The sequence below is a fragment of the Heptranchias perlo genome, chromosome 20 (assembly GCF_035084215.1).
Source record: "Heptranchias perlo isolate sHepPer1 chromosome 20, sHepPer1.hap1, whole genome shotgun sequence".
NCBI lineage: Eukaryota > Metazoa > Chordata > Chondrichthyes > Hexanchiformes > Hexanchidae > Heptranchias > Heptranchias perlo.
The window spans coordinates 26,121,224-26,191,662 of record NC_090344.1 but is presented as its reverse complement, the minus strand read 5'-3'; the positions used below and the strand labels follow the sequence as shown (position 1 = coordinate 26,191,662).

The following is a 70,439-nucleotide window of genomic DNA, read 5'->3' as shown; positions in this document are numbered from 1 at the left end:
ACTAAGGAGCTTTTTCCCTTCGTTGAGGGTTCTATAACAAGGGGACATAGATTCAATGTAAAAGGCGGAAGGTTTAGAGGGGATTTGAGAAAGAACTTTTTCACCCAGAGGTTGGTTGGAGTCTGGAACTCACTGCCTGAAAGGGTTGTGGAGGCAGGAACCCTCACAACATTCAAGAAGCATTTGGATGAGCACTTGAAATGCCATAGCATACAAGGCTATGGACCAAATGCTGGAATATGGGATTAGAGTGGACAGGGCTGATGGCCGGCGCGGACACGATGGGTCGAAGGGCCTCTCTCCGTGCTGTATAACTCTATGACTCTATGACCTTTAACTGTAGCTCACAGTGTCCGAACAGTCACTGTTATCATTAGCCTTTTATGTATCTTCTTGCACTTCATTTCCTGAACAACACCAGCTGATCACAGCATCGCTTTCTTCAAGCTGAATCCCAGTGTGAAAAAATGAACAATTTCAAAGCAAAGCAACGTGTGCAAGATTGGAAGGAGAATGCGAGAGGAGATAATTGGCATGGATCAGTGATCTCTTGAGCATTCAGACATTCATTATCTGAAAGAAGCACGAGATGATATTTTTGTCTAGATTTATCAGTGTGGAAAAGAAGCAGGGAGTTGAGATCCTTTTGTCCATTCATCCTGCAACAGACAAAATCCTTCGCCTCTCAATACCCAGCATCTTTCTTTCCAACTCCTTGCTCTGCAGGGAAGTCTTGGTTTCATTAATTCTCCGTGTTTGCAGCAAACATCTAATTCACCTGGCAGATCTGGCCGTGTCTTCTAGTCAAACGTCATCCCATCGTGTTGACATCATGTTAGCAACTCAAGATAAGCTGTTTTATGTTGATGGAATGCATTCGAGCCAGTTTTCTGGATCAATATGTTGAGGAACCAACAATGGAACGGGCTATTTTAGATCTAGTATTGTGTAATGAGACAGGATTAATTAGAAATCTTATTGTAAATGATCCTCTGGCGAAGAATGATCATAATATGATAGAATTTCATATTGAGTTTGAGAGTGATGTCGTTAAGTCCGATACTAGGGTCTTAAAATGTAATCAAAACCAATAACGTTGTTATGAGAGGTGAGTTGGCTTAGGAGTTTGGGACATTAGATTAAAAATATGATGGTAGATAAGCAATGGCGAACATTTAAAGAAATAATTCATTATTCCTCAACAAAATTACATTCGTTTGAGGATTAAAAACTCCACCGGAAAAGTGGTGCAACCTTGGTTAACTGGAGAAATTAATAATAGTATTAGGTTAAAAGAGGCTTACAATGGTGCCAAAAAGAGTAGTAAGCCTGAGGATTAGGAGGGTTTTGGAAATCAGCAAAGGATGACCAAGAAATTGCTAAAATGGGAGAAAATAGAATGAGGGTAAACCAGCAAGAATTATAAAAATGGATTGTTAGAGCTTCTACAAGAGTGTTTTAAAGTAAGAGATTAGCGAAAGTAAACATGGGTCCCTTGGAGGCAGAGACTGGAGAATTTATAATGGAGAATAAGGAATGGCAGAGATGTAAACAAGTATTTGGTATCTGTCGTCACAGTAGATGACACAAAAATCATACCGGAACTATTGGGGAACCAAGGTTCAAATGAGAGTGAGGAACCTAAAGCAATTAATATTAGTAATGAAAAAGTACCGGATATATTAATGGGACTAAAAGCTGACAAATTCATTGGCCCTGATGGCCGACATCCTAGGGTTTTAAAAGATTTGGCTGCAGAGAAAGTTGGTTTTATCTTCCAGATTTCCCATGATTCTGGAAAGGTCCCCATGGATTGGAAGGTACCAAATGTAACCCCGCTAGTCAAGAAAGGAGGGAGAGAGAAAACAGGGAAATGCAGGCCATTTGGCCTGAAAATAGTAGTAGGGAAATTGCGAGAATTTATTACTAGGGACTTGGTAAGAGGGCACTTAGAAAATCATAATATGGTTAGGCACATGCAACACGGTTTTATGAAAGGGAAATTGTGTATGGCAACTCTATTAGAGGTTTTGAGGGTGTAGATAGCAGGTACTTTAGTTCTGTCTTCACAAAGGAGGACACAAATAACCTCCCGGAAATGTTAGGGTACCAAAGGTCTAGTGAGAGGGAGAAAATGAAGGAAATCAGTATTAGTAAAAAAAAATAGTGCTTGGGAAATTAATGGGGCTGAAAGCTGACAAATCCCCAGGGCCTGATAATCTACATCCCAGAGTACTAAAGGAAGTGGCCTTGGAAATAATGGATGCTTTGGTGGTCATCTTCCAAAATTCGATAGACTCTGGAACAGTTCCTCCAGATTGGAGGGTGGTAAATGTAACCCCACTATTTAAAAAAGGAGGGAGAGAAAAAAACAGGGAACTACCGACCAGTTAGCCTAACATCAGTAGTGGGGAAAATGCTGGAGTCCATTATAAAGGATGTGATAACAGAACACTTGGAAGGCATTAACGGGATTGGACAGAGTCAGCATGGGTTTATGAAAGGGTTTGGGGATTTGTTGACGTACAGAAAACAGAAAGTCGGAATAAAGAGGTCATTTTCGGGTTGGCAGGTTGTAACTAGAGGGGTGCCGTGAAGATCAGTGCTTGGGCCTCAGCTATTTACAATCTATATTAATGACTTAGATGAGGGGACCGAGTATATTGTATCCAAGTTTGCTGACGATACAAAACTAAGTGGGAAAGTAAGCTGTGAGGAGGACGCAAAGAGGATGGAAAGTGATACAGAAAGGTTAAGTGAGTGGGCTAGAAGTTGGCAAATGAAGTATAAAGTGGGGAAATGTGAGGTTATTGACTTTGGTAGGAAGAATAGAAAAGCAGAATACATTTTAAAAGGTGCTAGATTAAGAAATGTTTGTATTCAGAGGGATTTTTGTGTGCTTGGACACGGATCACAGAAAGTTAACATGCAGATGCAGCAAGCAATTAGAAAAGCAAATGGTATGTTGGCTTTTATTGTGAGGTGGTTGGATTACAAAGATAAGGAAGCCTTGCTGTAATTATGTGGTTTGGTGAGACCACATCTGGAGTACTGTGTACAGTTTTGATCTCCTTACCTGCGGAACGATACACTTGCCTGAGCGTGGGTGTAACAAAGGTTCACTGGATTGATTCCTGGGATGACAAGGTCGTCCTGTGAGGAGAGATTGAGTAGAATGGGCCGATATTCTCTGCAGTTTGCAATAATGAGATGATCTAATTGAAACATGTTAAATTCTTAGAGGGCTTGACAGGTTAAATCCTTGGAAGCTGTTTCCCCTAGCTGGAGAGTCCAGAACTAATGGTTATAATCTCGAGATAAGGGGCCGGCCATTTTGGACAGAGATGAGGAACAATTTCTTCACTGAGAGGGTTGTGAACCATTGGAACTCTCTACCCCAGAGGGCTGTGGATGCTGAGTCATTGGATAGATTCAAAACAGTGATAGATCGATTTTTGGACACGAAGGAACTCAAGGGATATGGGAATAGGCCGGGGAAGGAGAGTTGAGGTCGAAGATCAGCGATGACGTTATCAAATGGCGGAGCAGGCTCGAGGGACTGTTTGGCCAACTCTTGGGCCAACTCTTGCTCCTTTCGCTGATGTTGGTCCGCTGGAAAAGCAGAACTTGCCAGCTGTTTTAAATTTTTTAGCCTGAATAGGGACTTGAACCCTGGACTCTCAAATTACTACCTGTTTTAAAAGTCTGATGCTCGACCGACTGACCTATCCAGGCGCCCCGCTAAACTGGTTTCCATCATAGAGATTCATGGTGGGACTCTGAATTATCCCTGTCGAAGCCGAATTCGGGGGAATATCCCTTCGATCGAATTTTCAGCAACGTGTTGAGGAGAATCCTTGTTTCTGTTGAACATGATGTAAGAAACATGGACAGTGAACTCGTGATTTTGCAATTCTTCTTGTTTGTACAAAATGTCTTGTCATTCCTCAGCACCAATTAAAAAAAACACTTTACCCAATGGCTCAAAAGCTAAACTTGTTCCACACGGGAGCTGGAAAATGCCTCTCGACATTTCAGCCGATCAACAATTGAAAGCTGAATAATTTCACCCGATAAACCGTGACACCAGGCAGCAGATTTGCCTCCCGAATTTTCCCTACACGACACTTCAAACCGATGAATACCTGCTTCACGGAAAGAAGAATTGTGTTTTTGGTTCTTTAGATTTAAAGATCTCGTGCCAGCCGCTTTATTATTTTATCTATCACCAATCGCCCCCTCTCTCCCTCCAAGAAACAAATAAACTCTCACCTGCTATTGCAAGACGGGAGGCCAGAGGAGCCTCAGTGCCCACATGGGGACATGAAGAAGTCGATGTGTTATGGAACCGGTTTTACCTTGAACTCCAGTCAAAATGTTGAGAAGGTTCAACTACTTTAGACGGCGCTGGAACTCACAACCCCAGCATTTCTCGAGCGTATAATTATTGTAGAAATAACGCGCGCTGACCGATTGCGCCACTGGAGCCGCGCACGGTCTGTGTCACCAGTGCTCCCATCAAACAGCTTCATCCTCCGTCTCTCAATTATCACTTCCTGATCTTTCCCACACAGAAGCCTCCAACCAAGAGGCGCTTCGTTAAACATCCGCAGTGACCGTTAAAAGCCGTGGCATCTGAAACAAAACCCCAGATGATAAGAACTTTTAATTATATTATTATTATTAACTTAAGGACAATTATTTTGATGCTACTTTGTGGATTTGGGGAAATTGGGAGCTGAAACTAAGAAACTCTCTCTGAGCTGTCGTTGATTGAAGAGATGGGCGTTATTTCATTTAAAAACCGAGACTCGGAACTTTCTGATGGAGAAGTGTGACAGAAGATTGTGGTCAGTGGCAGTTGTCGGGGAGATCCAGAGGAGAGGGAGAAAAGTCAAAGTCACAGCTATGACAGCTCAAGTACTCTGCTTACCTGTAATATTTAATAAGTAATGTACAGTACAGGATAAACAAGTTTGGTATAGGTTATAAAAATGCTAAAAGTCCCGGGTTCAAAGGGGGGAATTTTAGTATTTTTAGTAAAGAGGGAACAGATTTAACCGCCAGACCGTAATCATTCCACATGGATCTGAAGCGTCTTGCGAAAACGGCAGTGCGAACTGTTATGTTCGTGTCATGACTTGAAAGACCCTCCAATTACCGACAGTATCTTTGAACGAGTTGTGCAGCAAAACCGTGATAGAAACCGCTTTGAATTCGTCAAACGTGTAGGTGACGGTATTGGGGTTGATAAGGGTCGATTTCAATTATTTGAAATCTCACCACGTGACCCGAAGATTGACCGCAGAATCGAGTTTTTCCTGTAAGTCCTGAATTGAAGGGACAGGCGCATCAAGCAGGTCGGAGAAATGAAGAGCAGAAAATGTGGATGAAACTTGCACGAATGAAAATCCCTGTCTGTTGGAAGACTCAGTCCCCAGTGGTGGAGAGGATTGGGATTTCAAGCTGTCTCACAGCTCACACACACACCATTGGTTCATTTAATCACCTTCAACAACTCGAATACATCATCACTTAATCTTCTACACACAAGGAAATACAAAACTTTTCTTTGCAACTTGTCCGCATAATTTAAACATTTTAGCTCCGGTATAATTCTGGTGAATCCGCGCTGCACTCCCTCCAAGGCCAATATATCCTCCCTGAGGTGTGTTGCCTGGAACTGAATGCAGGACTCGAAATGTGGCCTCAGCAGAGTTTATATAACTGTAACATAACTTACACCCCTTTGAATTCCAGCTCCTTTTAGATAAAGGCCAAAGTTCCATGAGCCTTTTGAATTATTTTTTGTAACTGTCCACTGATTTTTCATGATTTCTGCACTTGGACCCGTAAACATCTTTCCTCCTTCACAATTCCTAGTTTCTCACCAGTTAGAAAATATTCTCATCTATCTTGCTTAGGTCCAAAGTGGATGACCTCACACTTCCCCTTATTGAAAGATTGAACAGTCTTCGGCTCTTTTCCATCGAAAATAGAAGGCTGAGGGTGACCTGAAATAGGACTTTAAGATTATGCAGATAAGGTGTTTGCAATTTTGTGGGGAGGAGTCCAAAATTGGGGCCATAAGTATAAGATAGTCACAAATTAATCCAATATGACATTCAAGAGAACCATATTTACAAAGATGCTCGCCAGAATGTGCAACTCGCTCCCACAAGGAGTAGTTAAGGCGAAAAGCATGGATGCATTTACGGGGAAGCGAGATAAACACACGGAGGAGAAAGGAATATTAGGGTTTGCTCATAGGGTTAGATGAAGAGGGGTTGGAGGAGGCTCGTCTGCAGCATAAACACCGGCATAGTCTAGTTGGGCTGAATTGTCTGTTTCTGTGATGTACATTCTATGTAATTCTATGTAAGCTCCATCTGCCACAGTTTTACGAACTCACTTAATCTATCAATTTCGCTTTGTAACTTTATGCTCCCATCTACATTACTCACTGTGCCACCTAACTTGGTGTCGTCGACAAACTTGGATATATGGCTCTCTATTTCTTCATTTGCCTCATTTATACATATAGTAAAAAGCTGATGCCCCGGTACAGATCCCTGGGGGACACAACTAATCACAGCCTGTCAATTTGAGCACAGATTCATTATCCCTACTCTCTGTCTCCTACCTCCCAATCAACTCTCTACCCATGTCAATAGGTTGCTTTAATTTCCATGTGTTCTCATTTTTATTGACAGTCTCTTACGTGGTACCTTATCGAATGCCTCTGGAAGTCGATATAACATCCATAGACACTGCATTATCTACCACGTTAGTTACATCTTCAAGAAGTTCAGTTTGTTTCGTTAGACTTGACTTACCCTTTACAAATCCATGCTGGCTCACTCTGATCAATTCATATTTATCCAAGTGCTCAGTCATTCTTTCCCGAATAACAGATACGGGTAACTTCCCCACAACATACATCAGACTAAAAGTCTATAATGTCCTATTTTATCTCTGCTCCCATTCCTAAATAATGGAATGACATTGGCAATTTTTCAATCCATGGAACAAATCCTGAATCATGAGAGTATGAAAGATCATGACCAAAGCTTGTACAATCTCCTCACTTACTCCTTTTAATCCCCTGGGGTGGTAACCATCAGATCCTGGAGATTTTTCCATCTTTCGTCTCATTATTTTCTTCATTACCATTATTTTACTTACACTGAATCCCCTTGATTTATTTTTAGTTTTCCTCGTGTTTCTGGTCGATTATCCTCATGCTTTTCTGTGAGTATCAGCTGGTCTGCCATTTCCTGATTTTCAATTAAAATATCACCTCCATCTGTCTTTAAGGGGCCCACATTACTCTTAGTCACCCTTCTTTCTCTTAATGTACGTGTAAAAACCTTGATTGTTGTCTTAATTTCCCTCACAAGTTTTTCTCGTTTTCCCTTTTTGCACCTCTTACGATTTTTTAGTTTCAGCTCCACAATAAACAATACTTCGCTGTGAAATTTGCTCAATTAGTTCTTCAGTGTCAGAGCGAGAATTGTCTGATCCCCTAATTTATTTAATGTAACAAACAAACACAAGCACAAATATTCATCTGTGTATCAGCACACTGATGGACACACAAAGATGAACACAGTCTGAAACGCAGTCAGTATCGGGATTCACAGGGAAACGGGCAAGCGAAATGGACAAAGATAAAACAGTCTGAGCCCGCAAAAGAATGTGAGGTAGATATTAATGAGAGGAGGTTGGACACGCGGCCGTGAATGGGCTCAGAAGTGGCTAAGTTGGTTAACGTGCCTGTCTCGTTAAACAGGAAGTTCCTGCGTTCAACTTCCAACGGTACTTATGTGTAATTCGTGATATTTATTGAATTTGAGCAGCAAAAACGCACAGTTTGGTGTTTGTATTTTGTTCAGGAGCAACACGGAGTTGATCAGAATCTCTCTTCAAAAATCCTCTTTCATTATACAGACAGACCTCTCATAGAATGTGTCGCGAACACATTAATGTGAAGAAACGTTCTTGTTTCTGGGCTCGTTGAGGGCGGGGTATAATTTTTGATTCGAGTTTCATAACGCGGAGAAACCCAAATTTGGCCCGAGACTTTTGATCTTGACGTGCCGTTCAAACATTTGCAAAGAGGGAAAGGAAGACCCCAAATTACTCCACCTGAATCTCAAGCGCTTTCGGAAGAAGTTCACTTCAAACAATCAGGACTTTAAAAGCACCTCAATGACCTGCACTTTCATTGAACGAGCTTTCTTTGCAATTGCCTTCCAACTTGAAATCGCTCTGGTCTTTCATCTCACTGAAGCAGAGTGTGTCCGCTTTGTATCTGTGAGCATGTCGGTGACAAGGTTCGCTCTGATATGGATCGCTTTCAATTTTGAAGATCTCGCCAAACTCAGGGAAAAGAAACCGAGAATCGAATTGTCCCTGTAAGTGATGAATTGAAGGGAATGGTGCTCCAAGCAGATCTGGAAAATGCACAGTGCGGTCGCTCAGGAGTTCCAAATCCACCCGCTCGCCACTCGGCGATCATATTAACTGAACTTTACTCTGGCCCAGTGTCACCGCGCTGAAATCGAGTATTTCTCCGGCACGTTTCTCTTAACTTCACAGTTGCTGGTTTAAGAGTGAAGACCGGCTCGTTGGATTTTCACTCCTGCAAGCTTCAACCATTCATTTCGGAAAAGTAACCTGACAGGAGACAGCTGTTATATTGGTCACTGCAACCTCAAGGTTTAGCTCAGTGAATTACTGGTTTAGCAGGTGACCTCTTCACCTTTCTCGTTGGTGCTATTGGTAAGATTGATTCGAGCCCTTATTTTATTTTTCCTGAGGATTCATCGCCTCAAAGTTCCAGGGTTTCATTTATGTTTTGTCTGCAAGAAAATGTACCGTGATCATTGCCGGCTGAGCATGGCTGTTAGTCCAACATTTACCCTGTGGACTAAAAAAAACCTTGTGATCGGAGAGCAGGCACATGAAACATATAAAGGAATGGAACATTGGCTTCACGTAAATCACAATTCATCTTGACAGACAAGGTCCCGAAAGTTGAATTCGCTGTGACGTGGAGATTTCTGTCGTGAGCGAGACCAGACTGTTTCTATGTTCAGAGAATAAATGTCACACCCTTCATGTTGGAAAAGCAAAACGGTGGGGATTGTTGTCATAGTCCGATGCCTTTCGTGTTGCATCAGATGCTTCTCGTTGCGTTACTTTCATCTTGACCGCATATCCGGTTCGGGCGTTCTTGTGATAAACGGTGACAATTGCTTGCTTTGATAAATTTAACAACGGCTGCACCCGATTCCTGGTGTCAGAAGCACTGAACTTTTAATCCCACTCTTAAGATACAGTCTGTAAAATGATGACATTTCATCAAATGCAAAGCACAAAAAGCAAAGATTTCAACCACTCGCTGTGTAAAGAAGTTTTTACTCATGTCACCTTTGGTTCTTTTGCCAATCGACTTAAATCTATGCCTTTTGGTTCATGTCCCTTCCGTCAATGGGGACAGTTTCACTCGATCTACTCTGTCTAGGCCTTTCATGATTTTGAATATCTCTATCAAATCTCCTCTCAGCCTTCTCAGTTCCAAGGAGAACAATCCCAATTTCTTCAGTCTATCCATGTAATTTAAGTCCCTCATCCCTGGAATCATTGTAGTAAATCTCCTCTGCACCCTCTCAAGGCCTTCACATCCTTCCAAAAGTGCAGAACTGGACCCAATATTCCATTTGTGGCCGAAATAGTGTTTTATAAAGGTTCATCATGACTTCCTTGTTTTTGTACTCTATGCCCCTCTTTATAAAGCCCATGACCCCGTCTGCTTTTTAAACCACTTTCTCAACCTGCCCTGCCACTTTCAACGATTTGTGCACATATACCCCCAGATCGCTCTGTTCCTCTAACCCTTTTAGAATTGTGCCCTCTAGTTTATATTGCCTCTCCTCGTTTTTCCCACCGAAATGCATCACCTCGCATTGTTCAGTGTCAAACTTCATCTGCCACGTGTCCGTCCATGCCACCATCGTGTCCATATCCTCTTTAAGTCGATCCACCTCACTGTTCTCTACCCTTCCAAGATTTATTTCATCTGCAAATTTTGATATTGTACCCTTTACTCCCAAGTCCAAGTCATTAATATATATCAAGAAAAGTAGTGGTCCCAGCACCGACCCCTATGGAACACCATTGCCCACCTCCCTCTCGTCCGAAAAACAACCATTCACCACAACTCTCTGTTTCCTGTCATTTAGCCAGTGCTGCATCCATGTTGCTATTGCCCCCTTTATTCCATGGGCTGCAATCTTGATAGCAAGCCTACCACGTGGCACTTTATCAAACCCTTTTTGAAAGTCCATGTACACCACGTCAACTGCATTGACCTCATCTACCCTCTCTGTTACCTCATCAAACAACTCTATCCAGTTGGTTAAACACGATTTGCCTTTAACAAATCCGTGCTGGCATTCCGTAATCAATCCACACTCGTCCAAGTGACTGTTAATTCTGTCTCGGATTATCATTTCCAAAACTTTCCCCATCACCGAGGTTAAACTGACTGGCCTATAATTGCTGGGTTTATCTTTACACCATTTTTTTGAACAAGGTTGTAACCTTTGCAACTCTCCAGTCCTCTGGCACCATCCCCATATCGAAGGATGTCTGGAAGATTATTGCCAGTACCTCTGCAATGTCCCCCTTTACTTCCCTCAGCATCCTCGTTGTGCATCCTATCCAGACTAGGTGACTTGTCTATTTTAAGTACAGCAAGCCTTTCTAGTACCTCTTCTTTCTCATTTTTTAGCCCATCCAGTATCTTAACTATATCTTCCTTTATCGAGAATCTAGCAGCATCTTCTTCCTTGGTAAAGAAAAATGCGAAGTACTCATTTAGTTCCTCTGCCATGCCCACTGCCTCCATGAGTAGATCTCCTTTATGGTCCCTAATCGTCCCCGCCCCTCCTCTTACGACCCGTTTACTGTTAACAATACTTTTTGATTCCATTTTATGTTTTCCGCTATTCTTATGCTCTCTCTTTGCCCCTCTTATTTCCTTTTTCACTTCCCCTCTGAACTTTCTACATTCTCTCTGGTTGGTACTTGTTTTATCAACCTGACACCTGTCATACGCCACTTTTTCCCGCTTCATCTTACTCTCTATCTCTCTTATTATTCGGGGAGCTCTGGCTTTAGTTGCCCTACCTTTCTACCTCGTTGGAATGTACCTTCTCTCTATCCGAATCATCTTTTTAAAAGCCGCCCACTGTCCAATTATACTTTTGCCTGACAACCTTTAATTCCAATTTACCGGGGCCAGATCTGTTCTCATCCCACTGAAATTGACCCTCCTCCAATTGAGTATTTTTACTTTAGAGTGGACAGAGTCCATTTCCAAAGCTATTCTAATCCTTATGAATCTGATCGCTGCTCCCTAAATGCTCCCCCACTGACACTTGCTCCACTTGGCCCGCCTCATTCCTTTGAACCAAGTCCAGCAATGCCTCCTTCCTCAGTGGGCCAGAAACGTACTGGTCGAGAAAGTTATCCTGAACACATTTCACAAATTCTTCCTCTTCTTTGCGCCTTATATTATTGTTATCCCAGTTTATATTAGGATAGCTGAAATCCCCTGTTATCACTACTCGATGGCTTTTGCACCTCTCTGTATCTTCCCTGTAAATTTGCTCCTCTATATCCGTCCCACTAGCTGGTGGCCCATAGAATACACCAAGTAGTGTAATCGCACCCCTATTGTTCCTTAACTCGAACTCAGTAACCAGGAGAAATTCCCTCGTTCCTGGGAACTTTGTATTAAGCAGAAGTTAGCAGCAAAAAGTGTTTGAGGTGGGACTGCGAAATGCTTAATCAGTCGGCACCCTCTAAAACAGAGCTCCAAGTGTCGGTTTAAATAAAGTCCTGAACTGACAGAGCGGCGGGCAGATGAGGATTGAATTAAATCCCAATTCACTGAAGCTAAACAAGGTTTAAATAAGTGAATCTGACAGGAGTGGGATTCCTGAGCTTGTGTGTGAGCTGAAACTGGATCGGTCCCGTTCTGTAAAGAAATAATGGCAGGCGGCTCCCAGACAGGGCTCAGGCCGGGACTGGCAGCTCTCCGCTGGTAACGGCTGGATGAGAGAGCAGGGCTCCTGCGCTGTTGCGGCTGCTGCTTCCGTTTCTTCGAGTCCCTGTGGCGGTCGGTACCGATCTCCCTCCAATGGATACGGCTCCATCTACTTGCTGATGACCACGTAGCGCAACCGTAGCGCATCTGACTCCAGATTAGAATAGATGCGTGCTCAAATCACGTTTCAGTATTACTCTGTTTTGACGCGGGGCAGTCTTTTCGGGATGGTCTGTTCACTGTATGTAAAATAATATTTATCATAGAATGAACACACCGGAGAAGGAGATCATTCGACCGATCAATTCCTTACCTGCGTTTTGCAAGAGCAATCCCATTGGTCCCATTCCCCGGCCCTTTCCCCGTGACCCTGTATTTTCCCCTTCAAGTATTTATCAAATTCCTTTTTGAAAGCCACGATTGAATCTGCTTCCACCACCCTTTCAGGCAGCGCATTCCAGATCATAACCATTCACTGCGTAAAAAAAGGATTTTCCTCATGTCGCCTTTGGTTCTTTTGCCAATCACCTCAAATCTGGGTCCTCTGGTTCTCGACACTTCCGCCAATGGGAACAGCTTCTCTTTATTAACTTTATCTAAACCCTTCATGACTTTGAACACTTCTAGCAAATCTCCTCTGAACCTTCTCTGCTCTAAGGAGAACAACCCCAGCACGGCGTAAATGTGGTCAATTAGCTCCAATTTATTTATTTGGGCATTAAACAAAAAGTGAAAGACTGACAAGGCGTTGTCCGAACGGAAATCACTGCTTTAAGATAATAAATCCAATCGCTGCGTGGACGCTGGGTTCAAATCTTACTACTGATAGAATTTCTGGCAATGTTCATTTTGACCTGTTCGCAGAAAACCCGATTGTCGTGCGATGGAGCAGAGGATGTGCAAGAAGCTGGAAGTGGAAGTGCAGATATTAGTTTCATCACGGGGACAGGACACGTTTCCACAGGTAAGGGCCTCTTACCTTATGATTCTTTCCAGCAGAGTGGGACAGGTGATCAGAGTGACCGGACTCCAGCGGCGCAATCGGTCAGTGAGCGTTCCTTCCATGACAGTGCAGGATCGGGAAATGCCGTGGTTGTTAATTCGAGTCTCAGCAAGGTCAAACAATCCTTTTGCTCGTGAACATTTCAACCGGAGTTGAAGGTACAATTGGTGTGTTCCAAAATGCATCTACTTATTTGAATTGCCATGTGGGTCCTCCAGTCTGCGCTGTTGCAATAGCAGATGAGATGTTTAGCATTACTTGTTTTCCGGAGGGAGGCTGCGGAATTGGAACCACAAACTATGATTTTGATCCATCTAAATTTCAGGGATTTAACTGGAGATTTAAACCAGCGGGTTAGACCGCTCAGGCAGGACACTTTCCATCTTGCGATTTTTAGGAGCCACTTTTACAGGAATAGAATTACTGCAAGCAAGAATTCTACCCCTGAAGCACCAATGCTGTCACGGCAGCCTGATGCATGTGTCCAGTTGGAAACCTGTCTGAAGGAACATGCAGTATGACAGAGCCGGAAGTCCAGCGGATTGACATTCGGTCTGAGCAGATGTTGAGTCTCCTCCTTGAGAATGTTTCGCCAATCTTCCCGTCCTTCACGGACATCAATGATCCTGTTGCGGTTTTGCTGCAAAATTTCACTTCCCAGTTCCCGATCCCTGAACTAAAATCCAACTCTGGTGGGACTCGAACCCACAACCTTTGGATGTCTCCTCAAACCCTTAAGTAGAAGTCCAACACGCTATCCATTGCGCCACAGAGTCAGTTATGCAATGTGAGGCAGAGCGGGGATCCTGTGCTGTGGTTGAGGCGGTCAGGCTGCTCCAGCTTCCGCCTCTCACATTCCGAGAGCCGCGGCGGCAGTCTGCACCGATCGCCCTCCAATGGATCCGGCTCCAGCCGCTTGTTGTGGGCCTGGTGCAAGAACAGTCGCGTCTGACTCCAAATCAGAAGGCTGTGTGTTTTGAAACAGGTTGATATCGCAGCATTTTCACTGTGGCTCAGGGTCCTGCCGACTGATTTTAGATCGGGACAGTGTTTTGGGGATGGGATGTTCAGTGTTTGTGCAACAATATCAAAATGAAATTTGAGACATTAATGAGATTTTTTTCTGTTACTTTCGATTTACACCCTCACCAGTTTTATGTCGAAACAGTTAACAATGTTTAATCGATGTGGTGTACAGTGTTTGTGGAATCAGTGCAATTAAATTTGATACTTTCATCTATTCCTTCTCTAACCCAAACTCTTATCATCAGATTTGTAGCTTCACCCAGTTTCAAATAGGTTACTCAGTGATATAAAGAAGTCAGTAACAACCCCGAAACCTCAGCGGGTATATTTGTTCCAAGGCTTTGTGATGGTCGCGATTTCCATGCAAATTTTCAATCAGCAAATCCCAAAGGGTGTTTTGGGTTTGACAAACTAATTTAAGTACTTGACTGGTTCCTGGAAATGATCCAATGGGGATTTCCTTACCTGTACAGATATAGAAATAAATACATTCCATCATTTCACAAATTACAGTTGCGTAAATAAATATATCGCGATATCCAACATGGAAAATCAGCTCTTCAAATTCATAAACAAATTTCCTCATTTTATTTGATTAATCCACTTCCGTTTCAATGTAGAACATATATTCAGAGCATCCCTCTAAACTTAAAGAATGGTAAAACAATTGCAGATTTTACAAACCCATAACATGCTATCGTGTAAGTAAGATTAAGGCCTACTTTGTGAAATGTTTATTCTAATTGTCGTTATGATGTTACGAAAAGTATTTCTCGATGTTCGTCCCCAACTTAACAGAGAAACTAAGATGAAAAACGAAAGGATTTTTCAAAAACTATTTGGAGCGATTTGATCGGTTCCCCTTCTCCTTTCTTTAATTGTTCCCTTTTGCTAATTGTTCATCTTGATCCGTTTGCTTCATTTTTTCCTCAGTCATTTATTGTGAATTTTATATCCGTTAACGTTCTTAAATATTTGATTTGTTTGTTCCCTTCCTCTTGAATTGTGATTTGTTGACCTTCAGGTCAAAGTCTGAAACAGAAATGTGTTTATATTCAGGCGTGACTCTGCAGTATGAGACGGAGAGGTGATGCCGGATGTGTGACCGAGAGAACAACTGCTGGAGGCAGAACTGTCCGTAACCTAACATACCCCGTGTGGCATTGCTCATGGTAGGTCGGATGACAATGTTTTATATTGACTGAACGGCTATGTATATAACACAAAACGGATTTTACTGCTGCTTTAACTGGACAAAGTATAATCACCATTAATGACCAAAGTCTCAGATCAGTTAGAATTGAATTACTGTTGGTGAGGGGAGTTTGTACATTGGAAGGAGTTTATACATTTACAGCTCCAGGTAAAACTGGAAACCTCCCTCGCCTGCAGGTTACGTCACCACGAGGTGTCCACCTTCCTTTGCGCTTCTGGACTTCTGAAGTGTGATTGAACCTTACCAAAAGTTTCCTATAATTAGTGAGGAAGGAAGGTATCAGTGTAAATGTGAGATCCAAACGTGGATGTTTCACTGGGTACCATGGGAACGAGATACACTGCTCATTCCAGTTATTTGTCCAGCAGGAAACAGAAATCCTTCTCTTCAACTGTACTCGCCCGAAGGAAAAGGAAACAAACAAAACTGCTCAGTTCTTTGTTTTAGCTTCTTCTGCTGTTTTACGTTCACTCACCGAGAAAGCGACAGAGAGAGACTGAGAGATTGGATTGGCTTTTTCACTTTATAATCTATTACACTTTGTCATTATTATAAGAGACGGTTCCACCCAACTGTCCTGTGCCTGACATTCTCATTGATACTAAGATGTGCTTTAAATGAGTTTCTACTAATTACACATTGCGGATAAAAGCTGAACGCCGAAAACTGCTCTGAAACCAGCTTTGCTTCGCAACCTTTCATGGAGATTGGTTGCTGGTTGCAGTTAAAGGAGTTTGTAAAATAAGCCCACGAGTGCATTATCCTGAAAACGTGTTTTGGACACATTCGCAGCTCAAATATATTGCATTAAATACAACAAATATACAAATACGTCACATGTGTTAAGATTAACACATAATGATACGAGGAAGGAGGCATTGGTGGATCTGGTTCTGGAGAATGAGGTGGGTCGATTGGAGCAAGTGTCAGTGTCAGATTTATTGAACGGTGATCATAGTATCATAAGATTTAGATGAGTTATGGTGAAGGAGAAGGAGCAATCTCGAGTAAAGTACTTAACAGGAGAAGGGCCAATTTTAATGGGTTGAGAACGTACCTGGCCCGTGTAAATTGGAATCAAAGATTGGCAGGCTAAAATATAATTGAACAATGGGTGGAGGAGATGTTTCGGGTCCAGATTAGGTAGATTCCCAAGAGGGGCGAAGGTAGGGCCTGAGATCGCTGGATGACGAAAGAGATAGGGGGTACAATGAAGCAGATAAAGAGGGTTTATGATAGATATCAGTTTGACAATACAAGTGAGAACCAGGCTGAATATAGGAAGTACCGTGAAAAAGTAAATAAGAGGGGCAAAGAGAGAATATGAACATAGTTTGCCGGCTAACATAAAAGTTAATCCAAAAGTCTTCGACAGGCATTTAAATAATGAAAGGTTCATAATAGGAGGGGTGTGGCCGATTCGGGACCAAAAAGGAGATCTACGCATGGAGGCAGAAAGCGTGACTGAGGCACTAAAAGAGTACTTTGCATCTGTCTCTACCAAGGAAGAAGATGCTGCCAAAGTCACAGTAAAAAGGGAGGTAGTTGAGACACTGGATGTGGTGAAAATTGATACAGAGGAGGCACTTGAAAGGCTGGCTATGCTTAAAGTTGATAATTCACCCGGACCGGATGGGATGCTTTCAAGGTTGCTGAGGGAGTGGAAGGGTGGAAATTTCAGAGGTCCTGGTCATAATCTTCCAATCCGCCTTAGATGCGGGGGTGATGCCAGAGGACTGGATGATTACAAATGTTAGATCCTTGTTCAAAAAGAGTGTAAGGATAAACTCAACAACAACAGGCCAGTAACATTAAACTCGGTGGTGGGAAAGCTTTTATAAACGATGATCCGGGCCAAAATGAATAGTCACTTGGGCAAGTGTGGATTAATAAACGAAAGCCAGCATGGGTTTGTTAAAGGCAAATCGTGTTTAACTTGATTAAGTTTTTTGATGTGGTAACAGAGAGGGTTGATGAGGGCAATGCGGTTGATAAAGTGCCACAACAACAACAACATCAACAACGACGACGACTTGCATTTATTTCGGTCCTTTAACGTAATGAAACGACCCAAGGCGACTCACAGGAGAGATTATCAAACACAATTTCACACTGAGCCACATAAGGAGGTATTCGGACAGATGAACAAAAGCTTGGTTGAAGAGGTAGGTTTTAAGGAGCATCTTAAACGAGGAGAGAGAGGTAGAGAGGCGGTGAGGTTTAGGGAGGGAATTCCAGAGCTTAGGGCCGAGGCAGCTGAAGGCACGGCCGCCAATCGTGGAGCAATTAAAATCGGGGATGCAAAAGAAGGAAGAATTGGAGGAGCGCTAAAATCTCGGAGGGTTGTAGGGCTGGAGGAGGTTACAGAGACAGGGAGGGGCGAAGCCATAGAGGCATTTGAAAAGAAGGATGAGAATTGTAGGGCTGGAGGAGGTTGCAGAGATAGGGATAGGCGAAGAGATGGAGGGATTTGAAAACATGGATGAGCATTTTTAAATCGAGGCTTTCCCGGACTGGGAGCCAATGTAGGTTAGTGATCACAGGGGAGGTGGGACAACGGAACTTGTTGAGCGTTAGGATACGGGCAGCAGAGTTTTGGCCTCCTTCCCTCCTCGAACGATTCTATGATTTGTCAAGCTCAAATGCTTGCTACTTCAGTAAGAGTTCCGCCTGTGCAAAGAACGAGCATTTCAGCAGTCCTTTCCTTGTTGGCTCCGGAATTAATACAAATACGGCCCTGCCTTACTTTGTTGTTTAATTCACAAATGAGGTAAATATCAGATGGAACAAAAAGGCGCCGCTGGCAATCGAACCTTGGATCTCTTGTGACAAAAAAGGCAATTTGCCCAGCTTTTGCAAATTAAGGAGACAAATTAAGTTGCAACGACTCCACCTCCTCTTCCTGATATCGACCTATCACTGTCTGTTAGCGTTTGAGGCAGTTTATATTTTTCTATTTCTCTTCTCCATTTCGCTGTGTTTACCGATACTCTGTATCTCTCGCTGTGTTTACCGATACTCTGTATCTCTCGCTGTGTTTACCGATACTCTGTATCTCTCGCTGTGTTGACCGATACTCTGTATCTCTCGCTGTGTTTACCGATACCCTGTATCTCTCGCTGTGTTTACCGATACTCTGTATCTCTCGCTGTGTTCATCTCTCTGTGTCAATCCGTGGGCTAATTCTGAATGAACAATGAAATAAATGAGGAGTTTTAGACAATTCTCCCTCTGACACTGAGGAACCAATGAGCGAAATTTTACAATAAGATACTGTTTATTGTGAAGCAGCAAAGAAAACATTTCATTTTGAACGACTGAAGTTCAGTTATGCGCAAACAGAAACTGTGACCACAACGTGTTTGCAACAAGCCGCCTTTTAAGCTGATGTCAGACACACTAACATTGCAGCACGAGGTGCAGGCACCGCACTGATAACCTCCATGTGTATACGGGCAGATCAGACACTTCGTGCGACACAAGATCTTTCCAATCCCCGCCAGCTCCTGGGCACCGAGACATCCGTCAGAAGCAGCATTCACCGCCAGGACAAATATCGTGCCCCCTTTGCCAGACTTCAGAAAATTTAATGCTGAAAATACAAAACAGGATGGACAGTATCTGGAAAACAGTTAAACTTTCAGTGTTCAGTCTTTGGTAAGGACGAGAAACATAACTTTGAGTAGATATTAAGTGGATGTCAATAAGAGTGCGCTGTTGTTTTATAAAGTGTGGGAGTCCATATATGAATACGATGAACACATATGAACTGTGGGTGTGTATGTATGAGTGTGATATTTATATATGATCTGTGGGTGTGTATGTATGAGTGCGATATTTATATATGATCTGTGGGTGTGTATATATGAGTGTGATGTTTATATATGAACTGTGGGTGTGTATATATGAGTGTGATATTTATATATGATCTGTGGGTGTGTATGTATGAGTGCGATATTTATATATGATCTGTGGGTGTGTATATATGAGTGTGATGTTTATATATGAACTGTGGGTGTGTATATATGAGTGTGATGTTTATATATGAACTGTGGGTGTGTATATATGAGTGTGATGTTTATATATGAACTGTGGGTGTGCATATATGAGTGTGATGTTTATATATGAACTGTGGGGGTGTATATATGAGTGTGATGTTTATATATGAACTGTGGGGGTGTATATATGAGTGTGATGTTTATATATGAACTGTGGGGGTGTATATATGAGTGTGATGTTTATATATGAACTGTGGGGTGTATATATGAGTGCGATGTTTATAATATTTAGAGGATGACAACTCTGGTTCCATTCGCCTGTCTGATACCTCTTGAGCCCACCTTACCTTCTTTGATTTTCCCTGAGTTCCTCATCTTCTCTGATACCCTCAGAGAGTCCTTTACACTATTTGAACCTTGTCAGCGCCGTTTACACTCTCTGATACCCGCTGAGTGCCCCTCACCCACTGATACGCCCTGAGCGTCCTTACACTCCCTGATACTATCTGGCAGTCCTTCCCCTCTGTGAGATCTCACTATACTCTCTGATACCCTCTGACTCTCCCTTCCCCTCTCTGAGATCCCCTTGCCCAAATGGATCGCCACTAAGAAGCCATTAGACGTCCTGATGCCTTCTCAGAACCCGTTACCGTCGTTGCTATCAAAGTACAGTGTAACTTCACAGGTGGATCTACCGGTTTGTGTTAAGGATGAGATGCAGAGTTTGTTCGGTTGCTGTTGCTTCCGCCTGTCCCATCCGAGAGCTCTATCGGCAGTCGGTACCGATCTCCCTCCAATGAACTGGATGTGGATGTATGAATGCGTTGTGGTTTTATAAACTGTGGGAGTGTATCGATGAGTGTGATATTTATATGAAGTGTGGGTGTGTATATATGAGTGCGATTTTATATATGAGCTGTGGGTGTGTATTTATGAGTGCGATCTTTATATATGAGCTGTGGGTGTGTATATATGAATGAGATTTTTTCTATGAATTGCGGAATGAACCGGAGGGGAAATGCCTCCTGGAGTTATATTTTCTTCCAAGACAATGACATAAAGTTAATTGTTGAAAAGGGGCTGAAATAGCTCAGTTGGGAGAGCGTTAGACTGAAGATCTAAAGGTCCTTGGTTCAATCCCGAGTTTCGGCAGGTTCCTGATTATTTAGTTTCTTCTTCCTTGCTTCGATTCTCGCGTTTATTTGCAGGAACATTTGATACCCGCCACTGAAGAATTGGGGATGGAATCGAGAGGCATCAAGAATGGGAAATATTTATGCCGTCTATATTTGGCTTTGATTTCTCTCATACCTTCTGCTTTTTTCTCATGGATTTTTCACTCTCGGTGCCGCTAACATTGCAGCACCAGGTGTCGGCACCGCGCTGATGATCTTCATGTGAATCCGCGCCTTTCAGACAGTTCGTGTGACACAAGAACGTTCCAATCCCGGCCAGTTCCAAGACACTGACTCCTCCGTCGAAGCAGCTTTCACCGCCAGGACCGATATCGCGCTCCCTTTGCCGTACTTCAGCAAATTTAACGCTGAAAATACAAAACAGGACGGAAAGTATCTGGAAAGCTGTTAAACTTTCAGTGTTCAGATTTTAATGAGAACTATAAACAGGGCTTTGGGTAGATATTAGGTGCGTGTGCAGTAAGAGTGCGCTGTTGTTTTATAAAGTGTGGGAGTCTATATATGAATTCGATGTTCACACATGAACTGTGGGTGTGTGTAAATGAGTGCGATGTGTATCTATGAACTGTGGGTGTGTATATATGAATGTGATGTTAATATGTGAACTGTGGGTGTGTATATATGAGTTCGATGTTCACATATGAACTGTGGGTGTGTATATATGAGTGCGATGTTTATATATGAACTGTGGGTGTGTATATATGAGTGCGATGTTTATATATGAGCAATTGGAGTTCATATATGAGTGCAATATTTATATATGATCTGCGGGAGTGCATACGGAGGTGCGATGTTTATATATGAACAATGGGAGTGTATACATGAGTGCGATGTTTATAATATTAAGAGGATGACATCTCTGGATCCATTCGCCTATCTGATACCTCCTGAGCCCACCTGACCCTCTTTGATTCTCCCTGAGCTTCTCATCTTCTCTGATACGCTCAGAGAGTCCATTATCTTCTTTGAAATTTGTAAGCGCCCTTTACACTCTCTGATACCCGCTGAGTGCCCCGCACCCACTGATACGCTCTGAGCGTCCTTGCACTCTCTGAATCCCTCTGGCAGTCCTTCCCCTCTGTGAGATCTCAATATACTCTCTGATACCCTCTGACTGTCCCTTACCCTCTCTGAGCCCCATTACACTCTCTGATGCCCTCTGACTGTCCCTTCCCCTCTCTGAGCCCCATCACACTCTCTGAAGCCCTCTGACGGTCCCTTCCCCTCTCTGAGATCACCTTGCCCAAATGGATCGCCACTCAGAAGCCATTGGACGTCCTGGTGCCTTCTCAGAACCCGTTACCGTCCTTGCTATCAAAGTACGGTGTAACTTCACAGGTGAATCTACCGGTCTGTGTTAAGAATGAGATCCAGAGTTTGTTCGGTTGCTGTTGCTTCCGCCTGTCCCATCCGAGAGCTCGATCGGCAGTCGGAACCGATCTCCCTCCAATAAACTGGGTGTGGATGTCTGAATGCGTTGTGGTTTTATAAACTGTGTGAGTGCATCGATGAGTGTGATACTTATATGAACTGTGGGTGTGTATATATGAGTGTGATCTTTATATATGAACTGTGGGTGTGTATATATGAGTGCAATGTTTATATATGAACTGTGGGTGTGTGTATGAGTGCGATTTTTTTTTTATGAATTGCGGAATGAACAGGAGGGGAAATGCCCCCTGGGGTTATATTTTCTTCCACGACAATGACATAAAGTAAACTTTTGACAAGGGGCTGAAATAGCTCAGTTGGGCGAGCGTTAGACTGAAAATCTAAAGGTTCTTGGTTCAATCCCGAGTTTCGGTCGTTTCTGGTGATTCAGTTTCTTCTTCCTTGCTTCGATTCTCGCATTTCTTCACACTAACATTTGACACCAGCCACTGAAGGATTGGGGATGGAATCGAGAGGCATCAAGGATGGGAAATATTAATGGCGGCTTTATTTGGCTTTGATTTCTCATACACCTTCTGCTTTTTTCTCTTGGTTTTTTCACTCTCAGTGCCGCTGACATTGGAGCAGGAGGTGTCGGCAGCGCGCTGCTGATCTTCATGTGAATCCGCGCCTTTCAGACACTTCGTGTGACACAAGAACGTTCCAATCCCGGCCAGTTCCAGGACACCGACTCCTCCGTCGAAGCAGCTTTCACCGCCAGGACCGATATCGCGCTCCCTTTGCCGTACGTCAGCAAATTTAACGCTGAAAATAAAAAACAGGACGGACAGTATCTGGAAAGCAGTTAAGCTTTCAGTGTTCAGATTTTAATAAGAACTATAAACAGGGCATTGGGTCGATATTAAGTGCGTGTGTAGTAAGAGTGCGCTGTTGCTTTATAAAGTGTGGGAGTCTATAAATGAATTCGATGTTCACACATGAACTGTGGGTGTGTATATATGAGTGCGATGTTCACATATGAACTGTGGTTGTGTCTATATGAGTGCGATGTTCACACATGATCTGTGGGTGTGTATATATGAGTTTGATGTTTATATATGAACGATGGGTGTTTATATATGAGTGCGATATTGATATATGAACTGGTGGTCCGTATATATGAGTCTGATGTTTATATATGAACTGTGGATGTGTATATATGAGTTTGATGTTTATATATGAACTGTGGGTGTGTATATATGAGTGTGATGTTTATATATGAACTGTGGGTGTGTATATATGAGTGTGATGTTTATATATGAACTATGGGTGTGTATATATGAGTGCGATGTTCACATATGAACTGTGGGTGTGTATATATGAGTGCGATGTTTATATATGATCTGCGGGAGTGCATACACGAGTGCGATGTTTATATATGAAGAATGGGAGTGTATACATTAGTGCGATGTTTATAATATTAAGAGGATGCCAACTCTGGATCCATTCGCCTATCTGACACCTCCTGAGCCCACCTTACCCTCTTTGATTCTCCCTGAGCTCTTCATCTTCTCTGATATTCTCAGAGAGTCCATTATCCTCTTTGAACCTTGTCAGCGCCCTTTACACTCCCTGATACCCGCTGAGTGCCCCTCACCCACTGATACGCCCTGAGCGTCCTTACACTCTCTGATACCCTCTGGCACTCCTTCCCCTCTGTGAGATCTCAATATACTCTCTGATACCCTCTGACTGTCCCTCACCCTCTCCGAGCCCCATGACACTCTCTGATGCCATCTGACTGTCCCTTCCCCTCTCTGAGAACCCCTTGCCCAAATGGATCGCCACTCAGAAGCCATTGGACATCCTGATGCCTTCGCAGAACCCGTTACCGTCCTTGCTATCAAAGTACGGTGTAACTTCACAGGTGGATCTACCGGTCTGTGTTAAGGATGAGATGCAGAGTTTTTTCGGTTGCTGTTGATTCCGACTGTCCCATCCGAGAGCTCGATGGGCAGTCGGTACCGATCTCCCTTCAATGAACTGGATGTGGATGGATGAATGCGTTGTGGTTGTATAAACTGTGGGAGTGTATCGATGAGTGCGATGTTTATATATGAACTCTGGGTGTGTATATATGAGTGCGATCATTATATATGAGCTGTGGGTGTGTATATATGAGTGCGATTTTTTTTTATGAATTGCGGAATGAACAGGAGGGGAAATGTCCCCTGGGGTTATATTTTCTTCCACGACAATGACATAAAGTAAACTTTTGACAAGGGGCCGAAATAGCTCAGTTGGGAGAGCGTTAGACTGAAGATCTAAAGGTCCTTGGTTCAATCCCGAGTTTCGGCATTTCCTGCTTATTTAGTTTCTTCTTCCTTGCTTCGATTCTCGCATTTATTTGCAGTAACATTTGATAACGGCCACTGAAGGATTGGGGGTGGAATCGAGAGGCATCAAGGATGGGAAATATTTATGGTGTCCACATTTGGCTTTGATTTCTCTCATACCTTCTGCCTTTTTCTCTTGTTTTTTTCACTCTCGGTGCCGCGAACATTGCAGCACCAGGTGTCGGCACCGCGCTGATGATCTTCATGTGAATCCGCGCCTTTCAGACAGTTCATGTGAAACACGAACGTTCCAATCCCGGCCAGTTTATAGACACCGACTCCTCCGTCGAAGCAGCTTTCACCACCAGGACCGATATCGCGCTCCCTTTGCCGGACTTCAGCAAATTTAAAGCTGAAAATACAAAACAGGACTGACAGTATCTGGAAAACAGTTAAACTTTCAGTGTTCAGATTTTAATAAGAACTATAAACAGGGCTTTGGGTAGATATTAAGGGCGTGTGCAGTAAGAGTGCGCTGTTGTTTTATAAAGTGTGGGAGTCGAAATATGAATTCGATGTTCACACATGAACTGTGGGTGTGTATATATGAGTTTGATGTTTATGTATGAACGATGGGTGTTTATATATGAGTGTGATATTTATATATGAACTGTGGGTGTGTATATATGAGTGTGATGTTTATATATGAACTGTGGGTGTGTATATATGAGTGTGATATTTATATATGAACTGTGGGTGTGTATATATGAGTGCGCTCTTTATATATGAGTTGTGGGTGTGTATATATGAGTGCGATGTTTATATATGAAATGTGGGTTTGTGTATATGAGTGTGATGTTTATATATGTGCTGTGGGTGTGTATCTGTGAGTGCGATTTTTTATACGAATTGCGGAATGAACAGGAGGGGAAATGCCTCCTGGATTTATATTTTCTTCCAAGACAATGACATAAAGTAAATTTTTGACAAAGGGCCGAAATAGCTCAGTTGGGAGAGCGTTGGACTAAAAATCTAAAGGTCCTTGGTTCAATTTCGAGTTTCGGCAGTTTTTGGTTATTTAGTTTCTTCTTCCTTGCTTCGATTCTCGCATTTATTTACAGTAACATTTGATACCCGCAACTGAAGAATTGGTGATGGAATCGAGTGGCATCAAGGATGGGAAATATTAATGGTGTCTATATTTGGCTTTGATTTCTCTCATACCTTCTGCCTTTTTCTCTTGGTTTTGTCACTCTCTTTGCCGCGAACATTGCAGCACCAGGTGTCGGCTCCGCGCTGATGATCTTCATGTGAATGCGCGCCTTTCAGACAGTTCGTGTGACACAAGAACGTTAAACTCCCGGCCAGTTCCAAGGCACTGACTCCTCCGTCGAAGCAGCTTTCACCACCAGGACCGATATCGCGCTCCCTTTGCCGTAATTCTGCAAATGTATCGCTGAAAATCCAGAACAGGACGGACAATATCTGGAAAACAGTTAAAATTTCAGTGTTCAGATTTTAATGAGAACTATGAAGAGGGCTTTGGGTTGATATTAGGTGCGTGTGTAGTAAGAGTGCGCTGTTGTTTTATAAAGTGTGGGAGTCAAAATATGAATTCGCTGTTCACACATGAACTGTGGATGTGTATATTTGAGTGTGATGTTTATATTTGAACTGTGGGGGTGCATATTTGAGTGTGATGTTAAGATATGAACTGTGGGTGTGTATATATGAGTCTGATGTTTATATATGAACTGTGGATGTGTATATATGAGTTTGATGTTTATATATGAACTGTGGGTGTGTATATATGAGTGTGATGTTTATATATGAACTGTGGGTGTGTATATATGAGTGTGATGTTTATATATGAACTATGGGTGTGTATATATGAGTGCGATGTTCACATATGAACTGTGGGTGTGTATATATGAGTGCGATGTTTATATATGATCTGCGGGAGTGCATACATGAGTGCGATGTTTATATATGAAGAATGGGAGTGTATACATTAGTGCGATGTTTATAATATTAAGAGGATGCCAACTCTGGATCCATTCGCCTATCTGACACCTCCTGAGCCCACCTTACCCTCTTTGATTCTCCCTGAGCTCTTCATCTTCTCTGATATTCTCAGAGAGTCCATTATCCTCTTTGAACCTGGTCAGCGCCCTTTACACTCCCTGATACCCGCTGAGTGCCCCTCACCCACTGATACGCCCTGAGCGTCCTTACACTCTCTGATACCCTCTGGCACTCCTTCCCCTCTGTGAGATCTCAATATACTCTCTGATACCCTCTGACTGTCCCTCACCCTCTCCGAGCCCCATTACACTCTCTGATGCCCTCTGACTGTCCCTTCCCCTCTCTGAGAACCCCTTGCCCAAATGGATCGCCACTCAGAAGCCATTGGACACCCTGATGCCTTCTCAGAACCCGTTACCGTCCTTGCTATCAAAGTACGGTGTAACTTCACAGGTGGATCTACCGGTCTGTGTTAAGGATGAGATGCAGAGTTTTTTCGGTTGCTGTTGATTCCGACTGTCCCATCCGAGAGCTCGATGGGCAGTCGGTACCGATCTCCCTCCAATGAACTGGATGTGGATGGATGAATGCGTTGTGGTTGTATAAACTGTGGGAGTGTATCGATGAGTGCGATGTTTATATATGAACTCTGGGTGTGTATATATGAGTGCGATCTTTATATATGAGCTGTGGGTGTGTATATATGAGTGCGATTTTTTTTTATGAATTGCGGAATGAACAGGAGGGGAAATGTCCCCTGGGGTTATATTTTCTTCCACGACAATGACATAAAGTAAACTTTTGACAAGGGGCCGAAATAGCTCAGTTGGGAGAGCGTTAGACTGAAGATCTAAAGGTCCTTGGTTCAATCCCGAGTTTCGGCATTTCCTGCTTATTTAGTTTCTTCTTCCTTGCTTCGATTCTCGCATTTATTTGCAGTAACATTTGATAACGGCCACTGAAGGATTGGGGGTGGAATCGAGAGGCATCAAGGATGGGAAATATTTATGGTGTCCACATTTGGCTTTGATTTCTCTCATACCTTCTGCCTTTTTCTCTTGTTTTTTTCACTCTCGGTGCCGCGAACATTGCAGCACCAGGTGTCGGCACCGCGCTGATGATCTTCATGTGAATCCGCGCCTTTCAGACAGTTCATGTGAAACACGAACGTTCCAATCCCGGCCAGTTTATAGACACCGACTCCTCCGTCGAAGCAGCTTTCACCACCAGGACCGATATCGCGCTCCCTTTGCCGGACTTCAGCAAATTTAAAGCTGAAAATACAAAACAGGACTGACAGTATCTGGAAAACAGTTAAACTTTCAGTGTTCAGATTTTAATAAGAACTATAAACAGGGCTTTGGGTAGATATTAAGGGCGTGTGCAGTAAGAGTGCGCTGTTGTTTTATAAAGTGTGGGAGTCGAAATATGAATTCGATGTTCACACATGAACTGTGGGTGTGTATATATGAGTTTGATGTTTATGTATGAACGATGGGTGTTTATATATGAGTGTGATATTTATATATGAACTGTGGGTGTGTATATATGAGTGTGATGTTTATATATGAACTGTGGGTGTGTATATATGAGTGTGATATTTATATATGAACTGTGGGTGTGTATATATGAGTGCGCTCTTTATATATGAGTTGTGGGTGTGTATATATGAGTGCGATGTTTATATATGAAATGTGGGTTTGTGTATATGAGTGTGATGTTTATATATGTGCTGTGGGTGTGTATCTGTGAGTGCGATTTTTTATACGAATTACGGAATGAACAGGAGGGGAAATGCCTCCTGGATTTATATTTTCTTCCAAGACAATGACATAAAGTAAATTTTTGACAAAGGGCCGAAATAGCTCAGTTGGGAGAGCGTTGGACTAAAAATCTAAAGGTCCTTGGTTCAATTTCGAGTTTCGGCAGTTTTTGGTTATTTAGTTTCTTCTTCCTTGCTTCGATTCTCGCATTTATTTACAGTAACATTTGATACCCGCAACTGAAGAATTGGTGATGGAATCGAGTGGCATCAAGGATGGGAAATATTAATGGTGTCTATATTTGGCTTTGATTTCTCTCATACCTTCTGCCTTTTTCTCTTGGTTTTGTCACTCTCTTTGCCGCGAACATTGCAGCACCAGGTGTCGGCTCCGCGCTGATGATCTTCATGTGAATGCGCGCCTTTCAGACAGTTCGTGTGACACAAGAACGTTAAACTCCCGGCCAGTTCCAAGGCACTGACTCCTCCGTCGAAGCAGCTTTCACCACCAGGACCGATATCGCGCTCCCTTTGCCGTAATTCTGCAAATGTATCGCTGAAAATCCAGAACAGGACGGACAATATCTGGAAAACAGTTAAAATTTCAGTGTTCAGATTTTAATGAGAACTATGAAGAGGGCTTTGGGTTGATATTAGGTGCGTGTGTAGTAAGAGTGCGCTGTTGTTTTATAAAGTGTGGGAGTCAAAATATGAATTCGCTGTTCACACATGAACTGTGGATGTGTATATTTGAGTGTGATGTTTATATTTGAACTGTGGGGGTGCATATTTGAGTGTGATGTTAAGATATGAACTGTGGGTGTGTATATATGAGTCTGATGTTTATATATGAACTGTGGATGTGTATATATGAGTTTGATGTTTATATATGAACTGTGGGTGTGTATATATGAGTGTGATGTTTATATATGAACTGTGGGTGTGTATATATGAGTGTGATGTTTATATATGAACTATGGGTGTGTATATATGAGTGCGATGTTCACATATGAACTGTGGGTGTGTATATATGAGTGCGATGTTTATATATGATCTGCGGGAGTGCATACATGAGTGCGATGTTTATATATGAAGAATGGGAGTGTATACATTAGTGCGATGTTTATAATATTAAGAGGATGCCAACTATGGATCCATTCGCCTATCTGACACCTCCTGAGCCCACCTTACCCTCTTTGATTCTCCCTGAGCTCTTCATCTTCTCTGATATTCTCAGAGAGTCCATTATCCTCTTTGAACCTGGTCAGCGCCCTTTACACTCCCTGATACCCGCTGAGTGCCCCTCACCCACTGATACGCCCTGAGCGTCCTTACACTCTCTGATACCCTCTGGCACTCCTTCCCCTCTGTGAGATCTCAATATACTCTCTGATACCCTCTGACTGTCCCTCACCCTCTCCGAGCCCCATGACACTCTCTGATGCCATCTGACTCTCCCTTCCCCTCTCTGAGAACCCCTTGCCCAAATGGATCGCCACTCAGAAGCCATTGGACACCCTGATGCCTTCTCAGAACCCGTTACCGTCCTTGCTATCAAAGTACGGTGTAACTTCACAGGTGGATCTACCGGTCTGTGTTAAGGATGAGATGCAGAGTTTTTTCGGTTGCTGTTGATTCCGACTGTCCCATCCGAGAGCTCGATGGGCAGTCGGTACCGATCTCCCTCCAATGAACTGGATGTGGATGGGTGAATGCGTTGTGGTTGTATAAACTGTGGGAGTGTATCGATGAGTGCGATGTTTATATATGAACTCTGGGTGTGTATATATGAGTGCGATCTTTATATATGAGCTGTGGGTGTGTATATATGAGTGCGATTTTTTTTATGAATTGCGGAATGAACAGGAGGGGAAATGTCCCCTGGGGTTATATTTTCTTCCACGACAATGACATAAAGTAAACGTTTGACAAGGGGCCGAAATAGCTCAGTTGGGAGAGCGTTAGACTGAAGATCTCAAAGGTCCTTGGTTCAATCCCGAGTTTCGGCATTTCCTGCTTATTTAGTTTCTTCTTCCTTGCTTCGATTCTCGCATTTATTTGCAGTAACATTTGATAACGGCCACTGAAGGATTGGGGGTGGAATCGAGAGGCATCAAGGATGGGAAATATTTATGGTGTCCACATTTGGCTTTGATTTCTCTCATACCTTCTGCCTTTTTCTCTTGTTTTTTTCACTCTCGGTGCCGCGAACATTGCGGCACCAGGAGTCGGCTCCGCGCTGATGATCTTCATGTGAATACGCGCCTTTCAGACAGTTCGTGTGACACAAGAACGTTAAACTCCCGGCCAGTTCCAAGGCACTGACTCCTCCGTCGAAGCAGCTTTCACCACCAGGACCGATATCGCGCTCCCTTTGCCGTAATTCTGCAAATGTATCGCTGAAAATCCAGAACAGGACGGACAATATCTGGAAAACAGTTAAAATTTCAGTGTTCAGATTTTAATGAGAACTATGAAGAGGGCTTTGGGTTGATATTAGGTGCGTGTGTAGTAAGAGTGCGCTGTTGTTTTATAAAGTGTGGGAGTCAAAATATGAATTCGCTGTTCACACATGAACTGTGGGTGTGTATATTTGAGTGTCATGTTTATATATGAACTGTGGGGGTGCATATTTGAGTGTGATGTTAAGATATGAACTGTGGGTGTGTATATTTGAGTGCGATGTTCACATATGAACTGTGGGTGTGTATATATGAGTGTGATATTGATATATGAACTGTGGGTGTGTACATATGAGTGTGATATTGATATATGAACTGTGGGTGTGTATATATGAGTGCAATGTTCATATATGAACTGTGGGTGTTTATATATGAGTGTGATCTTTATATATGAGCTGTGAGTGTGTATCTATGAGTGCGATGTTCATATATGAACTGTGGGTGTGTGTATGTGAGTACGATTTTTTTAATGAATTGCGGAATGAACAGGAGGGGAAATGCCCCCTGGGGTTATATTTTCTTCCACGACAATGACATAAAGTGAACTTTTGACAAGGGGCCGAAATATCTCAGTTGGGAGAGCGTTAGACTGAAGATCGAAAGGTCCTTGGTTCAATCCCGAGTTTCGGCAGTTCCTGGTTATTTAGTTTCTTCTTCCTTGCTTCGATTCTCGCATTTCTTCATAATAACATTTGAGACCAGCCACTGAAGGATTGGGTATGGAATCGAGAGGCATCAAGGATGGGAAATATTAATGGCGGCTTTATTTGGCTTTGATTTCTCTCATACCTTCTGCTTTTTTCTCTTGGTTTTTTCACTCTCAGTGCCGCTGACATTGGAGCAGGAGGTGTCGGCAGCGCGCTGATGATCTTCAAGTGTATTCGCGCCTTTCAGACACTTCGTGTGACACAAGAACGTTCCAATCCCGGCCAGTTCCAGGACACCGACTCCTCCGTCGAAGCAGCATTCACCGCCAGGACCGATATCGCGCTCCCTTTGCCGTACGTGAGCAAATTTAACGCTGAAAATACAAAGCAGGACGGACAGTATCTGGAAAGCAGTTCAGCTTTCAGTGTTCAGATTTTAATGAGAACTATAAACAGGGCTCTGGGTAGATATTAAGTGCGTGTGTAGTAAGAGTGCGCTGTTGTTTTATAAAGTGTGGGAGTCTATATATGAATTCGATGTTCACACATGAACTGTGGGGGTGTAAAAATGAGTGTGATGTTTATGTATGAACTATGGGAGTGTATATATGAGTGTGATGTTTATATATGAACTATGGGTGTGTCTATATGAGTGCGATGTTCACATATCAACGGTGGGTGTGTATATATGAGTGCGATGTTTATATATGAACCGTGGGTGTGTATATCTGAGTGCGATGTTTATATATGAACAATGGGAGTGTATACATGAGTGCGATGTTTATAATATTAAGCGGATGCCAACTCTGGATCCATTCGCCTATCTGATATCTCTTGAGCCCAACTTACCCTCTTTGATTCTCCCTGAGCTCCTCATCTTCTCTCAGAGAGTCCATTATCCTCTTTGAACCTTGTCAGCGCCCTTTACACTCTCTGATACCCGCTGAGTGCCCCTCACCCACTGATACGCCCTGAGCGTCCTTACACTCTCTGATACCCTCTGGCAGTCCTTCCCCTCTGTGAGATCTCAATATACTCTCTGATACCCTCTGACTGTCTCTTACCCTCTCTGAGCCCCATTACACTCTCTGAGACCCTTTGACTGTCCCTTCGCCGCTCTGAGCCCCATTGCACTCTCTGATGCCCTCTGACTATCCCTTCCCCTCTCTGAGATCCCCTTGCCCAAATGGATCGCCACTCAGAAGCCATTAGACGTCCTGATGCCTTCTCAGAACCCGTTACCGTCCATGCTATCAAAGTACGGTGTAACTTCACAGGTGGATCCACCGGTCTGTGTTGAGGATGAGATCCAGAGTTTGTTCGGTTTCTGTTGCTTCCGCCTGTCCCATCCGAGAGCTCAATCGGCAGTCGGTACCGATCTCCCTTCAATGAACTGGATGTGGATGTATGAATGCATTGTGGTTTTATAAGCTGTGGGTGTGTATCGATGAGTGTGATATTTATATGAACTGTGGGTGTGTATATATGAGTGCGATCATTATATATGAGCTGTGGGTGTGTATATGTGAGTGCGCTCTTTATATCTGAACCGTGGGTGTGTATATATGAGTGCGATGTTTATATATGAACTCTGGGTTTGTGTATATGAGTGTGATGTTTATATATGTGCTGTGGGTGTGTATCTATGAGTGCGATTTTTTAAACGAATTGCGGAATGAACAGGAGGGGAAATGCCTCCTGGATTTATATTTTCTTCCAAGACAATGACATAAAGTAAACTTTTGACAAGGGGCCGAAATAGCTCAGTTGGGTGAGCGTTGAACTGAAGATCTAAAGGTCTTTGGTTCAATTCCGAGTTTCGGCAGTTTTTGGTTATTTCGTTTCTTCTTCCTTGCTTCGATTCTCGCATTTATTTACAGTAAAATTTGATACCCGCCACTGAAGAATTGGTGATGGAATCGAGAGGCATCAAGGATGGGAAATATTTATGGTGTCTATATTTGGCTTTGATTTCTCTCATATCTTCTGCTTTTTTCTCTTGGTTTTGTCACTCTCGGTGCCGCTAACATTGCAGCACCAGGTGTAGGCACCGCGCTGATGATCTTCATGTGAATCCGCGCCTTTCAGACAGTTCGTGTGACACAAGAACGTTCCAATCCCGGCCAGTTCCAAGACACTGACTCCTCCGTCGAAGCAGCTTTCACCACCAGGACCGATATCGCGCTCCCTTTGCCGTACGTCAGCAAATTTAAAGCTGAAAATACAGAACAGGACGGACAGTATCTGGAAAACAGTTAAACTTTCAGTGTTCAGATTTTAATGAGAACTATAAACAGGGCTTTGGGTAGATATTAAGTGCGTGTTTAGTAAGAGTGCGTTGTTGTTTTATAAAGTGTGGGAGTCTATATATGAATTCGCTGTTCACACATGAACTGTGGGGGTGTATATTTGAGTGTGATGTTTATATATGAACTGTGGGTGTTTATGTTTGAGTGCGATGTTCACATATGAACTGTGGGTGTGTATATATGAGTGTGATATTTATATATGAACTGTGGGTGTGTATATATGAGTGCGATGTTCACATATGAACTGTGGGTGTGTATATATGAGTGTGATGTTTATATATGAACTGTGAGTGTGTTCATATGAGTGCGATGTTTATATCTGAACTGTGGGTGTGTATATATGAGTGCGATGTTTATATATGAACTGTGGGTGTGTATATATGAGTGCGATGTTTATATATGAACTGTGGGTGTGTATATATGAGTGCGATGTTTATATATGAACTGTGGGTGTGTATATATGAGTGCGATGTTTATATCTGAACTGTGGGTGTGTATATATGAGTGCGATGTTTATATATGAACTGTGGGTGTGTATATATGAGTGCGATGTTTATATATGAACTGTGGGTGTCTATATATGATTGCGATGTTTATGTATGAACTGTGGGTGTGTATATATGAGTGCGATGTTTATATATGAACTGTGGGTGTGTATATATGAGTGCGATGTTTATATATGAACTGTGAGTGTGTATATATGAGTGCGATGTTTATATATGAACAATGGGTGTGTATATATGAGTGCGATGTTTATATATGAACTGTGGGTGTGTATATATGAGTGCGATGTTTATATATGAACTGTGAGTGTGTATATATGAGTGCGATGTTTATATATGAACAATGGTTGTGTATATATGAGTGCAATATTTACATATGATCTGCGGGAGTGCATACATGAGTGCGTTGTTTATATATGAACTGTGGGTGTGTATATATGAGAGTTATGTTTGTATATGAACTGTAGCTTTGTATCTCTGGGTGCGATGTTTTTATATGAATTTCGAAATGAACAGGAGGGGGATGGAATACAGAGGCATCAAGGAATAGAAATATTTCTATCGTCTGTATTTGGCTTTTATTTCTCTGTTGCCTTCTGCCTTTTTCTTTTGGTTTTCTCACTCTCGGTGCCGGGTGACTATTTGATTTGATGCATTTGTCCTCAACTGATCCTTTTTCCACATCTCGGGGCGGTCAGACCCGCTCTGTCTGTCTGTTGCTGCTGATGATCATTTGGGAACTGGCCGCGAGTTAAGCGTTTTCTGCAAACAGGACAAAGATAAATAAAAAGAAAGACGTGTTTCTCCGGCCGAGGGGTAAAGTTACAATGGATGTAATTCAAAGGACTGTCCCCGTGAATTTGTCTGTGTTTTTTTTCGTAAAGCCTCGATTTTAAAAGTTACAAAAACCCGAAATAAATAAAGTAAATTACAAGAATTGAATCCGTGATCATGACATTACGGTACATTTTAAGCGAATGAGTTAACCGGCCGTACTAAGGGCACATTCGGTTGTTTCATTAATTTTTGTATCTGTCTGTTGGTTGGTCGCGGTTTCTGTACTTGGACCCTTAAATCTCTCTGATTCTCCACTGTTCCTAGTTTCTCACCATTTAGAAAATACTCTGATATATCTTTCTTAGATTTGAAGTGGATGACCTCGCTCGCTCCTACATTGAACTCTGTTTGACACAGTTTTGCCCACTCACTTAATCTATCAATTCCCACTTTTCACCTTCCTGCTTCTGTCCATATTGCGCCAGAAGAAGGCTGCGTGTTCAAACCCCGGGGTCACCGTTGATTTAGAACTGATAGGATTCTGGATCGTTCGGGAATGAATGTTTTATCTGCTTTTTCACAAATAACAGGACCTTGCTGTAAAGTCTGCTTCCCGAGTTCTCAAATTTCAGGAAGGCGTCTCATTCTGCTCTTGACTTTTGATCTTGACCTGCGGATCAAACTTTTGCGAAGAGGGAAACGAAGTCCCCAAATCGCTCCACCAGAATCTCAAACGCTTTGGTAAGAAGTTCTGTGTGAACAATCAGGACTTTGAAGTCACCTCAATGACCTGCACTTTCTTTTCGTGAGATTTGTTCGCCTTTGCATTCGACCGTGAAATCGCTCTCGGTTTTCATCTCACTGAAGTGAAGAGTGTGACCTCCTTGTATCTATCAGCGTGTAAATGATGAGTTTGGGGTCGGTACGGGTCGCTTTCAACTTTTGAAATCTCACCAAGCACCAGCGAAAAAGAAACTGAGAATCAAACTGTCCCGTAAGTGAAGAATTGAAGTGAATATCGCTCCAAGCAGATCTGGACAATGCGCAGCGCAGCCGCACAGGAGTTCCAAATCCACCCTCTATCCAGTCGGCAATCACATGAACTGAACTTTACTCTGGCCCAGTGTCGCCGCGCAGAAATCGAGTATTTCTCGGCCGCATTTTTTCTTAACATCATAGTTACTGGTTTAAGTGTGAGAACTGCCGTCCGCATCACCGTAAGTGCAAGAGACAACTTTGTCGATATCGTGTAGTGTCACAGACCTGATCGTCGGACCTGCTCATTTCATCTCATCTCATTTTCAGCAAACCTGAATATTAATGGAATAGAGAATGGCGAATCACAGCTCGATAAAACAATCCTTTCTCCCACGAAGGGACTGAGTCTTACAACATGCAGGAGTTTAATGGCAAGATGAGTTTTTTGTTCAGAAATAATACGGCAAAAATTTTCACTCGTGCAAACTTCACGCCGTTTATTTTGGAAAATTAAACTGATAGTGCAGAGATGTTGTATTGATCGCTACAACCTGAATTTGTAGCTGGTTGAATTAATGGTTCAAATAGAAATGTGGCCAGTCTCTTTGGCGCAATCGGTTTGCGCGTTTGACTATTAACAAAAGGGGTGGTGGTTCGAGCCCACAAAGTAACGGTAAGGGAGCTTTTACTTCAAGATACATTGTCTTGCTTTTTCTGGTTTCTGATGTGTATTTTGATTGCAAAAGAAATGCCCGGTTCAGCTGGCCAGCTGAGCACGGCCGATCTTCCACCATTTAACCTGTGATTGGCTTCACGGAAATCAGAATTCTTCTTGACAGACAAGGTCCGAAGGTTGCAGGAGAGCCGCTTCACTTCACAGGACATGGATATTTCTGCCGTGAGCGACACCAGACTGTTTCTACAATGAATGTCACTCCCTTTATTTTGGAAACATAACATTGTATTCACATTCCGAAGGGTTTCAGTTCATTACCTTTCAAAACTGTGGCCAATGCAATTCAATGTCGGAAAGTGTGAGGCCAGCCACTTTGGACATAAAAAAGGTCGATCAGAGTTTTTTTAATAAATGGTGAGAAGCTGGGAACTGTAAATGAGCAGAAATATTTGGGCGCCCAAATCACGAAAATCTAGTTCACAGATACAAAAAACTTGAAAAGATAATGGAACGCAAAGGGGTGACAGTTATGATGCAGCTGCACAGAGTTCTGAATAGAACCCATTTAGTGTACTCTGCTCCGTTCTGGGCACTGCACCTCACGAAGGATATATTGGCCTTAAAATGGGTGCAACGCAGATTCACCAGAATGATACCAGGCTAAAATAATTTAATTTTGAGGACAGATTACACAGACTTGCATTCCATTAGACATCGAGGATTAACGGGTGGTCCAATTGAGGCGTTCAAGATGATCACAGGAGTTCATAGTATAGACAGAGAGAAACATGTTTTCTCTTCTGGCGGAGTCAAGAACAAGGGGGCATATCTGTAGAATTCGAGCCAGGCAGATCAGGGGTGATGCCAGAAACTACTTCTTCACAGAAAGGGCAGTGGAAATCTGGAACTCTCCCACCAAAAAGCTGTTGAGGCTGGGGATCAATTGAAAATTTCAAAACTGAGATTGATCTATTTTTGTTCGGCAAATGTATTAAGGGTTATGTAGCCAAGGCGGGTAGCTGGAGTTAAGATGCAGATCAACCATCATCTGATTGAATGGTGGAATAAGCTCGAAGGGCTGAATGGCCTACTCCTGGTCCTTTGCCCCCGTGTTGCTATGCTTGCAGGATGGTGTAGCAGCGTTTCCTGTTCATCTAATGGTTAGGATTCGGTATCAATGCGGATGTCCGGATTTGATTCCCAGATCAAAGACTATGAATTTGTCGCTGCTGGTACCAACCAAAGTCCTTCCACTGAGTGGAAAGCTCGATCTTGATTAATCACAGCCTTCTCAACACACTGGTGCTTTAACACTCAGAAACTCTTAATTCTTTAGTTTTGTACCGATACATAACGCACTTGCGTAATTTGCCAACTTTTCTAAAGTCATGACGATGCGCAAATTCAGCGAGACGTTATATTGTCATTTCTCTCAAGACTTGCAAGATTTGGAACCAATCCTGCTACATGACACTTCAAATATTGTCAGTCTTTAAATGGGGCTCACGATGGGAGAACAAGAAGTGTTATTATTAACCTTTCCTGTATCTTGTTCCATTGCATCTCGTCAATAGCCCCAGGTTATCACAGCACGGCTTTCTTCACATCAAATCCCAGTGTGAAAACATACACCATTTGAAAGCTAAGCAACGTGTGCAACGATTGGAAGGAGAGAGCGATTGGAGATAATGGGTTTGGAGCAGTGAGAACAGCTCTTGGGAATCAAGATGTTCAGTATCTGAAAGGAGCACGGTGATTAGATTATTCCTGGTATTCACAAAATTCAACGTCTGTCAATGCTCAGCATCTTTCTTTCCCCTTCCCTGCTTTCTCAGGTAAGTCCTGGTTTCGATGGTTACATGGAAATGTTAACAGCCGAACGCCCTAATCATTTGCGCAACAGAGAATCATATTGGCCCAGAATGTTACCATTGGATGCTGGAAGCCTCAGTCCCCAGTTGTAGAGAGGGTTGATTCTTCGAGCTGTTATTCACCATCCTCCATTTCAGTAATTTCTCATTAGCATAAAATTTGATGAGCTGAAATGAGCAGGTTCAATGAGCCGGTCTGCAACACAGACCAATGACTCGGTGCAGCTTGTTATCCAATCACTGGACTCCGTTATCGCCGCTCCTGTCAGTAATACACAAAGAGAAATTGTAAATCTGTAACAGGAAAAGATAATGTACATCATTTATATCATCCCACAGATTTTTTCTCCTTTTGAAAACAATCTGTTTAACAGTTTGTCAAACCCGAATCAGCCTCTGGGATTTGCTGATTCAGAACTGCAATGGAAATTAGGACCGTCACTAAGTATCGGAACAAATATCCCCGTCGAGGTTTCGGGTAGTTATTAGTTTATTTATATCAGTTAGTAACCCATTTCAAACTAGGCGTGGGTCTAAATCTAACGTAAGAGTCTGGATAGGCAGGGGATTCCTAAATGTATTAAGTTAAATTACACTGATTACACACATCCCTTAAACGTAATTACTTGATTCTACATAAAACTAGCGAGGGTGTAACTGGAAAATAACAGGAAAATCATTTTATGGTATCAAACTTAATTATGATAACTACTATTACAAACTTTGAACAGCCCATACCTAAAACAATGACCCAATATAAAACCGTTCGCCAGTCCCTGAGCCGACGGACCCGCGTCGTGATTTGCACACCGTCTGACTGACTTGGTATCAGATGCGCTCCGTCAACAGTAAAGAGTTGGAGCCAGATCCTTAAGAAAAACATCAGGACCGACCTCCACGGAGCACCCAGAGTGCGGAAGGAGAATTAACAGCAGCAGACAGAGTGATCTCCAGAAACCAGCGGCTGACGCCGGAGAGAAGTGTTTCCCATTCCGAGCGGTGTCTTCCAGCCGCTTGCCGGCCCTCTCTGCACTGAAGGGGACCGATTCAGGACCAACTCACACACTCACTATTGGCTCAGGAAGGCTGTTTCTCGTTATCGGGGTGGACAAGCAGTCGAAGGCCCTGCGTTCAGATCACGACGTTTTTAATTGGGAGCCCAATGGTCTCTTGCAAAATTTCAAAACACGTGATGGAATCTCTCCCAATCTCCATCTTAACTTCTGCTCGTTCGCAGAACTTGACATTTATACTATTTGTTTCTGTACTTTTATCTCTCCCTGTCTCTGTCTCTTGTCTCTCTGTATTTTCTCCTGAGGAACTTCTCAGGCTTCCTTGAACGGCTAAGGCTGATCGAACCTGTAGCTCCAGCAGAGAAGGGTAAAGAAAGAAAGACTGAGACGGTAGGAAAAGTAAAGATCCAACCCAGCTGATTAATCCGTAGCTAATGTCTACACTTTTATGAATCTTCGCCATCACGGTGAAAACATTACAATTTGAGTACAATATACTTATGGTAGAGTGGATAATCTGCAGATGCCGAGGCAGACAACAATGTAGCTTTAGAGCAATTAATTCTCCAAAGTCATACTTGGTTATACAAGTTGCACATTCAAAACGAATGTGGTAAAGAGAGGCTAATATTTTCGACTTGAAATTGTTAGTGCAGAACCTGACATTGCTGTACATCGGAATAGAAAGCGAGATTGGAGTGACAGGAGCGGTTTGAAAGGATGGCTTGTCGGCTGTGGGTGGCAGGGAAATTTTACGTTGGCTTCACTGTTGCCAGAGGCTCGTTGGTCAATGGGTATGTTTCTCGCTTTAGGGGTTTCACTGATTGACATGCGAGAGGTCCCGTGTTGAAGTCCTGGACGACCCCTGCTGTATCACCATTTTTAGTGAAACTTCACTAATTTGCTTCACACATCTTTTCAGCGCTGCAGAAGGCAGGATTGACTTAATTCCATAGCATGTTTGAGGTCCAGAGGACAGAATGCAGAGGGTTTGTCGACATGTGAAGAAAATATATTTTTTTAATATGGTGTGAAGAATGAAACTCAATATAACTTTAACCCAATTCTGGCGATTTCATGGGTGCAATATGAAAATATTTCTCCATTGGCCGATAATTGAAGCCAGGCCGCCCGTGTGGGAGGGGAGAATTCGACCACTGAACTATGAGTGTGTATATATGAGTGCAATGTTTATATATGAACGGTGGGTGAGTATATATGAGTGTGATGTTTACATATGAACTGTAAAGTATCTTACAACACCAGGCTATAGTCCAAAATTGTTGGACTATAACCTGGTGTTGTAAGATTCTTTACATTTGTCAACCCCAGTCCATCACCGGCATCTCCACATCATATATATATGAACTGTGCATGAGTATATATGAGTGCGATGTTTATATATGAACGATGGGTGTTTATATATGAGTGCGATGTTCATATATGAACTGTGCGTGAGTATATATGAGTGCGATGTTTATATATGAAGTGCGGAATGACCGGGAGGGGCAATTCCCCCTGGGGTTTTATGTTGTTCCAACATAAGGACACAAAGATCAATTAACAGTGGGGTGGAAATAGTTCAGTTGGGAGGGCGTTTGACTAAAGGTCTAAAGATCTCGGGTTTCGGCAGTTTGAGATATTTAATTTCTGTTTCTTTGAATCCTAGAATGGTTACAGTACGGAAGGAGGGCATTCGGCCCATCGGGTCCATGTCGACACTTCCGCCAATGGGAACAGCTTATCTTTATTAACTTTATCTGAACCCTTCATGACTTTGAACACTTCAATCAAATCTCCTCTGAACCTTCTCTGCTCTAAGGAGAACAACCCTGATGAACTGGATTCTTTACCCCTCAGTCTGGTTCAGCAAACACTGAGTCGAATACACCTTTAAAGTTCAACACAACTTTATTAGCAGGACTTGGTCGGCAGCTTCGATTTTGACTCCTGATAGAGCCTTGTCGATTCTGACAGAGCAAGACAAAAACACATACAGAAATTCACACGTTTATACAGAACAATAGGGGTTGGAACATTGTTAACACAAGGGTCAACACCAATCATAAGCCGGGCATAGGTTGGCCATGCTGGGTTACATGATTGCAGGCCAATCACAGATATTAAACTTGGCTGATCACACCACAGAGACAGATATAGATGGATGTCTCCTCATCTCCAAGCTTGGAATGCTTCTCCTGTTCATCCCACATCCTTATCTACTAACTTGGGATGTTTACGGCTTCGCTCAGCTCATTATTTCTATTGATCACCGAGCTGTACAGAGACCCCTACACCAGACTCCCTAACCGATGAGCATAAGCAGACCTCTACATCTGACAAGCTACTCACACCACTATTAGCCTTGAAGGGGCCCATTGATCCAACCCTTAGCAGGCAGGATTCTAATTAACCCTTGCTTAATCATATTACTACGTCTTCTACTTTGCCACTTAGGCATTTTACTATCCACTGAAAACTGACTATATAGGCATTTTCATTAAAGGGGCAATACGTAGGCATTCTCAACTCCAGCACGGTGTAAATTAGCTCCAATTTATTTATTTGGGCATTAAACAAAACGTGAAAGACTGGTGAGGCGTTGTGCGAACGGAATTCACAGCTTTAAGACAATAAATCCAATCGCTGGGGTCAAATCCTACCACTGATAGAATTTCTGGCAATGTGCATTTTGACCTGTTCGCAGAAAGCACGATGACAGTGCGATCGAGCAGAGGATGTGAAAGAAGCTGAAAGTGAAAGTGCAGATATTAGTTTCATCACAGTGACTGGACACGTTTCCACAGGTAAGGGCCTCTTACCTTAATATTCTTTCCAGCAGAGTGGGACAGGCGATCAGAGTGACCGGGCTCTAGCCGCGCAATCGATTAGTGCGCGGTCCTGAAATAACAGTATAGGATCAGTAAATGACGAGGTTGTTAATTCGAGTCTCACCGAGATCAAACAATCCTTTTGCTTGTGAACATTTCGACCGGAGTTAAAGGTACAATTGGTGTGTTCCAAAATGCATCCACTTATTTGTATTGCCATGTGGTTCCTCCGGTCTACGCTGTTGCAATAGCAGATGAGATGTTTGGTATTACTTGTTTCCAGGAGGGAGGCTGCGGTTTGGAGACGCAAACTATGATTTTGATCCATCTCCAAATTGTGGGATTTAACTGGAGCTTTAAACCAGCGCCAGAGGCCGCTCAGCCAGGATACTTTCCATCCTAACTTCAGAAGCTAGTTTTACAGGAATAGAATTACTGCAAGCAAGAATTCAACCCCTCAAGCACCAATGCTCGCACGGCAGCAGGATGCATGAGTCCAGTTCGAAACCTGTCTGAAGGAACATTCAGTCCAACAAAGCCGGAAGTCCAGCAGATTGACTTTCGGTCTGAGCAGATGAAGAGTCTCCTCCTTGAGAGTGTGTCGCCAATCCAGCTCAGAGTGGATTTAGAATCATAAATTCGGGTGTGACTGGAGCCACTGATGTGAGATGAAGTGTCCTTGACGGACATCAATGATCCTGTTGCGGATTTGCTGCAAAATGTCACTACCCAGCTCCCTGAAATGAAATCGAACTCTGGTGGGACTCGAACTCACAAACCTTGAACGTCCTCTCTAAATCATTAAGTAGAAGTCCAACACGCTGTCCATTGCGCCACACTATCAATTCGGAAATAAAACGGAGAGCGGGGATCTTGTGCTGTGGTTGAGACGGTCAGGCTGCTCCTGCTTCTGTTTCTCACATTCCGAGAGCCGCGGCGGCAGTCTGCACCGATCGCCCTCCAATGGATCCTGCTCCAGCTGCTTGTTGTGGGCCTGGTGCAAGAACAGTCGCGTCTGACTCCAAATCAGAAAGTTGCGTGTTCTGAACCAGGTGGAAATCACAGCATTTTCATTGTGGCTCAGGGTCCTGCCGACTGATTTTAGATCGGTTCAGTGTTTTATGGATGAGATGTTCAGTGTTTGTGCAACAATATCAAAATTAAATTTGATGCATTAATGAGCTTTTTTTCTGTTACTTTCTATTTACACCCTCTCCAGTTTTATGTAGAAACAGTTAACAATGTTTAAGGGATGTGGTGTGCAGTGTTTGTGGAATCAGTGTGATTAAATTTGATACTTTCATCTGTTCCTTCTCCAACCCAGACCCTTATCATTCGATTTGTAGCTTCACCCTGTTCAAAATCGGTTACTCAGTGATAGAAATAAATCAGTCGTAACTCCGAAACCTCAGCGGGGATGTTTGTTCCAATGCTTTGTGATGGTCTCGGTTTCCATTCAAATTTTCAATCAGCAATTCCCAACGGGTGTTTTGGGTTTGACAAACTAATTTAAGTACTTGACTGGTTCCTGGAAATGATCCGGTGGAGATTTCCTGACCCGTACAGATATATAAATAAATACATTCCATCATTTCACAAATGACAGTTGCGCAAATAAATATATCGCGATATCCAACATGGAAAAGCAGCTCTTCATAGTCATAAAAAAACTATCACATTTTATTGTGTTAATCCAATTACGTTTCAATGTAGAACATATATTCAGAGCATCTCTCTAAACTTGAATGGTAAAACAATTGCAGATTTTACAAACACATAACACGCGATCGTATAAGTAAGTTTATGGCCTACTTTGTGAAATTTGTATTCTAATTGTCTTTATGATGGTACGAAAAATATTTCGAGATGCACGTCCCCAACTTAACGGAGAAACTAAGATGAAAACCAAAAAGATTTGTCAATACCGATTTGGAGCGATTTGATCGGTTCCGCTTCTCCTTTCTTTGTTTGTTACATTTTGCTAATTGTTCATCTTGATCCGTTTGCTTCATTTTTTCCTCAGTCATTTATGGTGAATTTTCTATCCGTTAACATTCTTAAATATTTGATTTGTTTGTTCCTTTCCTCTTGACTTGTGATTTGTTGACCTTCAGGTAAAAGTCTGAAGCAGAAATGTGTTTATATTCAGGCTTGACTCTGAAGTGTGGGGCCGAGAGGTGATGCCGGATGTGTGACCGAGAGAACAACTGCTGGAGGCAGAACTGTCCGTAACCTAACATACCCCCTGTGGCATTGCTCATGGTAGGTCGGATGACAATGTTTTACATTGAATGAACGGCTATGTACATAACACAAAACGGATTTTACTGCTGCTTTAACTCCACAAAGCATAATCACCATAAATGACCAAAGTCTCAGATCAGTTGGAATTGAATTTCTGTTGGTGAGGGGAGTTTGTACATTGGAAGGAGTTTATACATTTCCAGCTCCAGGTAAAACTGCAAACATCACTCGCCTGTCGGTGACGTCACCATGAGGTGTCCACCTTCCATTGCGCTTCTGGACTTCTGAAGTATGATTGAACCTTACCAAAAGTTTCCTATAATTCGTAACGAAGGAAGGTATCAGTGTTAATGTGAGATATAAACGTGGATGTTTCACTGGGTACAATGGGAACCAGATACACTGCTCATTCCAATTATTTGTCCAGCAGAAATCAGAAATCATTCTCTTCAACTTTACTCGCTCGAAGGAAAATGAAACAAACAAAACTGCTCAGTTCTTTGTTTTCGCTTCTTCTGCTGGTTTACTTTCACGCACCGAGAAAGTGACAGAGAGAGACTGAGAGATTAGATTGGCTTTTTCACTTAATAATCTATTACACTTTGTAATTATTATAAGAGACGGTTCCATCCCAACTGTCCTGTGCCTGACATTCTCATTGATATTTGATGTGTTTTAACTGAGTTTCTACGAATTGCACATTGCGGACAAATCCTGAACGCCGAAAACTGCACTGAATTCAGCTTCGCTTCGCAACCTTTAATGGAGATGGGTTGCTGGTTGTCGGTAAAGAAGTTTGTAAAATAAGCCCTCGAGAGCAATATCCTCAAAACATGTTTTGGACACATGCGCAGGTCAACTATCTTACATTAAATGTAACGAATATACAAATACGTCACAGGTGTTAATATTATCACATAATGATACGAGGAAGGAGGCATTGGTGGATCTGGTTCTGGAGAATGAGGTGGGTCAATTGGAGCAAGTCTCAGTGTCATATTTAGGGAACGGTGATCATAGTATCATAAGATTTAGATTAGTTATGGAAAAGGAGAAGGAGCTTTCTCGAGTAAAGTACTTATCAGGAGAAGGGCCAATTTTAATGGGTGGAGAACGTACCTGGCTCGTGTAAATTGGAATCAAAGATTGGCAGGCTAAAATATAATCGAACAATGGGTGGCCTTTAAGGAGGAGATGTTTCGGGTACAGACTAGGTAGATTCCCAATAGGGGGGAAGGTAGGGCATCTAAAGCCTGAGCTCCCTCGATGACGAAAGAGATAGGGGGTCAAATGAAGCAGATAAAGGGGGTTTATGACAGATATCAGTTTGACAATACAAGTGAGAACCAGGCTGAATATAGGAAGTACCGTGAAAAAGTAAATAAGAGGGGCAAAGAGAGAATATGAACATAGTTTGCCGGCTAACATAAAAGTTAATCCAAAAGTCTTCGACAGGCATTTAAATAATGAAAGGTTCATAAGAGGACGGGTGTGGCCGAATAGGGACCAAAAAGGAGATCTACGCATGGAGGCAGAAAGCGTGACTGAGGCACTAAAAGAGTACTTTGCATCTGTCTCTACCAAGGAAGAAGATGCTGCCAAAGTCACAGTAAAAAGGGAGGTAGTTGAGACACTGGATGTGGTGAAAATTGATACAGAGGAGGTACTTGAAAGGCTGGCTGTGCTTAAAGTTGATAAGTCACCCGGTCCGGATGGGATGCTTTCAAGGTTGCTGAGGGAAGTAAGGATGGAAATTTCAGAGGTCCTGGTCATAATCTTCCAATCCGCCTTAGATGCAGGGGTGATGCTAAAGGTCTGGATGATTACAAATGTTAGATGCTTGTTCAAAAGAGGATGTAAGAATAAACCCAGCAACTCCAGGCCAGTAAAATTAAACTCGGTGGTGGGAAACTTTTTACAAACGATGTTCCTGGGCCAAAATGAATAGTCACTTGGGCAAGTGTGGATTAATAAAGGAAAGCCAGCATGGGTTTGTTAAAGGCCAATCGTGTTTAACTAACTTGATTAAGTTTTTTGATGAGGTAATAGAGAGGGTTGATGAGGGCAATGCGGTTGATAAAGTGCCACATAACAACAAGAAGAAGAAGAACAACAAGAACAACAACTTGCATTTATTTCGGTCCTGTAACGTGCTGAAACGACCCAAGGCGACTCACAGGAGAGATTATCGAACAAAATTTCACACTGAGCCACATAAGAAGGTATTAGGACAGATGAACAAAAGCTTGGTTGAAGAGGTAGGTTTTAAGGAACATCTTAAACGAGGAGAGAGAGGTAGAGAGGCCGAGAGGTTTAGGGAGGGAATTACAGACCTGAGGGCCGAGGCAGCTGATGGCACGGCCGCCAATGGTAGAGCAATTAAAATCGGGGATGCAAAAGAAGGAAGAATTGGAGGAGCGCTAAGATCTCGGAGGGTTGTAGGGCTGGAGGAGGTGACAGAGACAGGGAGGGGCGAGGCCATAGAGGCATTTGAAAAGAAGGATGAGAATTGTAGGGCTGGAGGAGGTTGCAGAGATAGGGATAGGCGAGGCCATGGAGGGATTTGAAAACATGGATGAGCATTTTAAAATCGAGGCTTTCCCGGACTGGGAGCCAATGTAGGTGAGTGATCACAGGGGAGGTGGGAGAACGGGACTTGTTGAGCGTTAGGATACGGGCAGCAGAGTTTTGGATGAGCTCAGTTTTATGGAGGGTGGAAGATGGGAGATGAGCCAGGAGACCATTGGAATAGTCCAGTAATAAGCTTGTCAGCAAAATTGAAGCCATCGGAACAAACAGCGGCAGTGGCACCATGGATGCGAATTGGCTAACTGACGGGAAACAGAGTGTAGTGGTAAACGGTTGTTTTTTGGACTGCAGGGAGGTAGACAGTGGTGCTCCCCAGGGGTCGGTACTAGGATGGCTGCTTTTTTTGATATATATTAATGAATTGGACTTGGGTGTACAGGGCACAATTTCAAATTGCAGATAACACAAAACTTAGAAGCGCAGTAAACAGTGAGGAGGACAGTAATAGACTCCTAGATGACATAGACAGTCTGGTGGAATGGACGGACACATAGCAGATAACATTTAATGCAGAGAAATGCAAAATGATACATTTTGGAAGGAAGAACGAGGAGATGCAAAATAAACTAAATGGTACAATTCTAAAGGGGGTGCAGGAAATGCGACCTGGTGGTATCTGTGCACAAATCTTTGAAGGTGGCAGGAGAGATTGAGAAAGCGGTTAAAAAGGATACGGAATCTGGGGCTTTATAGATAGAGGCATAGAGCACAAAAGCAAGGAAGTTATGTTAAACCTTTATAAAACACTGGTTCAGCCACAACTTGAGCATGATGTCCAATTCGGGGCACCGCAGTTTCGGAAGGATGTGAAGGCCTTAGAGAGGGTGCAGAAAAGATGCAGAAAAGAAGGTGCAGAAATGGATCCAGGGATGAGGGACTTCAGTTCCGCGAATAGACTGGAGAAGCTCGGGTTGTTCTCCTGAGAACAGAAAAGTTTGAGAGGAGATTTGATGGAAGTGTTCAAAATCATGATGGGTTTAGATAAAGTAAAGAGAGAGAAACTGTTCCCATTGGCGGAAGGATCGGGAACCAGAGAGCAAAGATTTAAGGTGATTGGCAAAAAACCAAAGGCGACGTCAGGAAAAAAAAAAGCAGCGAGAAGTTCTGATCTGGAATGCACTGCCTGAAAGGATGGCGGAAACAGATTCAATCGTGGCTTTCAAAAGGGAATTGGATAAAGAGTAGAAGGGAAAAAATGCAGGGCTACGGGGAAAGAGAGAGGGAATGGGACCAACTGGATTGCTCTTACAAAGAGGCGGCACAGATTCGATGGGCCGAATGGCATCCTTCTAAACTCCAACGATTCTATGATTTGTCAAGCTCAAAGTGCTTGCTCCTTCAGTGAGAGGTCCGTCTGTACAAAGAACGAGCACTTCCGCGTTACAGTTCAGCAGTCCTTTCCTTGTTGGCTCCGGAATTAATACAAATGCGGCCTGTGGTTTTTTTTTATTCGTTCACGGGATGTGGGCATCGCTGGCGAGGCTAGCATTTATTGCTCATCCCTAATTGCCCTCGAGAAGGTGGTGCTGAGCCGCCTTCTTGAACCGCTGCAGTCCGTGTGGTGACGGTTCTCCCACAGTGCTGTTAGGAAGGGAGTTCCAGGATTTTGACCCAGCGACAATGAAGGAACGGCGATATATTTCCAAGTCGGGATGGTGTGTGACTTGGAGGGGAACGTGCAGGTGGTGTTGTTCCCATGTGCCTGCTGCTCTTGTCCTTCTAGGTGATAGAGGTCGCGGGTTTGGGAGGTGCTGTCGAAGAAGCCTTGGCGTTTTGCTGCAGTGCATCCTGTGGATGGTACACACTGCAGCCACAGTGATCCGGTGGTGAAGGGAGTGAATGTTTAGTGTGGTGGATGGGGTGTCAATCAAGCGGGCTGCTTTATCTTGGATGGTGTCGAGCTTCTTGAGTGTTGTTGGAGCTACACTCATCCAAGCAAGTGGAGAGTATTCCATCACACTCCTGACTTGTGCCTTGCAGATGGTGGAAAGGCTTTGGGGAGTCAGGAGGTGAGTCACTCGCCGCCGAATACCCAGCCTCTGACCTGCTCTTGTAGCCACAGTATTTATATGGCTGGTCCAGTTAAGTTTCTGGTCAATGGTGACCCCCAGGATGTTGATGGTGGGGGATTCGGTGATGGTAATGCCGTTGAATGTCACGGGGAGGTGGTTAGACTGTCTCTTGTTGGAGATGGTCATTGCCTGGCATTTATCTGGCGCGAATGTTACTTGCCGCTTATGAGCCCAAGCCTGGATGTTGTCCAGGTCTTGCTGCATGCGGGCTCGGACTGCTTCATTATTTGAGGGGTTGCGAATCGAACTGAACACTGTGCAGTCATCAGCGAACATCCCCATTTCTGACCTTATGATGGAGGGGAGGTCATTGATGAAGCAGCTGAAGATGGTTGGGCCGAGGACACTACCCTGAGGAACTCCTGCAGCAATGCCCTGGGGCTGAGACGATTGGCCTCCAACAACCACTACCATCTTCCTTTGTGCTGGGTATGACTCCAGCCACTGGAAAGTTTTCCCCCTGATTCCCATTGACTTCAATTTTACTGGGGTTCCTTGGTGCCACTCTCGGTCAAATGCTGCCTTGATGTCAAGGCAGTCACTCTCACCTCACTTTGTTGTTTAATTCAGAAATGGGGTAAATATCAGATGGAATAAAAAGGCACTGCTGGGAATCGAACCGAGGACATCTTGTGACGAAAAAGGCAATTTGCCCAGCTTTTGCAAATTGATGATACAAATTAAGCTGCAACGACCACACCACCTCTTCCTGATATCTGTCTGTTAGCGTTTGAGGCAGTTTGTATTTTTCTATTTCTCTTGTCCATTTCGCTGTGTTTACCGATACTCTGGATCTCTCGCTGTGTTTACCGATATTCTTGATCTCTCGCTGTGTTTACCGATGCACTGAATCTCGCTGTGTTTACCGAAACTCTGTATCTCTCGCTGTGTTTACCGATACTTTGTATCTCTCGCTGTGTTTACCGATACTCTGTGTCTCTCGCTGTGTTTATCTCTCTGTGTCAATCGTGGGCTGATTCTGAATAGCAATGAATTAAATGAGGAGTTTTGGAAAATTCTCCCTCTGACACTGAGGAACCAATGAGCGAAACTTTATTCTCAGATATTTTTTATGGTGAAACAGCAAAGAAAACATTGCATTTTGAACGATTGAGGTTCAGTTCTGTGCAAAAAGAAACTGAGGCCACAAGGTGTTTGCAACAAGCCGCCTTTTAAGTTGATGTCAGGCTCGCTAACATTGAAGCACGAGGTGCAGACACCGCGCTCATGATCTTCATGTGTATCCGGGCCTTTCAGACACTTCGTGTGGCACAGGAGCTTTCCAATCCCCTGGACACCGACACATCCGTCGAAGTAGCATTCACCGGCAGGACCGACATCTCGCCCCCTTTGCCAGACTTCAGCAAATTTAACGCTGAAAATACAAAACAGGACCTGTAGTGAGAGTGCGCTGTTGTTTTATAAAGTGTTGGAGTCCATATATGAGTGTGATGTTCACATATGAACTGTGGGTGTGTATATATGAGTGTGATACTTATATATGAACTGTGGGAGTCTATATATGAGTGCGATGTTTAAATATGAACTGTGTGTGTATATATGAATGTGATGTTTAAATATGAACAATGGGTGTGTATATATGAGGGTGATATTTATATATGAACTGTGGGAGTGTATATATGAGTGCGATGTTTATATATGAACTGTGTGTGTATATATGAGTGTGATGTTTAAATATGAACAATGGGTGTGTATATATGAGGGTGATATTTATATATGAACTGTGGGAGTGTATATATGAGTGCGATGTTTATATATGAACTGTGTGTGTATATATGAGTGTGATGTTTAAATATGAACAATGGGTGTGCACATATGAGGGTGATATTTATACATGAACTGTGGGTATATATATATATGAGTGTGATATTTATATATGAACTGTGTGTGTATATATTGGTGCGATGTTTATATATGAACTGTGGGTGTGGAAACATGAGTGTGATATTTATATATGAACTGTGGGTGTGTATATATGAGTGTGATGTTTGTTTATGAACTGTGGGTGTGTGTATATATTAGTGCGATGTTTATATATGAACTGTGGGTGTGGAAACATGAGTGTGATATTTATATATGAACTGTGGGTGTGTATATATGAGTGTGATGTTTGTTTATGAATTGTGGGTGTGTGTATATATTAGTGCGATGTTTATATATGAACTGTGGGTGTGTATTTATGAGTGTGATGTTTGTATATGAACTGTGGGTGTGGAAACATGAGTGCGATGTTTATATATGAACTGTGGGTGTTTCTATATGAGTGTGATGTTTATATCTGAATTGCGGGTGTGTATATATGAGTGCGATGTTTATATACGAACTGGGGTTGTGTACACATGAGTGCAATGTTTTTCGATGAATTGCGGAATAAACAGGAGCTGCAATTCCTCCTGGGGTTATGTTTTCTTCCAAGACAATGATGCAAAGGGATACTTTGACAAGCGGTCGAACGATCTCAGTTGGGAGAGCGTTGGACTGAAGATTTAAAGGTCTTTGATTCAATCCCGAGTTTCGGCAGTTTTTGGTTGTTGAGTTTCTTCTTCCTTGCTTCGATTCTCGCATTTTTTACAGTGAAATTTGATACCCGCCTCTGAAGGATTGGGGATGAAACAGAGAGGCATCAAGGATGGGAAATATTTTTTCGTCTTGATTTAGTTTTTATTTCTCTGTTACCTTCTGCCTTTTTCTCTTGTTTTTCCCTCTCTCGGTGCCGGGGGACAATTTCATTTGATGCATTTGTCCTAAACCGATGCCTTTTCCACAACTCGGGGCGGTCAGACCCGCTCTGTCTTTCTGTTGCTGCTGATGATCATTAATGGGAACAGGCCGCGAGTTAAACGTTTCTCTGCAAACCGGAGAAAGACAAATAAAAAGAAAGACGTGTTTCTCCGGCCCAGGGGCAAAGTTACAATGGATGTTATTCAATGACACTGTCCCCGTGAATTTGTCTGTGGACCTGTTTGTAAGGCTTGCATTTTAAAAGTTACAAAAACCCGAAATAAATAAAGCAAATTACAAGAATGGAATCCGTGATCATGACATTACGGCATACTCTTTGCAAATGAGCTAACCGGCCGTTCGAACGGCTGTTTAATTAATTGTTGTACCTGTATGCTGGTTGGTAGCGATTTCTGGATTGGACCCCGAATTCTCACTTCTCCTCCACAGTTCCTTTTTTCTCACCATTTAGAAAATAGCCTGATTTATCTTTATTAGATTTAAAGTGGATCACCTCGCTCTCCCCCACATTGAACTCTATTTGCCGCAGTTTTGCCCACTCACTTAATCGATTAATTCCCACTTTTCAACGTCCTGCTTCCATCTCCATGACTTGTTGCGCCACCAGAAGGCTGCGTGTTCAAATCACGGGTAACCGTTACTTCTCGAGCTGATCGGATTCTGGATCGTTCCGGAATGAATATTTCATCTGCATTTTCTCAATAAACGGAACCTTGCTCTAAAGTCTGCATCCCTGGTTCCCAAATTTCAGGAAGGCGTCTCATTCTGCCCTGGACTTTTGATCTTGACCTGCAGTTGAAACTTTTGCAAAGAGGGAAATAATTCGCCAAATCGCTCCACGTGAATCTGAAACGCTTTGGGAAGAAGTTCAGTGCAAACAATCAGGACTTTAAAGGCACCTCAATGACCTGCACTTTCATTGAATGAGTTTTGTTCGCCTCTCGGCTTTCATCTCACTGAAGTGAAGAGTGTGACCGCCTTGTATCTGTCAGCGTGTAAGTGACGAGTTTGGGGTGAGCACGGGTCGTCTTTATTTTTGAAATCTCACCAAGCAACAGGGAAAAGAAACTTCGAATCAAACTGTGCCTGTCAGTGAAGAATTGAAGTGAATATCGCTCCAAGCAGATCTGGACAATGAGCAGCGCAGCCGCACAGGAGTCCCAAATCCACCCTCTCGCCACTCGGCAATCACAACTTTACTCCGGCCCAGTATCGCCACGCTGAAATCAAGTATTTCTCGAACACATTTTTTTTAACATCATAGTTACTGGTTTAATGGTGAAGACTACCGTCCGCTTCACTGTAAGTGCAAGCGACAACTTTGTAGACAAAGTGTCGTGTCACAGAGCTGCTCCTTGGACCTGCTCATTTCATCTCATTTCATTTTCAGCAAACCTGAATATTACTGGAATATAGAATGGCGAATCACAGCTCAAAAGGTCAATCCTCTCTACCACGAGGGGACTGAGTCTTCCAACATACGGTGGTTAATGGCAAGGTTGACTTCATGTCCAGAAATAACACAGCACAGATTTTCACTCATGCAAGCTGCACACCCTTTATTTTGGAAAAGTAAACTGATAGTCAGACAGCTGTTATATTAATCGCGGCAAGCTGAAGCTTCAGCTCGGTGAATTAGTCCTTCAGCAACTACAAAGTTGTGTTTCTGTGGCGCAATTGTTTAGCGCGTTCGGCTGTTAACTGAAATGTTGTTGGTTCAAGCTCCACCCGGTGGACGCTGGGTAGTAACTTTCACCTGAACATTCAATGCCTCGCGTTTCCAGCATTCGAATGTGTGTCCTGTCTGAACGAAAATATACAGGTGAGGTGCCTGAAGATTGGAGGGCAGCAAATGTTGTGCCTTTGTTTAAGAAGGGCGGCAGGGAAAAGCCTGGGAACTACAGACCGGTGAGCCTGACATCTGTAGTGGGTAAGTTGTTGGAGGGTATTCTGAGAGACAGGATCTGCAGGCATTTGGAGAGGCAGGGACTGATTAGGAACAGTCAGCATGGTTTTGTGAGTGGAAAATCATGTCTCACGAATTTGGTTGAGTTTTTTGAAGGGGTAACCAAGAAGATAGATGAGGGCTGTGCAGCAGACGTGGTCTACATGGACTTTAGCAAAGCCTTTGACAAGGTACCGCATGGTAGGTTGTTACATAAGGTTAAATCTCACGGGATCCAAGGTGAGGTAGCCAATTGGATACAAAATTGGATTGACGACAGAAGACACAGGGTGGTTGTCGAGGGTTGTTTTTCAAACTGGAGGCCTGTGACCAGCGGTGTGCCTCAGGGATCGGTGCTGGGTCCGCTGTTATTTGTTATTTATATTAATGATTTGGATGAGAATTTAGGAGGCACGGTTCGTAAGTTTGCAGATGACACCAAGATTGGTGGCATTGTGGACAGTGAAGAAGGTTATCTAGGATTGCAACAGGATCTTGATAAATTGGGCCATTGGGCCGATGAATGGCAGATGGAGTTTAATTTAGATAAATGTGAGGTGATGCATTTTGGTAGATCGAATCGGGCCAGGACCTACTCCGTTAATGGTAGGGCGTTGGGGAGAGTTATAGAACAAAGAGATCTTGGAGTACAGGTTCATAGCTCCTTGAAAGTGGAGTCACAGGTGGATAGGGTGGTGAAGAAGGCATTCAGCATGCTTGGTTACATTGGTCAGAACATTGAATACAGGAGTTGGGATGTCTTGTTGAAATTGTACAAGACATTAGTAAGCCACACTTGGAGTACTGTGTACAGTTCTGGTCACCCTATTGTAGAAAGGATATTATTAAACTAGAAAGAGTGCAAAAAAGATTTACTAGGATGCTACCCAGTGGCGAAGAGAGAAGAGGCTGTCGAGTAGCTCCAATCGCAGGTTGACTCTGGGTAGCCCCGTGGATAGAGTGCGTCCAGCGGCAGGGAACGACACCGAGCGCGGTGTCCATGAGTGGATTCTCTCTACTGGGTCCTGGCCGCGGGTCACTGATAATGGGGAAGGTTTGCACGCGATGTGGGCAAGTGATCTGCCGTGTTACATTTCCCAGCACCGAATTTGCGATCCCACATCTGAGTCCCGCCAGGCAGCCGGCTCCTGAGAGGCTGTCAGAAGCCAGGAGATGCACCGGATGTCACCAGAACAGAGCAGGCGATTGTACTCGGCTCAATAATAAGTACCACTACGGTGGCAGTTATACATTCTTGTATTACCACCGACAGGATTGGAAGGACAATACTCAGCCAATCCTTTGTCTGGAATGTGCAATTTGATCCAGTCATTGACAGGCAGGCTACAGAGTTCAGGCAAGGCACAGTGCTAACACTTCTGATTTCAGAGAACAGACAATGCGAACACAACTCATTTCAGTGAACAGACAGAGCTAACACTATCGACTTAACGCATGCACAGTGCAAACAATCCCGAGCTCAGAGCACGCACAGTGTTAACTAACCCGAGTTCAGAGAATGCACAGCGCTAACACTATCGAGCTCAGAGAACGCTGACACAACTGGGTTCAGATAGGAAGTTGTGAGGCCATGGAAATTTTAAAATCAAGGTTTTGATGGACCGAGAGACAATGTAGGTCAGCGAGCACAGGTGGGTGGGGGAGGGTGAACAAGACTTGCTGCAAGTTAGGATATGGGCAGCAGAGACTTGGATAAGCTCAAGTATATTGAGGGCGGAAGATGGGACGCCGGCCAGGACAGCTTCAGTCAAGCCTGGAGGTAACAAGGCATAGACGAGGGTTTTAGCAGCAGATGACCAACTGATCAACTATTTACAATCTATATCAATAACTTGGATGAAGGGAACGAATGTATTGTTGCTAAATTTGCTGATGACACAAAGGTAGATACGAAAATAAGTTGTGAAGAGCTCATAAGGAACCTGCAAAGATAGGTTAAGTGAATGGGCAACAATTTGATAGATGGAGTATAATGTGGGAAAATGTGAACTTGTCCACTTTGGCAGGAGGAATAGAAAAACAATATGTTACTCAAATGGAGAGAGGTTGCAAAACTCTGAGGTACAGAGGGATCTGGGTATCCGAGTATGCAGGTACAGCAAGTGATTAGGAAGGCAAATGGAATGTTGTCATTTATTGCAAGAGGAATGGAATATAAAAGTAGAGATGATTTGCTACAGGTGTGCAGGGCATTGGTGAGACCACATCTGGAATACTGTGTGCAGTTTTGGTCTCCGTGATTCAGAGAAAGTTCGCTCGACTGATTCCTGGGAAGAGGGGTTTAACTTATGAGGAAAGGTTGGACAAGTTGTGCCCGTATACACTGGAGTTTAAAAGAATGAGAGGTGATCTTATTGAAACATATGAGGTCCTGAGGGGACTAGAAGGAGTAGATGTGAAGGGGATGTTTCCACTTGTGGGATGGACTAGACCTAGGGGCCACAGTTTAAAAATAAGGGGTCTCCCATTTAAGACGGAGATGAGGAGAACTTTTTTCTCTCAGTGAGTCTGTGGAACTCCCATCCCCTTGGAGCGGTGGAGGCAGGTTCATTGAAAATCTATAAGGCTGTGATAGATCGATTCCTGATTAACAAGGGAGTCAAGGTTATAGTAGGTAGACGGGAAAGTAGTGCTGAGGTCACAATCAGATCAGCCATGACCTTATCAAATGTCAGAACAGTCTCCTGCTCCTAATTCGTATGTTCGTATGAGGCAGGAACAGAGACGCACAATGTTATGGTTGTGAAATTGTGAAGTCTTGGTGATGGAGCAGATATGTAGTTGGATGCTCATGTCAGGGTTAAAAAGGTGATCAAGTTTGCAAACGGCCAGATTCAGCCTCAGATAAAGGTCGTGGCGAGGTATGGCATCTGTGGCGGGGACCAAAGTCAATGGCTTCACTCTTCCCAATATTTACTTGGAGGAAATGTTTGCTCATCCAGTACTGGATGTCAGACAAGGTTTGTGACAAATGAGAGCCTGTGAAGGGGTCGAGGAAGGTGGCGGTGAGATAGAGCTTGGTGTCGTCAGCATACATGTGGAACCTGATGTTGTATTTTTGGATGATGTCGCTGAGGGACAGCATGTAGATGAGAAATAGGAGGCGGCCAAGGATCGATCCTTGTGGGAGTCCATAGGTAACGGTGCGGAAGCGGAAAGACAAGCAATTGCTGGTGATTTTCTGGCTACGACTGGATAGATAACAATGGAACCAGGCGAGTGCAGTTCCACCCTGCTGGACGACAGGGGGGAGATGTTGGAGGAGGATGGTGTGGTCAACCGTGTCAAAGGCTGCAAACAGGACGAGAAGGATGAGGAGGTATAGTTTGCCACGGTCACAGTCGCATCGGATGTCATTTGTGACTTTGACAAGGGCCGTTTCAGTTCTGTGGCAGGGGCGAAAACCTGATTGGAGGGAGTCAAACATACAGGAAAGAGGGGCACCGATTTGAGAGGTGACAACGCGTCCAAGGATTGGCGAGGAAATGGAGGTTGGAGATGGGGCAGGAGTTTGCAAGGACCGGGGGATCAAGATTGTGTTTTTGAGGAGGGGGGTGATGAGGGCATATTTAAAGGGGAGGGGGACAGTATCTGAGGAGAGGTAACTGTTAACAATATCAGCTAACATGGGGGCCAGGAAGAGAAGTTGGCTGGTCAACAGTTGGTAGGAATAGGATCGAGGGAGCAGGAGGTGGATCTCATGGTCAAGATGAGCTTGGAGAGGGCATGAAGGGCAATAGAAGAGAAACTAGAGAAAGATGCAAGTTCAGAGCTAGGGCAGGGGGAACTGTAAGCGAAATTTGGCTTGCTGGCTAGGGAAAGAGAGGGAAGTTGCAGAGGCAGCTGAACGGATGGTCTCAATCTTAGCGACAAAGAAGTCCATGAGTTCCTCGCACTTTTCGTTGGAGATGAGGGTGGGAGGTAAGGCGTGGGGGGGGGGGGGGGAGGGGGGCGTTCGCTGGGGAGAGGAGTTTAAGAAGACGGTTAATAGTGGCGACTGAGTGGGGTTTGTCACATGGGTAGCCCTTGATTTACCCGAGCATTGCCACATACTTCACAGCCTTAGATTGAATGATGGATTCTAAGAGTTTCTCCATAACTAAGGTTCGAGCCACTGGTCTACAAAAGTCAAATGGATTTCTCTCTTCCTCCCATGGCAAAAAAGCTTTCCAATTTCATACCGAGACACGACAATGTCAGAACACACGGGGTCTTTATCTATCAGCCCCAGGGAGCAGTGACATCACAGAATGGATCGCAAAAAGTGAAACAGTCCTTAACCGAAGAGAATAACTCATAAAGTTTCATTCTGATCATCAGCCCCAGGGAGCAGTAAAACGGGTTATATCCAAAGTGGAAAAAAAACAAATAACGAATAAAGCTTCATCCTAGATCTTAAATCCAGGACTCCCTGTTGCCAATGTTATTTTATTTCAAGTCCATCTATAATATAAATCTCTTTCTGGTACAAGAATATGATACCAGAAATTACTTTAGCTCAAACAGTGGACAACTAATGAACACATTCCAATGAAAATCAACAACAACTTGTATTCACAGACCGCCTTTAATGTTTTGGACGAGCTCACGCTTAAGGAAGGAGGAGATTGGATGACCGGCTAAGAGTGCTTTGGAGGAATGGAGTCCGGAGGGGACAGAGGCATTGATGAGGGTTTCAATGGCAATGGGCTGAGGAAGGAATGGAGGCGGGTGAGAGAAGCACGGGGCACTATGTGATGGACGTCAAATCGGGTCATGAGCTCAGCTCGGTGCTGCATGGGGCCAATTTTACTGGAGCCGTTAACCAATGCAGAATAAACGGGTAAACATCTGCAGTTAAATAGCGGAGAGAGGAGTGTCAATGGGGCACGTTCAGTGTCCGTCCCCTAATATTATCCACAGGCATTTGTCGGCTGCAATCCTGAACATGGCCTGCAGCTGCCCTCCTGTCAGACAATCAAAATTTATATTTTAACTGGGAAACTGCAGGAACAGAGTGAAACGGATCGGCTTGTGTACTCGGATTCACTCTACACTGTGGTGAAATAGATAATATTTATAAATGAATTGGCAGGATTGTACATGGTCAATACAGTTATCTGAAAACTGTAAATGAAGCTGTTCACTATTGTTGGAACAGTCCTGCATGAGTACAGCTTTCAGCCTTATTCCCGACAGAGGAACAGGGTGAAACAGGTCTGCTTGTGTCCCTGGATTCAGTCTACAGTGCGGAGAATTTGTATAAATTAATAAATGAATTGCCAGGAGTGAATATGGTGAATACAATTATATCGAAACTGTAAATGAAGTCGCTCATTATTGTTGGAGCTCAGCTGTTAACTTATTGCTGAGAGAGGTCTGATAAAGATAATGTCCTGGAGTTTGAGATGTTTGTTTTTTATCCACCACATTATTTATATCGGAGTCAAAACTGCTGATGTATCGTGTTTGTTCATGTGACTGTAACTAATAGCAATGATCAGGGGTATAAACGTGCCAGTGGAGACTTAACCCCTGTATAAATCAGGGCTTGTTGGAATGGATCAGCTCAGAGTGCCTGCCCGGTACTGTCTGGTTTCCAGATCAACAGAAGTCACTGGTTCTCGCAGAAATGGGATATCCAGTAATCTATCGGATAGAAGACATTTATTATCCTGTTATTGCAGCCATTGGAGTTCCGGGTAAGCCATTGTCTCATCTGTTAATGGTGTAAATCGGTGTTACCTGTGCTGCTATACTTGGAATATATTTTCTTCCTGCATGTTTTACACAGTCGCTTGTTCTGTTCTATCAGTTGAATGATGGGATGTGTTATGTCTCTGCTGCTTCAGTCTTGTAGGAGCTACAATATACCCGTAATGAGCATTTGATATCCAACTCTGGCAGTGTTGATGGATTATTCCCGATACTGAAGGTTCTGTTGAATGATGGTATCTATTTAGCTTGGAAACTTTCAGTCTTGTAGCAATTGCATTATAGCTGTAATGAACTTTTATATCCAATGCTGGGATTATTATTGGATTATTATCTGTACTGAATGGTCAGTTGCATAAAGATATGCCCTTAGCTTCTAAACGTTCTGCCTTGTAGAAATTATATGATACCTGCAATAACCTTTGTATATCCAGCTCCGGCATTGTTACTGGTTATTCTCTGTACTGAATGTATTGTTGAATAATGTATCTCTTTAACTTCTAAACGTTCGGTCTTGTAGGAGTTACGTTACATCAGTTATGACTTTGATATATCCATTATGAATGGATTATTCTCTGTACTGAATATATTGGAATCAAAGCTGATAACCGACCATCAGGAGCTGTTAACAGTTTCATGTTGGGGAATTAATCTGTCCTGTAACATGTTTTCGTCAATGTGTTTTCTGATAATGAGACAGCTTACGGTCTCAGTGTTAAGAGGAGGCAGCGCAATGCCCGCACCCAACCCACCCCCACCTCACCCCAATAACATGCCTTAGTTTAACTGGGATTTCAAAGGTTTTTTTTATTCGTTCATGGGATGTGGGCGTCGCTGGCGAGGCCGGCATTTATTACCCATCACTAATTGCCCTTGAGAAGGTGGTGGTGAGCTGCCTTCTTGAACCGCTGCAATCAGTGTGGTGAAGGTTCTCCCACAGAGCTATTAGGAAGGGGGTTCCAGGATTTTGACCCAGTGATGATGAAGGGACGGTGATATATTTCCAAGTCGGGATTGTGTGTGACTTGGAGGGGAACGTGCAGCTGGTGTTGTTCCCATGTACCTGCTGCTCTTGTCCTTCTAGGTGATGGAGGTCGCTGGTTTAGAGGGTGCTGTCGAAGAAGGCTTGGTGAGTTGCTGCAGTGCATCCTGTGGATGGTACACACTGCAGCCACAGTGCGCCGGTGGTGAAGGGAGTGAATATTTAGGGTGGTGGATGGGGTGCTAATCAAGCGTGCTTCTTTGACCTGGATGGTGCCAAGCTTTTTGAGTGTTGTTGGAGCAGCACACATCCAGGCAAGTGGAGAGTATTCCATCACACTCCTAACTTGTGCCTTGGAGATAGTGGAAAGGCTTTGGGGATTCAGGAGGTGAGTCACTCTCCGCAGAATACCCAGCCTCTGACCTGCTCTTGTGGCCACAGTATTTATCTGGCTGGTCTATTTAAGTTTCTGGTCAATGGTGACCCCCAGGATGTTGATGGTGGGGGATTCGGCGATGGTAATGCCGTTGAATGTCAAGGGGAGGTAGTTAGACCATTTCTTCTTGGGGATGGTCATTGCCTGGCATTTTTCTGGTGCGAATGTTACTTGCCACTTATGAGCCCAAGCCTGGATGTTGTCCAGGTCTTGCTGCATGCGGGCTCGGACTGCTTCATTGTTTGAGGTGTTGAGGTTGGTTATTGGTTATCACTGTTACGAAATATTATTTCGTTGTGCCTGTATCTGACGCCGCTTCAGTTTTATGGCTACTGAACTGAGTTTGTTGCTGATTCTTTCACATCTCCTTTTCTGCATCACTGAGTTCACTGATACCACTGGACTTCATTGTAAAATGAAATATTTTGATGTTATGTTTTATCAGTGTGCAATCTATCTGTTAATCAGGAGTCAGGGCCCCTTCTATTTATCTGTAGATTATAAGTCAATTGAACAATCCCGCCATCTGTCGCTTTACTTTATAATTACAGGAGAAGGCATCTCAATTATTGTGAGATCTGTCTGGAATTGGCATTCGATTCTGTTTATTCCATGATTTGTAGATCAAGTGAACGGTATAGGTGAACAGGTGGAGGCTTGGATGAGTTGTAGAAACATTTTACTGTTGACTGAGGCTTCACTATTTAACAAACTGACACTCAGAATAGGACCGGTGGAACCCGGGGCTGGTGAACAGAATGCTGGCGCAGGATGATCGGATTTAATCGGATATGCAAATTGGCCACAGAAATAGATAGAGTGAGTGATAGAGACGACGACTGAGAGGGAAAGGGCGAAACAATTAAACATAGAAAAACTCGGCTGAATTGAATATACAACGAGGTTGATTCAATTGATACTTCTAAATTTAATTTTAATTGAATGTATAAAGTAAATTTATTGCACATTTTATACCCAACAGAGGTTCCCTGACACCAATAGTCACAGAATTGAACTGTTGAATGTATTGTTGGATTGTGTTAGTGGGACCTATAGATTAGGTTTCCTCTAACACTCTGCTGCAATCTCTCTCTGTGAATCCTCGTCTCTCCTCCAACTGCATTGAATTCTCCGTCAGCCCAACCGTTGCTTCAGATTGTCTGCTTTCCCCAACCATCTGCTCCTGACTCCCCTCCAGCTCCAACATGTCTTTTTCCTTGTCTCCCTCCCAACCTCACTCATTGGCTCGGTCTCCAGCTGCCTTTCCCGTTTAGTGCCAGCCCATGTCAGCTCTCTTAACCCAGAGAAACAAATCAGCTGCACCTGCCCCTGTCCCCTCACCTTCCCGACACGTCGCTCTCTTTCCTGTCCGTCTTGAGCACAAATGCGGCTTTGATCCGGTGGATTCCCGCTCGGTGAAACCCCTAGTCCCTTCCCCACCAGCACTGCGCCCTCACTCAGCCCTTCCAATGTATCTGGTGCTCACTTCATTCACTTTCCGTACTGATCTCCCAAATCATTATTGATCATTGTGTTCAAAAACATTCCTCAGCCCAGAAGTGCTGCCCAGCTCAGTGAATCAGTTTCAACCGTTCGATGCAGCAACAAAGCTGGAAATTTCACCCCAGATCTTCTCATACTGTTGGTTTTGCTCCAGGACTGATCAGTAATTTCTCTGCTTCCCTTTCTCTCTCTTACAGTTAACTTGGTGGCGATTGTGATCTTGTTTCTGTCTGGCTCACGGTCGCTTTCACCTTTGATCGGTTTGTGGCCATTTGTTGTGAGAATCTGAAAACAAAATATTGCACCGAGAAAACGGCGACTGTGGTTCTGGGAACAGTGAGTGTGCTGGGCTGTTTCGAGAGTGTCCCCTGGTGCTTCGTGAATGAACCTGCATATATAATTGATAACGTTCCCTGGGGTTGTGGGGCTAAAGTGAACTTCCGCAATTCCCCTGCATGGACCGCATTTGATGTATTTCACCTCATTTTAATCCCTTGTGTCCCATTCTGTCTGATCTTGTTGCTCAATATTTTGATGGTCAGGCGTATTATAGCGGCCAGTGGAGTCCGCAGGGGACTCCAGAGCCGCAGCAATGGAGAGAATCGCAGGGACCCAGAGATGGAGAACCGAAGGAAAGCCGTCATTTTAATCTTCAGTATATCGGGCAGTTTTATATTGTTATGGGTGACACAGGTTGTATTTACCCTTTATCTGCGAATTACAAACAATCGGTATTATTATTCCTACACTGACCCTGTTCATATCACAAACCACACAGCAATGATGCTGCAGGTTCTCAGTTCCTGCACAAACACTTGTATTTATGTCATGACACAGACTAAATTCAGAGAAGAGTTGGTGAACGCGGTGAAATACCCGTTGAATCTATTTGTTAAATTAGGGAAATCATAGAAAGAGCTGAAGGGTTTCAAGTACTAGAACTGAATCCCATTCCATACTCCATCCCCTACACTACCCTGGAGAGAGAAATGACATGTTATATGAGCAAAACAGAGCCAAAATCATTATCTTAAATCTGTTTCTGATATATTTTATTGATAATTTGATCCATTCAGGCGGTATTTGCTCTACGGACGACACATGAATTGATTCTCACATAGGTGGCTCTAAAGAGCTCAGCTGGACTTTAACTAAACGGCATCCCTGGAAAGTGGGCACACCTACCAATCAAAGTAGCTGCTGTAGGCCTGATCAGAATGGGTACACTACACACAAATGGTGAGAGAGAGAGGGCGAGACAGAGAGAGGCAGAGACAGAGAGAGAGGAAGGGAGACGGGCATTGGGAGAGACAGAGAGAGAGAGATAGAGAGACAGGCATACAGACAAACAGAAGGAGCGGGACAGAAAGTCAAACAATTAGACAGAAAGAGAAAGACAGAAAGTCATACAGATAGAGGGAGAGAGAGAGGCAGCCAGGCGGACAGAGAAACGGAGAGACAGATAGAGGGAGACATACAGAGGGAGAGAGAGACAGAAGGAGAGAGAGATAGACAGACGGGGAGATCGAGAGAGGGAGAGAAAGACAATGGGTGAGAGAGAGGGAGAAAAAAACTAGACAGACAGAAGGAGAGGGAGAGACAGAGAAAGAGAATCAGACACACACACACACGCACACAGGGTGAGGGAAGCAAATAGAGAGAGAAAGAGACAGTGAAACAAAAAGAAAAACAAAGGAAAAAGTGAGCCAGAACGAGATAGAAAGAGCGATGAACAGGTAGATAGTGAGAGAGGAATCTATCGAAAACCCTCATTATTTGAACAGTTCTATTAAATCTCCCATTCACTTCTCTGTTCTATGGATAACAACCCCAGCTTCTCCAGTTTCTCCACATAATTGAACTCCCTCATCCCTGGAGCCATTCTTGTAAATCTCTTCTGCACCCTCTCGAAGGCCTTGACATTCTTCCTAAAGTCGGGTGCCCAGATTTGGTCACAATACTCCAGTTGAGGCAAAACCAGTGATTTCGAAAGGTTTCGTTTAAATTCCTTGTTTTAATATATTTTGGCTCTATTTATAAAGCCAAGGATCCCAGTATGGTTTTTATGAGCCTTATCAATCTGTCCTGTCACCTTCAAAGATTTTTGTACATACACCCCCATATCTCTGTGTTCCTGCACCCTTTTAAAATTGTACAATTTATTTTATACAGCCACTCCTCATTCTTCCATCTAAAATGTATCATCTTACACTTCTATGCATAAAATTTCAGCTGCCATGTGTCTGCCGATTTCACCAGTTCTCCTATGCCCCCTGAATTCTGCTACTATCCTGTAACTCCATTGTGTCGAATTACCCCCGTAGGATATTCATTGCTGCTTCTGGAGAGTGAATATGTGTGTCTGTGCTTGTGTGTGTGTTTGTTTGTGTGTATGCGTGTGGATGAGAGAAAGCGAAAGAAGATAGAGAGGGAGAGTGTCATGAAAAGGAGGAGACAGAGTTAGGCATGGAGACAGACATACCAATAGAGGCAGATAGAAAGGGAGAATGAGGGAATGGCAGAGTCAAAGTCAGAAACAAGAATAGAGGAATAGAGAGAGAGAGATACAATGGAAGCGAATGGAAAATGCAAAATTATAGACAGTGGCTGAGGAGGAGAAAGGTAAAAATAGAGAAAAGAACATGCGCGACCACTGCAAAGACTTGAAGACAGATAGAGATATAGAGGGAGAAACAACACAGAGATTGTCAGAAAATAGACAGAAAGGGAAATGAAGGATGTGAAGAGACAGAGAGAAGGCAAAAAGTGGTTCCAGAGGAAAGAAGTGATATGGAGAGAGACAAAAATAGAAATAGAATGAAAGATACGGAGAGAGACAAAAAATGACAAAAGAAATGTAACGATTAAAAGAAACAGTGACAATTAAGACAGATTCAGATAAAAGGGAGGAAGTGAGTGCGTGAAAGCGAGATAGAAACACAGAGGGGCAGACACAGATTTAGACAGCGATGGAGAGAAATAAAGAGAGATTTATTGAGACAAGAAAGAAAAATAAAGCAAAGAAAGCAAATTATATATAGAGAGAGATAGAGAGGGAGAGCGCAGACATGGATGAAACGAGGGAAACACCGACAAAGAATTACAGTCATTTGGGCAAAACTGTGACAAATGGATTTCAATGTAGACAAGTGTCAGGTGATTCACTTTGTACATAAAAAGGTACCAGAGTACTTTCTACGTGATGAAAAGCTCGAAACACTGGAGGTCCAAAGAGACTTAGGGGTCCATGTACATAGATCATGAAAATGTGATGGACAGGTACAGAACATTATCATAAAGGATAATGGAATGCTGGCCTTTTTATCGAGAGGACTAGAGTACAAGAGGGTAGAAGTTATGCTACAACTATCTAAAGCTCTGGTCAGACCATACCTGGAATACTGTGTTCAGTTCTGGGCACCGCACCTTGGGAAGGATATATTGGCCGTGGAGGGAGTGCGGTGTAGATTTACTAGAATGATAACTGGACTCCAAGGGTTAAATTACGAGTACAGATTGCACAAATAAAGGTTGAATTCCCTGGAATTTAGAATATTTAGGGGTGTTTTGATCGACGTTTTCAATATATTTGGGGAAACTGATAGGGTAGATAGAGAGAAGCTATTTCCGTTGGTTGGGGAATCAAGGACGAGGAGACATAGCCTAAAAATTATAGCCAGGACTTTCAGGAGTGAAGCTAGAAAACGCTTTTACACGCAAAGAGTGGTGGAAGTTTGGAAATATCTTCCGCGAACGGCAGCTGATGCGAAGTCAACTGTTAATTTTAAACCTGAGATTGATAGATGTTTGTTAACCAAAGTTATTATGGGATATGGGGCGAAGGCTGGTATATGGAGTAAAGTCACAGATCTACCATGATATCAATGAATGGCGGAACAGGCTCGAGGGGCTAAATGGACTTTGCGTGTTCCTATGTTCATAAGGTTGAAGCGGAGAGGTAAATAGACAGAAGAAATCAAACCAAAATAACTAGAGACTGAGAGAGAGGCAGCGCAGGAGGGTGTAAGACGTAAAAAGAGAGAAAGAGGAATAGAAATGTAGGAAAGCCGTAGAAAACCGGAGCGAGGGGGCGAAATACGAAGATTAAAATAGAAATAGAAAAATTGGAATGAAATATAGAAGCAGATGCAAAGAAGAGATCGCGAACGCAACTAGCAACAGAGAGAAAGAAATAGACATAATCAGAGTTGGAGATAGTGGGGAACAAACAGAATGAAACAAAGACAGATGAAAAGGGAAGGAGTAAGAAACAGACAGAGGGGAAGAGAAGGAAAAAGTAGATACAAAGAGAGAAACAAAAACAGAGATAGACTGAGGCAAATAGAAAGGGAGAGAAGGATACGGAAACAGAGGTTTAAAGACAAAAAGGCGGATGAAGTCAGAGGGAGAGAGACAACGAGAGGGAGAGGGACAGGGAGGCAGATGTAAAAAAAGACAGAGAAGACACGCAGCGACATGAAGACAGAGATAGAGGCGCATAGAAAAAAAGCCAAGAGTAATAGAAAGAAAAAGATAGATACATAAACAGTGACGGAGAGAGACAGAAATTAAAGTAGAAGTGGAAATAACAAAGATAGAAAAACACATAGAAAATAAACGATATTCACAGAGAACAGACATAGTGAAAGACGGATAAACATGTAAAGGGACAGGAGGGTACAGACATGAGTGAGAATAGAGCACAGAAAACATTCAAGAAACAAACAAACTGTGTAATCAGCCTGGAGTGTGTGAGTGCTGACCAGCAGAACAGCAGCAGATGAAGCTGTTCATGTTTGTTCTGGGTTAGCATACTTTTAAATTTAATTTTGCCAGTTCTCGAGGTGATGCCTGGAGGCTGCACAACAAAGTCACTTAGTCTTGTGTACATGACCCTGCCCATTATTTACTGCAGGAGTTTCCCCAGCTGCTCTCAGTGGTAAACATTCATGTGATAAATGAAAGCCTGATACCAAATTGCCTTCATCATGTCTCGAGGAAAAGGACTCTTAAAAGATGGAAGGACTGTTGCACGAGTTGTTAATGGCACATTGTGAAATACCACACGGGAGAGGACAGATCACCATAGCAAAAAGAACCATTCCAGGAGGGCTGCAGGAGGTTTGAACACCTGCTGACTTCATGTGGTTATGTTGTAGACACAAAGACAAAACAAGTGAAGTGTCAATCAATCATGGGTTGTATTTGTAGGATCCTATTGTTGATAAGCCACTGCCCCAGAGGTGTGGTTCTGTGTTAAAAATATATTTAAAAGCTGGGCAGAAGTTGAGTGAGGAGAGGCACAGATCCACCACGACTGCTTCAATCTCGTCTTTCGCTTCTGGGCAGCACTGCCTCACCTGAAATCTTCATGACTGCTCGCTCCTTCACGGCTTGATGCCTCGATAGACATCTGCTTTCCAAACAATTGTGCATTTTGGGAATTCAGAATGTGTTGTTTTATTCTTGGTAAAGCAATTCTAAACCCATGATGTAGTTTCAATCCTAATGCCAATTTTTGTAGCGTATTATTAATAAATGATTGTTTTCTCTATAAGGCTACGGTTTGTGTCTGAAGCTTCTTTAGGAAAAAGAGCCCATTAATTTAAATATAAAATTAAACCTTGAGGAGATAAAAAGGCATTGCCCCAAATTAAATTGTAAAATCACTTTGCACCTTTTTAGTCCTACATCAGTACCATGTCTAACTTTCCCTGTATGTATATATAAAACCTGCTACATTTTGTAATAAATCACAATGCATCCATACCCCTTCTGCAGTGTTACTAAACTGGAAAAGGTCCCACAGCACTCTCCTGCTCTGTTACTGTTAAAATAATGTTAATGTTTAAGTTTAAAGAAAATATGAATAATGGAGAAGTAAACCAAATCCCAGATCAGAACTATATTCAGATTGAATCCAATCTTACGCTGATCTATTTAATAGACGCAAGCATTGCATTCTCTGCACAAAAGGGTCGATTTTACTTTCCTCCGAATGCCTGTCCTTCCTTTTCCATAAGCATTACGTCGAAATACCAAATGTTAATCCATTTTGTCGCAGAAGTTCACGTTTTGGTGTTTAATTCCTTCACTGCAACGCTGTCTTTGAGTTAAACGGCAGCTAGTGACATTCTCACTCAGTTTGAATCTTTAACTAAAGTGTAACAGTGAATTAACAGGAACAGCAAATGAAGCCCTTCCCTGTCTCTCACCATAGCAAGCTCTGACTGGAATGTATGTTTTCCTCATCGAGAAGATGAGATAATTTTACATGTTCATAAACATCACACTTTAATAGAATGATGACAGCTGAAACATAGACATGTTGTCTCCAAACTGGCTATAAATTTTATACAAAACCTTGGGTGCTTCTTAAATTGCATTAACCTGACAGCTTCTCCTTACTTTACCTTCCCCTATGGAATCCTAACGACCTAATCTAAACCATGTTGTGCCTCTATCAGACAGAATACATTCTCATATTACATTAATATTTACTTATGTATACTTAACCTATTATTCTTATTATATTATTGATTGTGCTATACATTTGTACAGATAATTAAATATAAAATAAACCTCCCCCGGAAGGAGAGAGAGGAAACATGGAGAGACGATCTGAAACTGGAGAACAAACATAAATAATTTAAGGACATAAATCGCCATAAGAAGGAAAAAAGGAAATAACATGCAGAGAAGGCCTGGAACTGGCCACGAGCACTTCAGGAGATAGACTGGGAATTTCCTGCAGATACGGAATGTGCAGAGATAAAGTATGAAAATCACCTCAGGAACAAGAGAGCGAATAAATTAGTAGAAGGATCTAATACTGGGAATCAGCAAAGATTTAAATCTACATATAACTTCTAGAGGGACACAAGGAAAAACACACGGAGCTAGGGTCTGAAATTGGGAATTCAGTTTTAAAAATGAAATTCCGGATCGCAGGGAGTGACGCAAAACATGAAGAAAGGATAATAAAGGAGGACTTAAATATTAAAAAATCACCTCAGGGAGCAGATGTGGAATAATAGGGTGTAGGGGACTGAATGCGCAGATAAAAAGGGAATTATATATAAATATCAACTCGGAAGAACATAAGAATTCTGGACAAAAAATGAGCAAAGTCCATCTAGTTCCATACAACCATAAAGGAGCTCGTGATTAATCATGGCAATCGATCTCCGTCAATGGGGTAGATTGTGACATGTGCGATGGTGTAAAACGGGTGAGAGTGAATCGACTGCCCCTTTCACATCTCAACAATTTTATTTCATTGAAGGCAATTGAAATAAAAATGGGGAGAGATGTGAAACCGGCTGTGGATTCGCTGTCACCCGTTTTGCACGATCCCACAAATTCATAATCTACCCCAATGAGTCGACAGCAGACCAGACATGAGCTGTGGAAAGCTGTGTGATCCCTAGGGTATAAATTAGTCCACAGCAGACCAGGCATGAGGAGTGGAAAACTTTGTGAATATTAGGGTATACATTGGTCTACAGCAGACCAGACATGAGCTGTAGAAAGCTTTGTGATCCCTGGGGCATAAATTGGTCTACAGCAGACCAGACATGAGCTGTGGAAAGCTTTGTGAATATTAGAGTATAAATTGGTCTACAGCAGACCAGACATGAGCTGTGGAAACCTCTGTGATCCCTAGGGTATAAATTGGTCTACAGCAGACCAGACATGAGCTGTGGAAAGCTTTGTGAATATTAGGGTATAAATTGGTCTACAGCAGATCAGACATGAGCTGTAGAAAGCTTTGTGATCCCTAGGGCATAAATTGGTCTACAGCAGACCAGACATAAGCTGTAGAAAGCTTTGTGATCCCTAGGGTATAAATTGGTCTACAGCAGACCAGACATGAGCTGTGGAAAGCTTTGTGATCCCTCGGGCATAAATTGGTCTCGGGCTGCAGTGTAAAACGGGCGGTAACGAATCAGCAGCCCCTTTTACAATCCTCCAGATTTCCTTTTCAATTGAAGTCAATTGTTATGATAATCGGGACCAACAACAAAATGCTCTCCTGATTCACTATCGATCATTTTGCACCACTGCCCGAG

General features: G+C 43.1%; 10 non-coding genes across 10 annotated transcripts; 9 read left to right on the top strand and 1 right to left on the bottom strand.

Moving 5' to 3' along the window:
- Nucleotides 1-13,805: 13,805 nt before the first annotated feature.
- On the bottom strand, nt 13,806-13,897 carry trnar-ucu (transfer RNA arginine (anticodon UCU)). The gene is given in 2 exon segments: nt 13,806-13,841; nt 13,861-13,897. It is a non-coding gene; the product is annotated as a tRNA-Arg (tRNA).
- A 6,543-nt stretch (nt 13,898-20,440) lies between these two features.
- On the top strand, nt 20,441-20,513 carry trnaf-gaa (transfer RNA phenylalanine (anticodon GAA)). The gene has a single exon. It is a non-coding gene; the product is annotated as a tRNA-Phe (tRNA).
- A 1,777-nt stretch (nt 20,514-22,290) lies between these two features.
- On the top strand, nt 22,291-22,363 carry trnaf-gaa (transfer RNA phenylalanine (anticodon GAA)). Its single transcript has one exon. It is a non-coding gene; the product is annotated as a tRNA-Phe (tRNA).
- Nucleotides 22,364-24,213: 1,850 nt separating this feature from the next.
- trnaf-gaa (transfer RNA phenylalanine (anticodon GAA)) lies at nt 24,214-24,286 on the top strand. Its single transcript has one exon. It is a non-coding gene; the product is annotated as a tRNA-Phe (tRNA).
- Nucleotides 24,287-25,257: 971 nt separating this feature from the next.
- On the top strand, nt 25,258-25,330 carry trnaf-aaa (transfer RNA phenylalanine (anticodon AAA)). Its single transcript has one exon. It is a non-coding gene; the product is annotated as a tRNA-Phe (tRNA).
- A 1,770-nt stretch (nt 25,331-27,100) lies between these two features.
- On the top strand, nt 27,101-27,173 carry trnaf-gaa (transfer RNA phenylalanine (anticodon GAA)). The gene has a single exon. It is a non-coding gene; the product is annotated as a tRNA-Phe (tRNA).
- A 971-nt stretch (nt 27,174-28,144) lies between these two features.
- On the top strand, nt 28,145-28,217 carry trnaf-aaa (transfer RNA phenylalanine (anticodon AAA)). The gene has a single exon. It is a non-coding gene; the product is annotated as a tRNA-Phe (tRNA).
- A 1,769-nt stretch (nt 28,218-29,986) lies between these two features.
- Nucleotides 29,987-30,060, top strand: trnaf-gaa (transfer RNA phenylalanine (anticodon GAA)). Its single transcript has one exon. It is a non-coding gene; the product is annotated as a tRNA-Phe (tRNA).
- Nucleotides 30,061-31,071: 1,011 nt separating this feature from the next.
- On the top strand, nt 31,072-31,144 carry trnaf-gaa (transfer RNA phenylalanine (anticodon GAA)). The gene has a single exon. It is a non-coding gene; the product is annotated as a tRNA-Phe (tRNA).
- Nucleotides 31,145-32,912: 1,768 nt separating this feature from the next.
- On the top strand, nt 32,913-32,985 carry trnaf-gaa (transfer RNA phenylalanine (anticodon GAA)). The gene has a single exon. It is a non-coding gene; the product is annotated as a tRNA-Phe (tRNA).
- Nucleotides 32,986-70,439: the final 37,454 nt, after the last annotated feature.